Raw genomic sequence first — 70,014 nt, 5'->3', positions numbered from 1 at the left:
TGCTTCAATCCCGTCACAGCTGCCCCACCGCCTCAGACTCCTCCATGGCGCCACAGCAGGATGGCTAGCTCTGTGGCCCCTTCTCCCCAGGGGAGGACGGTGGTGTGTCATGTGACCAGCAGGACATCCTCCCTGCAGGTGCTGTTGACCGAAACACCAACTCCCCATCCAGCTCGTTCCCTTTTGTCGCGTGCGATTGCTGGTTTGTTGGTAGACACTGTCAGATTCCCCCAGACCCAGCCCCCAGCAATGTGCTGCTAACAGTTTTCCACCACTCTCAGGAGTGCACAGAGCCCCTGCTCTACGGCAGCCTGGGGAGGATTCCTTACTATCGGGGGTTGGATTTAATTGTATTTAGAAGCTTTTCCATTCCATTCTTAATGTCTGCCACTAATGTTGGCGTCTGTTTTGGGAAGGCTTGTCAGAGAGAATGGTTCCCACCTGTTTGGTAAATGTACATTTTTCAGATGGTTGAGAAAATGAAGAATATGTTCTGTTGCAAAAATTATACAGAATTCTAATTTCAGTGTCTTAAAAAAAACTTTGACCACTGCTGGGTATGACGCCCTCCCCCACAAAAAATAAAAAGTTTATCCAGAGTGTCTGAGGTTTTATGTGATTGTAGTCACTTGAAAATTGTTGGACTGTGGCCCCTCAGAAAAGGGCTCTCCAGTGGGGGTGGAGCCATAGCATGACAGGTGAGCTTTTGCCTTAAAAGGGCAGACCCGGGTTCGATTCCTGACACCCCAGATGGCCCCCCGAGATTGTCAGGAGTGATCCCTGAGTACAGAGCCAGAACTAAGCCCTGAGCACCACTGGGTGTGAGCCAAAAACAAAAAAGAAAGAAAAGGGTTCTCTGACCACTGGCCAGCTTTTGAAAAGGATGCTGATCCCTTGCTGCTACTGCGGTCAATCTGCCCTTCTCCCCTGCTGACCCCAGAGACCAGCTCCTCTGCCCACATCCCTACCCACAGACCTGCTTCTCCCCACTGTTCCTTTCTGTCTCACCCCCACTAGATCGCCCCCTACAGGTGCTTCCTTGTTCCCTCACCTCCTCTACACATACAGCTCTGATGTCCCTGTGGCCCCCTGGACCCTGCTTCTTTGCGCTGCCCACTCTGAAAGTCTGCTGTCATGTAGTGCTTGGTCACCATCCAAAGAACCGCTGACCTGCCCAGCACCCCGCATAGGATGGGGGTGGGTTGAGTCCTCTCTGCAGGGCAGCTTCTCTAAGACCCACGGCACCTGTGAGCGGTGCCCAGCACGGCCAAGCCAGTCCATCTGTAGAGTTGTGAGAAATGAGACACAGGCATTGCCCGCACTGCCAGGTGTGGGGATGGTTCGTGACACAGTCAGAGGCAGTAGGTGCGTTTGGGAACATGTGGGGTAGCTGGCATAGCCCTGCCCAGAACCAGCCTGTAGCTGGTGTCCCCAGAGTCTCCCCCTGTTGGAAAGTGGACCTTGTCTCTGTGACAGGCCCTCACCTCCAGCCTGACCTGAAGGAAGAATGGCAGACTGGCCATCGATGTGCCGTGTCTGAGCTGCACACTTGGCTCCCTCCCGGCCTTCAGCTTTGGAGCCCCAGAGCGGGTTCAGCCTCAAGAGGACAGGCCTGGCCAGTGAGCCTGTAGAACTCCAGCACCCCTGTCTGCAGCTCTGCTTGCAGGAGCCTGGGCCTCGGTTTCCCCAGCTGTGAGGGAGGGTGCTGGCGTGAGCAGGGTGTGGTGCCTGTTGCCGCAGACAGCCGCCTCCCACAGCTGGTTCCCATTAGGGCTACCTCAGATCCCTTCCCTGGGTAAGTGGACGTGTCAGGCGAATGGGGAAACTCGATCCCTCCCTCGTCCCGCATTCCTCCTTGCCCGGCCCTCCAGGACCCTCACTCTCAGCCTGCTTGAGGGTGGGGCGCCTGGGAAGAATATCTCGGATGAGGCCAGGCACTGGAGAGTTCTGGAGGCCCCCCTCATGGGGCCTGACTTCCCCGACTTCATTAGGCTGGCCCCCCACACTGCTGCTTGCTGTGACAAGATAGGCAGGCAGGCAGCCCCTGGCCTGCGAGGACTCCCCTGTGGGAAGGAGGGCAGAAACTGCCCCAGAACCCAGCTTGAGCCTGAGGAGTCACAACCCCAGTGCTGAGCGTGTGGGCTCTGTGGCCAGTGCTCCAAGCCCAGCCTCCCACCAGAGGTGTGCCCTGCCTGAACTGGAATGATCAACACCCCCTGTCCCTGGGCTTTTCGACAGAGACAGGGTCTAGCTCCTGAGAGGCCCCAAGTGCCACTAAAATGGTGGGGCAGGGGGCAACAGCGTCATCCCTCCCTCCACCCTGGCTTAGAGTGCTCACGAGTTCTGATCCCATGGGCTGTGGGTGACATAGGGAACTGCGCAGTGGACAGACTGAGATCTGGGCCTACATGAGGGGGGACACTGTCCACCAACAGGTTAGGGCATGGCCAACACCGTCCTAGCCAAGCCGTCCCCCTCCACACCCCCCACCCACCTAAACATTCCAACATGGGACACCCAGCGCCCCATGTACATGCAGGGATCCCCTCAACCCACAGGGACATTCACACACACACACACACACACACACACACACACACACACACACACACACCGATGCACCATGCACAGCTGCCCTGCTGGGCATGACACCAAACCACATATCTAGGCAGATGTAGATGCCATCTGCCCATCACACTTACGCTTGTGTCTACGTAGAACACCCAGAGCCCCCCTTTGCTCACATGCCTTGGAAGTGCACCATTGACTAGCCCAGGCGCACACAGCTACTTGTCTTCTTTTGTACCTCTACCCTGGACGGGAGCCGGGGAGCTCCAGGACAGAGCCCCTCATCACTGGCTCCTCCTCAGGAGACGAGCTGATCTGCCTTCTCCTGCCTCTTGCCCCTGTCCCTGAGGATGCCACCAGTCATTCCCTCGTGATCTAACCTAGCACTGGATCTGGAGTTGGTGGCAAAGAATTGACCCTGGCCAGTCTCCTGCAAGGTCCTGGGGACAGAAGCTCTGGAAGCTGGAGGTTAGGGGTCAGGGAGGCCATGGATCTAAGTGAGAAAGGACACCCACAATCCCACCCCCGCATGGTGAGAGGCTCAGAGCGTTGCATGGCCAGCAGGTGCTTCCCTGGTGCTGATTGTGTCCAGACCTCTCCAGGAAGTCTGGGTTCTTCTTTTCTGACTGAACGCTTCCTGAGGCTCCCCATCAAGACCACCCCCTGCTCCCTGGGATGCACATGGCAGCTGCTTCAAGGTACCACTCAGGGTTCATTCTTGCGCTCTTGGATGTGCTCCCTCCACCCAGGTTGAAATCTTCCTGACTTGGTCTCTGTTGCCCCCTATCATGCTCGATCTCTCTTGCCCCAAATGGTTGCAGTGACCATCAGCTCATTCTGGCCGGGGGCCGAGGGGTGGCATGCCTGTCCTCAGAGGCGACACAGAATTTGTCTCTCTTCAGCACTATACCAAGCGGATTACAGGGCTGTATTTGAATAGGCTTTGGTCTGTATCTCATTTTTATCAGACTCCAAGCATAAGGAAATAATTAAGTTTTGAAGGAGGTATCATTTCCAAGTCTAAGCAAAGATGTTGTTTTGGAACCTTCTCCTTTGAAAATCACAGAAAGCTGATACTGACAGGCATGCTTTCTTCTGAAATTGCAGAGTATTCATTTATTTATTCAGGCTGTGTGTGTGCTGGGATGGCATCTGTAGATAAACATCTGCTTTTGGTGGGAGTCTGTGATTTGGACAAACCTGCCACATGCAGCCCTTTCTGAGACAGGAGGCGGAGGCTGTCAGGGCACGGGGAGCTGCCCTCTCTCAGGGCTTGCTTGTTCCGGGAATAGAAGGCACCTTGGGAAGGCTGCTGCTTTCCCTGACTGCCCTTGTCTTCACTGTCTGCCTCCATACTCTCTACTAAGAGAAACTCAAACTGGTGTCTTTGAGGGCCAGAACAATGACATAAGCTCTTCCTGCTACACTTTTGTGACTGAGTGGCCTTGGGCAGCTTGGCCCTGAATGGTTTTGGGCTTCTGACGCATATGTTTCTCTGGTCTCCCGATACATGCATCTCTGTGAGCTCCTAAGGTGAGCGTCTCTCTGTGGGTTCCTGATGCATGTGTCTCTGTGGGTTTCTGAGGCGAGTGTCTCTCTTTGAGTTCCTGATGCGTGCATCTCTCTGGGGACTCTGATGTGTGAGTCTCTGTGGGCTCCTGATGCCAGCATTCTCTGGGGGCTCCTAATGCATGCATCTCTGTGGGCATGCATCTCTCTGTGAGCTCCTGATACCAGTGTCTGTCTATGCTTTCCTGCCATTTTCCTGACATCTCCTGAGATGTGCATCTTTCTATGGAATCCTGATGTGAGCATCTCTGTGAGCTTCTGAGGCATGTGTCTCTCTGGGCTCCTGATGCTGTGTCTCAGTTTGGGCAACTGATGTGTGCATCTCTCTGTGGGCTGTTGTGCCTGCATCTTTCTGTGGGCTCCTGAAATGTGTCTCTCTGGGCTCCTGATGTGAATGTCTCTGTGGGCTTCTGAGGCATGTGTCTCTCTGGGCTCCTGATGCTGTGTCTCAGTTTGGGCAACTGATGTGTGCATCTCTCTGTGGGCTGTTGATGCCTGCATCTTTCTGTGGGCTCCTGAAATGTGTCTCTCTGGGCTCCTGATGTGAACGTCTCTGTGGGCTCCTGAGGCGTGTGTCTCTCTGTGCACTCCTAATGTGTGCATCTCTGTAGGCTTCTGAAGTGTCTTTCTGAGCCCTGATGCCTGTGTCTCTGGCACAAATGGCCCTCGGTAAAGGGATGTCATGTGAGTGCCTGTTGCCTGTGCCTCTCTTTCTTGTGCATGTCAGGTGCAGTGGGCAAGGTCACTTATGCACCCCCTAGTGCCTCTTGGGACCAGACCCGGGTCATTAGGCGAATCCTGGCTTCTAGAACACCTCTGGTGCTATGTAACTAGGGGTGCAAAGGACTGGAGTGCATGCTTTGTGTGTGGGAGCCCTGGGCCAGCCCCTGACACTGACTACAGAGGTCCCTGAGCACAGAGCCAGGAGTACCCACAGCATTGCCAGATGTGGCCTACAAACAAAAAAAAAGAATGTGTAGTCTATTGACAGGGTGGAAGTAACTGTTGGATCAACTTTCAGAGAGATTCTTGCCAGCTCCCTTATCCACCAGCCTAGGAGCTCAAGACCAGGCAAAGCCAGAGTTGAAAATGTGTGGCCTGCACAGAGGCCTGGCACCTTGGCCGCACATCTGCAGAGGGAAAAAGCCCGAGGCCAACTGCAGCAGGCCCCCTCCCACAAGAAGGCTCAGGGACCATTTGTGTAGCAAAAGTGAGCTTTGAAGAGGCCCTTAGGGGCAGTTGAGGGACAGTACCCCCGGGGGCCTGACTTTATCTCTGGAACCCTACCCACAGCAGAACTTTCTCTAGTGCTTGCAGGGAGGTTTGCAAGGATCTTTTTTTTTGGGGGGGGGGGATGGCGGAACCATACCTGGCAGTGCTCAGGGCATATTCAGACTCTGCACTGAGGAATTACTCCTGGCAGTGCTCGGGGGACCATATGGTGTGCTGGGGATCAAACCTGGGGTTTTCCTCAGCTTATCTGTCTCCACAGGGTGTGGAACAGGGCCAGACTGCCAGGAGATGGGAAAATCCCAGGGCCTGCAGGAGCTGGTGCTGCTTCAGGCCTTGTGGGAGAGGGTGTGTCAGAGGGTCAGTGAGGAATTGTCCCGGTACTGGGTCTCACATGTGCAGACCCCTATGTAGGGCGCAGATGCCATTCCTTTGCTCTGGCCCCAGGATGGCTACCCCATACTGGTGGGGGGCCTTGGCGTCAGTGCATGGATACCCTCCCTAGGCTGCCCTGCTGCCCGCCTCTCCTGAGGCTGCTAAGAGGCGAGACTGAGAAGTCCTTTGGGGAAGCGGGACCACCCTCGCCTTCAGACAAGCTGTAGGACCAGCCCTGTGGCTTTTCATTTTCAAAGTGAATCAGGGAAAATTACCTCTCTACAAACTTACTGCTGTGCCAAGTTTCCAGATTGGAGCCAAGAGCTTGAAGAATTACGTGGATGTGGGAATCAGTTGCAAATGTGAGCACTGTGATTTGCATGTCTTTCGAGTTCAGCTCAAACCCAGTGGCTAACAGTGAACTGGCAGTAGTGAGAGGGTGGAAGCCCCTGACAGGGGGGGCCCGAGTGTTGTGCTGTGGGTAGCTAGTGTCTGCCCACGACAGACCCCACACTGTCAGGGTTCTCTGCCCCCACTCCTGGCAGGTCCCATTCTGTGGTGTCTGAAAATACTTTCTTGGGGCCAGAATGATAGTACAGAGGGTAAGGTGCCTGTCTTGTACACAGTGAACCTGCTCTTTTTTTTTTCCTTTTTGGGTCACACCTGGTGATGCACAGGGGTTACTCTTGGCTTTGCACTCAGGAATTACTCCTGGTGGTGCTCAGGGGACCATATGGGATGCCGGGATCAAACCCGGGTCGACTGTGTGCAAGGCAAACGCCCTACCCGCTGTACTATTGCTCCAGCCCCCTCAACCTGTTTTGATCCCTGGCATCACATATGGTTCTTTGAATACCAACGGGTAATTAATTCCTGAATGCAGAGCCAGGACTAACCCCTGAGCATCGCTAAGTGTGGCCACCCCGCCACCCCCCACCCCAAATAAAATACTTTCCTTGGGAAAAAATAAGTAGGACCAGGTCGGTTTGATTTGGTTCTTCCTTTCATTGCTGTTATCAGTGTGGCAGGGGCCTACACGTGGCCATGGTTGACCTTGGGCCTGCAGTTGTGTGGCTCTGGGGCAGTGCTGAGGGTCACATAGTCTGCCACTGAGCTATCCCGAGGCCTGAGAAGTCTTAAGCACTGATGGAATTTTGTTTTCTATACCTGTAAAATTTCTGGTGTGCTGATTTAGCCTCTAGAGAAATTACTTGTGGGATCAGCCCTAGCCAACACCCATCACACTCTGTTCTTCCCAGAGCTGCGGCCTGAAGAGAGACAAAACTGTCTGGGCTGCAGCCCTGGACTTCACGTGGCTTGAGTATGGGGCCAGGGACCCGAGTAACTCTCCTCAGGATAGACCTGGACAGGTGGCACCAGCCTATCCTGGGGCCTGCAAATGAGCGTCCTGCTCAGTTTTCAAGTCATTGAGGAAAATAAAAACGAATAACAATTCGTGACATGAAATACACATATGGAATTCTAATTTACAGATTTTATTGAAACAGAACATGCTCATTTGCTCACTCGTCCAGGCTGTCTTCATGAAAATAGTGATTCCCATACGGAAGTAGTCGTTCCTGCTCAGCCCAGCCATGTCTTTAGAGAAAAAGACACTGCTCATCCCCAATCCCTAGCACAAGAGTCAGAATTCTGGGTGACAGTCAGTCCAGTGGTGGTATCAATGCCAGGCTGAGTGAGGGGTGTCATCCGTCAGCTTTCTGGATCGTGTGAAACTGAACAGAAGCACTGGCCAGTGAGGGAAACCCGATTTAGAGACCATTCTCTGTAGACACAGCAACAAAGCAAACAGTTTGTCCCTGTCCCTGTGTCCCAAACATGTGGTGGGGAGAAACTCCATGAGAAACATGGGCCTGACTGAAAGTCAGGATGGATGCCATCTAGGAGGTAAACAGGTAGGAGACGGCCTAGCCTGATTCAGACCATGATGATGTGGGGTTCTTCGTGGATTTTGTCACTTGAGGTTTACACACTAGCAGTTGGAAAAGCAGAACGATGTGTGTGCTTGGAGTCCAGAAGCCAATGCAGTTTGGCAAGTGCATTTTTTTTTTTCTGTTACGCTTCAGGTTAAGGGTGAGAAATGGTCATAGTGGGTGAGGATAAGGAGCTGTGAAAGGATAAGCTGACTTCACTTTGAAGTGACACAAAGCACGTTGACTCTACTAATTTATCTGAGAAAGGCAAGTAGGAAGGGCTTGTGACGGTGGCTTTCTAGACATGTCCCTTGCCCTGTCTTGTAATGGGCCTGCTTCCCCACGGCTGAGCATCCTGGTCACTCCAAATTCATGCTCACCTAAACCCCAGAATGTTTTCCAGATGGAATCAAGGCCAGGATTGAGATGAGGAGACGCCCTGGTTAGAGAAGGTCCTGAATGCAATGACAGGTGTCCTCGTAACAGGAAGAAGGGAGAAGAGACCAGGGTGATGGTCACCGGAGCCATCCAGACACCAGCCAGGGGTGCCCGGGGTGGGAGAGGAGGGGGACACCAGCAGCTGGAAGAAGCAGGCAGGACCTGCTGGCAGGGCCTCTGGAGGACACTGGCCAGCCCTTGCCCTGATCTTAGAGTCTTCACCTCTAGATCTTGTGAGAAGAGGTCCGCTGTGCTGAGCTTCTCCTCGTCACCTCTGCCCCATGGCACTCACTCACCTGGTTTGGAGAATCACTGGGACAGTGAGTGAAGGGAGTGGGCAGGGGTGCCATCCCAGCAGAGCTAGCACAGGGCAGACAGCAGGCAAAACACACTCAGATCCATGCAGAGACACTCAGGACGGTCTGGAACTGGTCTGTATGGAGTGGGGCTAGGGTGGGCGGGATCTACCTCTCCCCCCAGAATGTTCCCAGGGACTGCCAACGTAGACATGGAACCAGGTAAAAAGCAGCACCAGAGCTACCTTCAGAGTATTTGAAAACTAGCATTTCTCTCACTTTTGGATAGAAACTGGGCACGAAAGAACGAAATTCTTTCTATTGTTGTTTCTTGCACGCCCAGCTGTGTTCAGGGTCTGCTCCTGGCTCTGTGTTCAGGGATCACTCCTAGTGGGCTCAGGGTACCTTATGAGATGCTGAGGACAGAACTTGGGTTGGCCGCATGCAAGGTAAACATCCTACTCACTGTACTGTTGCTATGGCCTCCAAAAGTCTTATCTTTTATTGTTTTTTTGGGGGGGCCCTGTTTGGCAAAGCCTGGCATGTCTCCATGACATATTCGATATGCCAAACACAGTAACAACAAGTCTCACAATGGGCACCGTTACTGGGCCCGCTCAAGCAAATCGATGAACAACTCGGGAGGACAGCGACAGTGACAGTTTTTTGGGCCCTGTTTGGTACTGGTCAGACCATGCAGTGCAGTGGATGCCAGCTGGGGTCCTGCATGCAAAGGACATAAAGTAGGCGTGTTAACTTACTATGTTTATGTTAGAAAATGTTTCAGGTGTTGATGTGTAGGATGACAACTGGCATGCTAGGCTCTGAGCTTCAGTTAGAATTTTACAAAACAGGAAACTGGCTATTCTCCAAACAAAAAAGGGAACCAATGCAAGGGACCCACACAGCCTGAGGAGAAGGCAGGTTAAGACCTGTCATGCAAGATCCCTAGTTAGAAACTGGAAGATTTCTTTCCTGAAGATGAAATTTGTTCTTTGACCCTGGCAAGCATGGAGAAAGGATGAAAATGCAGGTGTTTGACTGAAGAACTGGGATTGCTGGCTGTGTAAGTGGTCACTGAGCTGGGCCTGTAGACTTCTAAAGGAAGTGCTGCTCCCAAAAGGAGAGAGAGAACAAAAGGGAATGCCCTGCCACAGAGGTGGGGTGGGGGGAATGGGGGGTGGAAGGGATACTGGGATCATTGGTGGTGGAGAATGGGCACTGGTGGAGGGATGGGTCCTCGATCATTGTATAACTGAAACCCAAGCACAAAAATCTGTAAGTCTACAACTGTACCTCATGGTGTTTCACTAATAAAAATTACAAAAAAAAAATTAAGGAAGTGCTGCTGAGCATGGCTCCAGGGCTCCCTCAGGCTGCCACTGTGAACAAGCTGCAGTGCACCTGGTCCCCACAGGGCCCTTCTGCCTGCCTGTGGCTGTGAGTCACCTCCCAACTCTTGTCTCAGGAAGCGTGCATGCTCAGAGAAATGAGTCTGTTCTGAGTGGTCACCTCCATGCTTTCTTGTCCTTCTAGGTCAGTCTTTTCATTCGACGATTATGCTTGTCAATGGTCACAGTTGTGCGGTCCACGGCTGAGGTGATACCATCCAGGGCCTCTTCCTGTCTCTCCAGCTCTGTCTCGGCGTCCAAGGCAAGACTCTTCAGCTTTCTGAGAATCTGCGAGAGAAGCACAAGAAGACACAGGAAGCCTGTCTTTTCTGTAAGTCTCAAAAGCTTCCATTTCCTTCCATCACTTTTACAATACTTTAGACATTGATAATCTAGTTTCTAGGTTTGTCTGAGCCGGCAGAAATGATGTGACTGGGGCTGGAGTGATAGCACAGTGGGTAGGGCGTTTGCCTTGCACATGGCCGACCCGGGTTCGATTCCCAGCATCCCATATGGTCCCCAAGCACGGCCAGGAGTAATTCTTGAGTGCATGAACCAGGAGTAACCCCTGTGCATGGCTGGGTGTGACCCAAAAAAGAAAAAAAAAAAAAAGAAATGATGTGACCTTCTGAAGATCACAGAATCTGACCTGAAGCTGAGTCCTCTGCTCTGCCCTTTCTCGTGCTGATTCAAGGAAGCAGAGTGGCTAGAATGAGGCTAGAATGAGTCCCTCGGTGTCCTGCTCTGGGCCAGGGGTGCAGCAGGCCTGAGCTCTGAGAGACTGACAGCTCTCTTCAGCCCAAAGCTTGCTCTGCTTGGAAAGTTACTGCCTGTGTGCATTCCCTCTGACATAGGGCAGAACCAGGGTCATGGAGCCCACCACTCAGCTGCCTGCCAGCCACACAATTCCCCTTTATCATGTGTGCTCAAAGTACCCAACTGCAGACCTCAAATGGAAACACAAGATATAAAACAGAAAAGCAAAGCCCCTTTTAATTAATGTTGTTTTGGGGCCACACCGACAGTACTCAGGGCTTATTTCCTGGATTTGTGTTCAGGAATCACTCCTGGTGGGGCTTAGGGGACCCTATGGGGTGTCGGGAATCGGGCCCAGGTCAGCCACCTACCAGGCAAGCATCTTCCCCACTGTACGATCACTCCTGCCCTCAAAGCCCCTTTTCTGTCTATATGTCTGATGTATTTCACATAAAAACTGAAGCTGGTTGGCAGTATGGTGGTCCTTGTCCCCATTTCTGGTGCTTACATTATATTCCATATCGTCTCCCGAACCAGATCTTGCATTTCATTGATTCTACTGAGATCAACTGCATTATGAAATGTTTACCTACTTACTGAGTCTGTGTTTAAAGTTTTGCTATCTTCAAACTGAAAACAAAAAGGATTGACTTCAGGGTGAGCAACTGTGTGAACAAATGTTACTCTTTTCAGGCAAGTTTCAAAGCATTGCCTGGGTCAAGAAAATGGAGGTGTGATGTCTGACTCATCAGGCAGAAAACTCAGTGGCCTGTTTTCCAGCTGCCTCTGGTTCAGTCTGCCTCTGTCTCTAGTGTGTGTGCATGTGAGCACACATATTTGCATTGCATGTGTTATGTGTGCTGGAAGCATGTGAGTGTGTGCAGTGTGAGTACCATGGCCATGTGTGCATGTACATGGATGTTCACGCGTGTTTGTGCACAGGTGGGACCCTTCTCCTCCCAGCTGAGCTGTGTGGAGAACACTGGTGCTTGCTGGGCTGCAGGGAAGGAGGAAGCTGCCACCCCCAACTCACTTTAGACTCTGTCACTGAGGGGATGTACGGTGGCTCTGGCCAGATAGGGTGAGTAGCCCTGGGGATGCTTAGTCTACTCTGGTGATGGGTCATGCCCCATACCGAGATCACTACTCTCAGCAGGTCTCATTGGTGCCCTGGGAGCAATGCCAATGCCAGGAGCAGGAGGTCACTCGTAGGGAAAGAGATACCCCATGGGCTATCTCAGGAGGTGTGCTGGTGCCCATGTGGTACTGGGAAAGCAGGTCTGCTGCCAATTCAGGTCCCCTCCATTCACTGCCTGGGATACCTCTGACCACACATGCTGTATCTGAGCTGCTTTGTCTGCTCCACAAGTATCAGACAGAGGCAGAGAGATGGCCCACACAGCGGGCAGGAGAGCAAGGCCGGCCTTTCCCAGGAGTGGCAAGGCTTAAATGAGATCACCAATGTGAACACACTGTGAAAACCATAAAATGCTATGGAAGGTTGCTGCCGCCAAGTCTCAGAACAACGGCCTGCTGCGGCTCTGAGGGGTGTGGGAGTGAGCAGAGCTGAGGGCTTCAGAATAAGCAGCAGAAGAGGTGGGAGCACCTTGTCGCCCCTGCACATCCAGACGGTCTCTGTGATCTCCATCAGGACACAGAGGAACAAAATCTCATTCCACTTCAGCCACTACCTTGATGTACCCCCTGGGAGCTGGTGGAAACCCCATCAGCTGAGTCACTGGCAACACTGGATGGAGCTCTGGAAACTCTGCTGTGGGGTCAGTCAGCTCTGGAGGGGACGGGCTGCAATGACCTCATACAGTAGGTCTCTTCCATCTCTTATTCCTATGATCTCATATGGCTGGTGTCCAGAGAAGCATTAAAAACCTCAAACCATTCACAACTCACCGCCATGTGAGGCAGGTTCTTCGGAGCCATTTTGCCTGGGCCAACTATTCCTTCCTAACTGGGCCAACTATTCCTTCCTAACTCACCTCCATTTTTATAATTAAAAAAAAAAGTGGCTGCTGTGTTCCATGCTGTGAGGAGCAGTGCCATGACTTAAAGAAGCACACAGAAGTTGTCTAAACTCAAAATCAAATCAGTGCTTGTCAGGTAAGCACTGTGTCATGTGGTACCTTTTCATCTACCTTCCTCCTACCCAATGTCCAAACACACTTGTAACAGGAATGAAAAATTAGAGAGTAAAGTGTACACATACGTGCACGTGTACACACACACACACGCACACATGCACTCTGTTTCCTGTTTTCCATCCCCTACTTTTTCTAAAATGTGCCCTAACTTGTTCTCTGTTAATCTTCAGATTACATGTTTCTCAGAGAAGGACTAAGAAATCCCTGCGCATTCACAATCAGCTCCTGACAGGCTCAGCTACTGCTGTCATTTTAGACTACCGTGTTCTGGTACAATGAGTGAGTCACAGACCATCTCACCAGGACAGTGACAGATACCACACGCTCATTTAAAAAATGGCTGTGCTGGCTCCTGCACCCCGAGCACCCAGGGCAGGGCATCAGTGTTCAGAGTCACTGTCCTTTTGTTTCTAACTGACCAGGGCTCCGGCAGCCGAAGACCTCCAGGACCAGTCACCACCATGCTGAGACCACTCTCCGCACACCTGAAGGTACTGGCAGAGGGACAAAGCCACGTGGGTTCCAGGGCCGAGATCTCCAAGCCTACTTGGATTGGAGTCGAGCATCCTCCACCCAGATCCTCCAAATTCCAGTAGGCGGGGGTCACACCCACCAACTGGCCCCCTGGTGCCGTGTAATCCCATCAGCGGCCAAGACTCAGAGACTATAAAAACCAGCTCCCGGAGGGAGAACAGTGCAGTCTCCTGCCCCCGCGCCTGGCTATTCCTCGCCAGGGCCCCTTGGAGGGGAGCGGGTTGAGCTTTCCTCCCCGCCCTGACCAGGGCCCCGGCAGCCGAAGACCTCCAGGACCAGCCACCACCATGCTGAGACCACTCTCCGCACACCTGAAGGTACCGGCAGAGGGACAAAGCCACGTGGGTTCCGGGGCCAAGATCTCCAAGCCTACTCGGATTGGAGTCGACCCAGATCCTCCACCCAGATCCTCCAAATTCCATCTTATTATGACATCTCATTCCTACTTTGACAAACTGGCAGGCTACCGAATGTAGCCTGCTCACACGGCAGAGTCTGGCAAACACCCTGTGGCATACCCAATATGCCAAATACCAGTAACAATGATGGGTCTCATTCTCCTAAAGAGCCTTGAATATAATCTCAGGGCTAGGATGAAGGAGACGTTACTGGGGCCTGCTCGAGGCAATCGACGAATAACAGGATGATCTGTGATCTGTGTGAACATGCACATTTCAGAAAGGCAAACATGAGAAGCATGATTTCCATAGTACTTGACTCAATCAACTTAAAATATTATTTCAACGTGAGATCAATATCTGAGATATTTCATAGCACGCCAGAGACCTCTCTCTGAGACAGAGCCTGTGGGCCCCCTCCTTTCATTGACTCAGCTGTAGCTTCCTGTCCATAATGAAAACAGTGGCTGCCCAGGACTGCCACTCAGACACATACAGGTTTTTTTTTTTCTTTCTGGGGCACACCTGGCGGCTCTGCACCCAGGAATTACTCCTGTCATCACTCAGGGAACCATACGGGATGCTGGGGATTGAACTCAGATCAGCCACATGTAAGGCCTACCCTCTGTATCATTGTCCCAGCCCCTACAAGTTTCTTTTGTGACCAGCACAGCTGATATACTTAACAATTCGCTGCACCTCACCGAGTACACAGTTTACATCAGTAACTTTCAATCATAGTTTCAGGAGTCAAAGGGTTGAAAATGACCTGTCTAAACAAAAGCTAATTCCCGTTGAACTTGTTGATTTTTTTGACTTGAAAAATGTTCACTGAGACAGTGGTCACTCATTTCATGCAACCTATTGAGACCTTCTGATCTGCCCACCAAAATCACGTTTGAAATTAGTAATGCAACAGTACAAGAGATAGTTACAGCTATTAGGTCTGGGAAGAATATTACTGAGCCAATCTTCAACCTATGAGTACCTCAGGAATATGTCGGGTCCAGTGTCTTTTTCCGTTATGAAAGGAGTTGGAGCAATTAAATAGCATCATGTACATTCCATATAACACAGGGTGGAAAGAATGGAGACCATGAAGTCTGGCCAAACCTTAAACACAGTTGTTACTTCTGTGGCCCAAGATGACACGCTGTCTAGTCATTGACGTCTCATGCTGCCAGGCGCTGAAATATCAACTAGCCTCTCAGATGAGCCTTCACTGGGCTCTGAGTCAAAGACCAGGCTCAGCACAGACTGTCTTCCCCAAGTCCCAGTTTCAATCTCAAGTAAACCCAGCAGCTAGCCGCCTTCCAGTCACCACTGCACCTACACAGAAATTAAAGGGCACCAAGTTCTGGGAGAAAGAAATGCTGATAAATGCCAAAGGGTACACAGAGAGAAGTCATTCATGCATCTGTGCGAGGGCCAACACTCAGTACCCAACACGGAGAGTGTCGGGCTCATTCACCAATATACAAGGACCAGAGGAGGTGGCTGAGAAGTGGCCAGAGGCATCACAGGGCCAGCAACACATGTGTGCCCTGGGTTCCCCAAAGGTACTACCCTCTCTAGGAGGGGAAGCGTGTTCTGCTGTAGCCATGTGCTGCGGCCTCTGTCCCTGCGAATGCTACAGGCCATGGAACGAGCACAACGGACACGAGATGTTTCTGCCTTTTAACAATGTCCATTGTGTTGTTTTATTTCATTAAGGGAAAATATAAGTGGCAGAAAAATAGCTTCACAAAGTAGAGTAGGCCTGCTTGCCAGAACCAAATATGTTGAAATAGATGGCTCTACCCAGCTGTCAAGGCCCCTGACTCTGCTGTGAGCTGAGCCTCAAGGGGGCCTGGACAGTCTGTAGTGTGTCCTCTCTGTGGCTCTGAAGCAGGGAAAGGCACGCCATGCACAAGGCCAAGACACAGATGCTTCCAGTATATGGGTCGCCAACTAAATCTGCAGTCTGAAAAAGGAAGTACCTTTTCAGTCTGCCTTGGGGTAAAGCCCCAGGACTTTGAGCATTACCATATTAATATTAAATATCTAGAATGAGTTTAGTACTAGCTAGACTGTCTGACCAGATCTTGTCATTAAGCTGACTCACTGAAAAACTGTAAACTTTCTTGCAGCAAGAAATTAGCAGCCATTTAAGAACAGAGCTGGGATAAATCAAACTGTCTGCAGCTCCAAATAGTTCTACCAGTTAGGGTCATTAATAAGCAATAGCGAGAGCAAAGAGGGGAGAGACCTGGCTTCCAGCACAGCCAGAGCTCTGGGGACTGTAAAGAACAATCTAGGCTGCAGTCTGTCACTGCTGGCACGCTCAGACCACCCTGTGTCCCACCCCATCCCTCTACCGACGGCTTTCTTCTAAGGAGGAGGTGTCTGCCGCTCGCCCTGTCCCCGGTCACAGTGCAGGCTGCACACACCTGCCATGCACAGCGAGGGCTTGTCAGATGAGGTGGGGTGGGGTTGCTCCAGTCACAAACAACAGCCCAAGGCCAGGCCCTCTGGCTGAGGTGCAAACCGGCATGGGCAGCACAGGTGGGGTTCTGGGAGCCAGTGATAAAACCAAGTTTGGGCAGACAGCAGACAGGCACCAACCTGATCAGATCCACAAAGACACCACTCCAGGATGACTGTGACCTACAATCAGAGTCCTCTTGCTCTGGGGGTGGCAATGTGAGATGGCGGAGCCATGACTGAAATCCGCCTGGCAGTTCATCAGAAAGTTAAATTGAAAGGCCTCCTAGGGCTAAGCAGTTTCCTTGTAAGGCGTCATCCCAGAAGAAAACAAAGCAGGGACACATACGTCCCTTGCCTGTGAATGTACATGGCAGCCTATCCATAGTGGCCACAAGGTAGAAATAAGCCAAATAAATAAGCTGATGGCAGCAGACGAATGAACAGACGGAACCCACATGGTGGAAGGCAGGCCCACTCTAACAGGAATGAAGGGCTGGTTTAAGCTGCAACACAGATAGCACAGCAAAACACATATGCATGATTCTATTTACACCAGAGCCTTAGAATTGGCAAATTCAGAATCAGGATTAGTGTTTCCCAGAGGCTAGGGAGAGATGGAACCAGCAGCTCTTGTTTTTCATGTGCAGAGCTTCTATCTGGGGGTGATGAAGGACCGTTAGAAAAAGTGCTGATGGAGCCAGAGTGATAGTGCAGTGAGTAGGGAGTTAGCCTTGCATGTGGCTGACCCAGGTTCCATCCCTGGCATGCCATATGGTCTCCTGAGTACCACCTGGGTAAGTCCTGAGCACTGACAGGTGTGGTAAAACAAGCAAACAAAAAACCCCCAATCCAACCAAGAAACAGTGGTAATGGCTGCACATTTCAATGTAATCAGTGCAACATACAATGGCAAAGTTAGGCCAGAGAGAAAGGAGGGCACTCGCCTTCCATGTGGCCGAATTGGGTTGGATCCCCAGCATCCCATATAGTCTCCTGAGTATCGCTAGGAATAATTCCTGAGCACAGAGCCAGCAATAACCCCACAAGCATCACCTCTTTTGGCCCGAGACCCTGTCACCCACCCACTTAAATGGCAACATTTAGGAGCAATAGGGCCCTTGTCTTGCACATAGCCGACCCCCATTCTATCCCCAGCACCCCAAATGGTCCCTCAAGCTCAAGAGTGATCCCTGAGTGCACAGCCAGGAGTAATCCCTGAGCACTACCAGGCATGGCCCCTAACAAAGCAAACATAGATCTATGGTAGCACTAAATGATACATATTTTACCACAATAAAAAAAGTGATCATGACTTTATATTACTTTCCACATCTAGACATTAAATCATTGAGTAAGACTTGAAATTCATTTGAGTGTCCACTGATTTTTAGGGGAAAAAGCCATTCTCTAGACCTCAGTGGCCTGGCTGAAGAACCTATTCTCTGCCCCTTAGTTCCAGCCTCTGCTTGGCCCTGCAGGTGCTCCAGAGAGTGCCACAAAGACCCTGGTGCTTTGTGGGACTGCGGCTTACACTAGGTCTCAGACTTTCTGAGCTGGCGGCCCCCTTCCTTGGGGGCCCAGTTTCCCCAGGGTGGGGGGGGGCAGAAGGGGCTCAGCATGCTCCCCAAGACTCATGTGCATGTACTCCTGAGTCAGCACAAAGTCTGGGTTGGCTTGGGATTTCTGGGTGTGGGATCCAGAGCCCTGAGCAGCTCCGTGTCCTTAGTCACAGGCCATCACGGGCCCTGTCTGAACGACCACAGGATGACAGCATGTGACTTGTTCCCAAGTGAAAGGCTGCTTGTCACGGTGATTGTAAGTAGACTGAGATGGGCGCAGAGCAGGCAGTGTGGGATGGGGGAGCCACATGTTGGTCTCCTGCTGACATGTCTGTCAGCAGTGCCAGCAGGGAAGACATTTCTTCACAATGAGTGAAGAGTTAAAAGGAAGGCACGCCACTTTCCAGTAACTCGGCGAGCTTCCATTTTGGTAGTCTCTGGCTCAGCTGGTGAGTACTCACATAGCCTACAGGTTAGGGCTGTGAGCTCTGGTTCCCCAATCAGATCTCAGCAAAGGAGACTGTCCCAGTCTGAAAATGCCGACTGTTTGCACTTCAGACATTATCACTCAGCACCATTCCGAGTCACTCAGGCTTTTCTTATGGTATAATTCAGATAAAGTAATTGACTGGAACAAGAGGCCAAACAGTGCCGGCAACCAGTGTGGTATCCAAGTCACTGATGAGCATTATGAAGGCTTCTCCCTCACCTGAACACATGGTTAACTATGTTCTAATGAACAAATACAATGAACAGTCTGGAAAAGATTCAGAAGAAAGCACAGAACAGCAAGGGGGCCTGAAGAGAAGGTATAAACAATCTGAAATCATCCCATCATTCCTCGTTCAAAACTCTTAAATGATTCCAAACTGCTGATGGGAGAAAACCTAGGTGACTGTGCCTAGCTCGATGACCCTGATGGGGGACTGTGGCCTGGCCCCAGTTCTAACCCTTGGGTCCACACTGTCTGCCCAGCAGAGTGTCTTCAAGTCCTCCCTGCCCATCTAGGGCAGGCTGCCCTCAAGGCTGCAGTGCCCAACAGGGAACCACCCCTCTTCTGGAACAGATGCCAATTCTAAAATGAGTGTTCTTGGAGAACTGGTGGCCGGGCCCATGGCCATGGATGATGGGAATGATCGTGCGTGTCACTCTAATTCTGCATGACAGTTCTCCAAGGAAATGTAGGCACCATCTTGGCCAGTGGACAGTAAACACACATTACTCACTGATTCAGACATTTATTTTGGGGATAAGGAACATCTATTGAGTACCATTTTCTTAGATCAAAACAACAACAACAACAACGAACAGATCAGTCTCTCTGATTTGGGGAGGAGGCCAGAGAGATAGCCACTGCAGATGAAATGTTTTAATTTCTAGAGTGTGTGTGGGGGGGGAACAAAAGGGAAGGAAAGGACATTTATGTCTTCTTCTATGGTTGTCTTTTTCATTGCTGCTGTTTTGGGGTATGTCCAGTGGTACTTGGGTACTTGGGGGGACCATGTGAGGCCAAGGGGCACCTCAGAGCTCCTGTATGCAGGTGTCCTCCAGCCCTTCCAGCTGTCTCCCTCACGCCTTGTGATAGGTCATAGTAAGTAGAGGCCTGTCACCCTTTCTTGTATAGGATTATTTTGGTTTGTTACCCGAGGGGAGCCAAGGTTCTGCCACTAAGCAAGCAGAGGGAAAGACAGAGATGGACGTGCACTGCCCACCGCCTTCCTCATTCACCTCCTCACCCCCAAACACAATCTGAACTCTGCTCCTTGTACCGACTCACGGGCTGCCTAAGTTCCCAGGGAACAGACTTTGGGGCTGAACTGAACAAATCCACTTGGTTTTTTGTGCTTATTGTATATGTCTGTACATATCGGAGGTAGACTGTATGCCCTAAATGTCACCAAACAGAGTTTAAAAATAGGCCGCAACTCTTCACACAAGTCCACACACAGTGCACTAGCACGAGAGGCGTGTGGTGCGGGGTCCCTTTCGGTGGTCGGGCACTGGCAGGGTTCAGAAGCAGCCCCACAATCGGATCAGGCCTCTGGTCCGCAGCTGAAAAACTTAAAGACCAGGCGATGCTAGACTTTCACCAGGTTCTTTAGCGATGAAAGGGAAGCAGGATGGAGAAACATCAAACACAGAACTGACTGGACAAGTCAAGATTAAGAAGGATCGAAGGAACTTGACAAGAAAAGAACAAAAAATGGAAACACTGAAACACTTAGGAAAAAGCCCAAGGATGCTCCTGGTTTATCGTTTCCCAGTACTGGATCAAGTACGTGATAGTCACAGACCTAGTAAACAGAACAGCAGTTCCACGACAGGAAAAGTAGAGCACATCAGACACTAGAAAAGATTCAGGGGATGCTGCCAAACCACCACAGTCCATGTAGTTCTCTCACCCTCCACCCTTCACCACGTGCCCGCCCAGTCTGATGGTGGAGGCCACAGTTCGGCAGCAGCAGACGGACCCTAACTGCCACCACATGGCTGGGGCCTGGCACACTTCCGAGCACGGCTGTTCCCTGGTGAAATCACAGTGAATCTTCTCTCTCAGCACTCCCAACTGCAGTTTAAATCACCAAGACACATTTCCACATAATGACTTTAATAGCATTTGCAACAAAAACCACAGCTGAATGGAGGGGATTTTCTTGCATTTTTGTTTTCCCCAGAAATTTAACTCATTCCTACTTATGCTTTAGCTGTAGCTACATAACTAAGAATTCTTGCCTAAATCGGAAACATGTGTTCTACTCAAAAGAACCATCTCACGGAATGAGGTCTTCCCCACCCGACTACTCTTGGTGACCACTTCGTCCTCCAGTGTCCAGACCCACAGTGCTCTTATTTGCCCCACAGTGCTCACCAGCACATACGCCCTCAGGGTGGACAGCTGTAGGCTCTTATTCATAGCAGCCTCGCCCGCCCACCATGGCTCAGAAGGGCCCTCTCAGAAACTACAGGACTGCACCAGAACCAGCAGGCAAAACGCCGTCTTTCTCATGAAAAACCAAGCCTGACTGGTCTGGAAGATGACAAAGGGCTGCAGCACAGGCATGCAGGGGACCTTCTGAGCAGTGTCAGGGCCCCAGGGGCCATCCCTACTCTCTCAGCCAACCAGGCAGGGCCAGTCTGGCAGGGATCACCCAGGTCACCCCCGGCAGGGATCACCCAGTGTCACCCCCCAGTGGCTGCTGGGGACTGAACCTGAGTCAGCTGCCTGTGAGGCAAGCACGCGAACCCTGTACTGCCTCTTCAGCTCCAGCTCAGTACCAAATGGTCACCTGCAGAGACAATGGGAGAGAAGCAGGTTGCCAACCGCTGGATTTGCAGACAGCTTCTCAAAGGAACTGTGGGAGGAGAAAACCACATCTTTAAAATTATATGGCTGGGAAAACCCGAGCACTGAACAGTGTGAGTGTACTAAGGACTTGCTTTTCACTTTCAATTTTTACTTAGTTTTTCAATCACACTCAGAGGTGATCAGAGACTTATCCCAGCTCTGTGCCTGGGATCACTCCCTTGCGGTGCTCAGGGTCAAAGGCACAAAGCCTCCCCAGCTCTCTCTGGCCCCACTTTTTGCTTTTTAGGTGAAGACAGCTAAAAAGTATTTCTAGCAAATGGTACTTAGACCTCAGCTTCCTGGTCAGTCAATGGTGACCCTCCTCAGGAGTCCACTGGTAAGCACTGTAGGGGATCTCAAAGTGAGCACACCTTCAGCTGAACACACACGAGAGCACATGCACACACTAGTACACACAACACGGAGCTGCATGCAACACACAAGTGCACAGCATGTCTGTAATGCACAACCAGGGAGTGTGCATTTGTGCCTTTGTGTCTCCACAGTACATGTAGTGTTCCCGGGACACAAAGGCACTTGTATGCATATATCCAAGCACAAAGACCAGGGGCTGCCCCAGGGGCAAAGGTGTGTCCAGGATGTGAAGACATTCAGAGACTGTCAGTGGGCAAAGCTTGTCCTTTCTGTACACCAGGGTAGTCGTCCTACCAGATCCCTGCAGGTGAGCTGAGTGTGAGCTCATTGAGAGCTTGTCTCAGGTCGGAAAGAAAAACAAGCTGCCTCCAGAGAAAGGCGGTGAACGCCTGTCAGCACTTAGGTTCTCAGGATACAAGTTACCTGTTTCAGCTCCTGAGCTTCCCCCTCAGAAATCTGTGGCTCGCTGGCCTGCAGCTGGAGAGACTTGCCTTCTTGGTTCCCTGAGGATGGATCCCCTGGAATGCTGTGGCACATCAGCTCCGATGCTGGAATGGAAAGTCAAACAGCAACATCACTGCCTGGAACGGACGCAGTGCAGGGACATTCACAGCCTTCACAAGTGTGTGTCTGAGACGGCCCTATCTCACAGGGATCCCACTGGTCAGCAGCCTCTGTGCCTGTCGGGGGGCGGGGACAGCTGTTCTCCTGAACATCTGCTCTACTAAGCATGTGGTACAGAACGTGTCCAGCTCACTCTTCTAGTCCCAACCCAGGGCTGCTTCCAAGAGTTCAGAGGACTGTCCTCCGACCAGCTCTCAGGAGAAAGGGTTTCTGTCTGGGTGGGTGAGAATGGTAGATTTTTCTTTTAAGAAAGGTCTTAAGATTTGTAGCATTAAAAAAACAATTGATAGGGCAGGTGATAGTACAGTGGGTACGGCACTTGCCTTACATGTGGCCGACCTGGGCTCTATCTCTGGCATCCCATAGGCCCCCTGGGCCCCACCAGGAGTGACCCCTGAGCACAGAGTCAGGAGTGAGCACCCTGAGCATGCTGGGTGTGGCCCCCAAATGGAGGGGACAGAGGGAGAGTACGGTGGCAGGTAGGGCACTGGCCTTGCATGTGGCTGACCTGATTCTATCCCCGGCATCCCACATGGTCCCCTGAGTGCCACCAGAAGTGAGCCAGAAGAGAGCCCTGAGCACCCCTGGGTGGGGCACTGCAGCATTACCCACTTGTTGAACCTGGTTGGAAAATCACTAAAAGCCCCACTGGGAACTGCAGTGCCACTTACCAGCCCAGACACTGGGGCTCTAGGGAGCACAGGGAATGGTCAGCGGGGCTTCTGGTTAGCCTGGGGTGAAGCTGGGCACTGAGCTGGGTCTGAGGAGCCTGGACACAGTGTTGCATAGCAGCACACGTGCTGGGTGATAAATGCTCATGGCCTGTCCCGAGGTGCCACCTGTCCTCTGCTGGAAGAGGCAACTGCAGCTACAGCCCTGGCACCTGAGTCCAGATGGGCATCTGTCAGCCTGTGGCCATACACCTCTGGAACTCAGTCCTTGAGCTGCAGAGACTGGCTGTGTGCACTCTGGTGGGAGCTGCTGTGTAACAAACAGCACCGGGACATGGGGAACACAGGACCCTGCCGCCCTGAGCAGCGGAAGGGAGAGCAGATCCTTAAGGGCAAAGCTCTCTGGGGCCTGAGGAGCAGCAGCGCAGCCAGCCGTTCCAGAACTTGGTGGTCATGCGAGTCCTGGCCTCTGCCTCCCCGTGCACAGACATCCCTCTCTTTCTGCTCCTCGAAGCATTCTTTTATTAGGGGTCTGGGGGTGGGGATGGAGGCACACCTGGCGATGCTCTGACCCCTTTCCCTTGACTGGGACCATCACGAGGAGCACAGCCTACACAGAACCACCACACCCTACCTCGGACGCAGAAGCCTCAATTCCAGTCTCAGAATAAGCGTGCATGATGCAATATCCACTCAGATGGCTGTGTGTCTGCTCCACACCTTTCAGGAAAACTGTTCTAAAACAGTGGCTTGAAACCACCCCACTATGGACCAGCACCCATGTGCACCTGTGTCTCGTAAGCCACTGCTGTAGAAGATCTCCCCACGCCAGCACCGAGGGGCTTACCTCTTCGTGGCAATTCAGTGTCACCTGGGTGATCGCCAGCTGAACTGTCACTAAGCTGAGCAGCAGCATGCTCACCCGGTCAGCACAGAGCAGTCAGAGCCAGGCTAGAAGATGTACTGACGCGTTCCACTAGTTATAATTAGCCTGAAGGAAAGGCCAACAGCAGGGCATGCAAGCCTGTGGCAGCGAAAGTGCACTTCCTCGCCTGCACCTCAGTGGTTCCATGGGCTCCTGAAGAGCACCCGATTTTCAGCTGCATCTCTCAGCCTGTCCTGGTCTTCTATGCACCCTGCCTGCAAAAGCCACTCAGGCACAGGTCCTCTAACATCAGGTCTGTCCCGAAGGCGGCTATTTTGCCATGGCCCGCAACAATGGTTCTGGCCCGTCTCAGTTTTCAGTCCTTTGTGTACTATTGGTTTGGTCTCATGCTGTTTATTTTTTTTTTTTCAGCCCAGCATGCACCTGTGGGGGTTGGGTTCAGGTTCAGGCTCCATGGTCAACCCTGAAGCTGTATTACAGAGCAAACGTGGAATTGCATGGTTTTACTTAAACACCCAGAAAGACAAAGCAGGATTTTTTTCTTCTTGGGTTTTATTTTACCAAAATTAGAAACTTAGATAATAGGGTCAAGGTCTATTTCCCCAGTGAGCGGTGGGTCACTCAGGATCACAGATCTAGCCACCTCCAGGCTCTGTGATGAGAGCCAAGCTGCTGACTCTGTTAGCCCACTGTTTTGAAGTGGCCTTCCTGGGAAAAATTATTTGGTTCAGTAAAAAAAAAAAGTGTGTGTCTCTCAAGTCATTAATCATCACAGTTGAGCCAAACAAGAATGGACTGTTTAAGCTACATGAGATTATTTCACTTTCTAGGAATGAGGAGGGGGCCTTAGGAGCAGGACTGGGCCTAGAGTGGACTCTGTACATTCTTCCATCCATTAGACATAGCTTCTCGCCTCAGCATGGGCTCAGAGATGATCAGGGTTTGACATGGGACAGAACTGTCCTCAGCTTCTTCAGTCCTGGCTGGTCCCTTCAGAGGGTCTGATGGAGGGGGTCAGTGGTGCCATGACCTAGCTCCCACATGGGATGCGTCGGTGGCCAGTGAGGTCCCCAGGTCAGAATCCCATGCGAGATTCCAGTGCCCTGGACCTTTATTTACTGCCACAACCAGTTGTGTATGTCCTTGGCGACCCCCTGACCTGTCTGCTGGGGGACTGCAGGTGAACGTTCAGTGGAGTCTGGAATGTACACTAATTCCACTATGAGAGCAGAAAGGCACATGGAGAGATGAGTTAGGCAACAATTTCCCTGGGCTGGGGGCCAAGTGATGGAACGGTGGGAAGGGCACCTGCCTTATACGTGGCCGACTTTCTACATGAAACCCTGCCAGGAGTGAGCCCTGAGCACTTCTGGTTGTGGCCTCCAAAACAACAAAAAATAATTTCCCTGGGCTGAGAGGACAGCGGATAAAGCCTCTCAGAAGGAAAGAGCCAAGAGGAACCCTCAAATGAAATTAAAGACCCTAAAAAACCACTTGCACTGGGGCCGGGAGATGGCTTCGTGGGCTGGAGCACATGCTCTCTGTGTAGGGCCACCACCCACATAGAACAGAACAAAACACAAAATACAGGCATGGCTCCGGCTGATGCAGGGAAGGGCACGCCTCCAGTCACCCTCCCAAACTATCTCCCAGGGACCACAGCATAACACCACACGGCCAGTGTGGGCAGGGCTCCGGAGCTGCTTTTCCAGACTCCCGACACAGTCATAGTGCAGAGCCTGAGGAGACACAGCGACAGAAGCAAAGTGAGATCTCAGTGCCCTGGGAGAGAGGGGCAACTGGGTGGGGCGGGAAGGCATGCATAGGAAGCACGAACTGTAGTGGACAGTGGCAGCCCTACAGAGGCTTCTCTGTGTGGCATGAAAGGTGCAGGTTAGATTGCCGCCAAGGCTCAGAGATGGGACACGGGACGCTGGCAACAGAGGCGTGGGAACTCTGGTACCCTCTCGGGCTTCTGTCGTCAGTGCCGCTGTAAAGTCTGAAGCCACCCTCACGCAAAAAAGGTGATTTGAAAAAAACTTTGCACGTGCTCTTCCCTGCTGTGGGGACCGTACCTGTTTGTCCCTGGCACCTGAAGCCAAGAAACCCGTAGCCTTCTCCACCCACCTCTGGTTCTGACCCTTTCACAGTCCACACTGCTGTGGAGGTCTCTGGAAAGTTCTCCTAGAAGCCAACGGGTGGCAAACACCATGTTATCAGACTGCCACCTACTGGCCACACACTTCCCTAAATTGCTCATGAGTAATTTGAGACGCTGAACCTTCCATCTCACTGGGTTCTTCCGAGAAGAGAAGCGGCAAACACAGTCCTGCAGGGCCACTTACCTGCACGCCACACCGAGCTGCCTTTCTCTGCTGTGGAGTTGAGTCCGGTGCTTTGCAGCACTGAGGCATCATCCAACATCTCAATCTTCCTGCTGAACTGCATTTCCAAAATGGGGATGACCTCAGGCATCTTGGCGGATATTAAGCGATAAGCTATGTCTGGTTTCCCAATGAACCGCTGGCGGATGCTGATCTCATATGGTGTGTGGACCTTAATGTCATCCACATCATCTCTTTCAAATCTATGCATGAGCAAAGCGTTTGAATCATGGATCTCCAACCCGGACACCAATAGAGTGAGCCTTCCTGGCTTCACCTGAGATTCTGCTTTCTGAGAAATAACAGCAGCAACTTGAATCAGTATCCCTTCTTTCCCGAGAGTTTTGGAATTCGCTGTGGAGGCATCTTTTCTGAGCCTCGTTTCTGATGGTGTCTTCCACAGCTTAGAGCCAAAGGGCCACCAAGAAGGAGATTCCAGTTCTGTCAGCAGCCTAAAAGAGCAGCAAAATAGAAAACGGAGTCAGCTCATTTTCAGGACTCAGACTGCTTCAGGTAAAGTAGCTCAGTGGTAGAACATCAGCTTCTTGTGTATGGGGTCCTGTATTCAATTCTGATATACACCTGCTTACCTCACCCTACCCCATCCCCACCAAAAAAAGGCCACTAAACCCCAAGTTTAGGTTGAAAAAGGGCACTTTCCCATTTTGTAGTTCTGTTTCCCACAAGCATCCACAAAGCAGAAAGGTAGGAATTATTATGTGATTTTGGAGAAGAATAGAATGCTCAAGTAAAAGCAAAAAGGGCATCTGTATCCCACAAAGCAAGTCAGTAGTAAAGGCAACAAGACAGAACTCCTGGCTAGAATGCTTTCTTCACACTTGACCTTGAATTTTTTTTTTTCCTGGCCACTCTCAGTGATGTTCAGAGGTTACTCCTGACTGTGCTCGAAGGTCCCTATGGGATGCCAGGGATCAAACCTGGCTCAGCTGTGTGCAAGGCAACTACCCTACCTGCTGTACTATCACTTGGGTCACAGGCCTTGAGTAAGTTTGATTCCAAGTCAACCCTGACCTTCGAGAGATGACAGAACTCCTTGCAATATTGGGGCTGTTCTCTATCCAGGTGTAGCTCTTGCGTTCCTAAAGTGGCACTCGTAAGTGGCTTCTTTTCTTTTCCCTTTTTGGGTTTTTGGGCCATACCCTGCAGTGCTTGGGGGATCATTCCTGGGTGTGCTGGGGGCTACCATATGTGCTGCGGGGGTCAGCCTCACTTAAGACACATGCCCTAAAGAACTGAACTTCCCACTTAATTTTAGTACATCTAGTGGCTGCCAGACTGAACTGACATCACCAAGAGACAGACCTGCTCATAAACGACCCTTCAGATGTAAAGTCAGTAGTGCTGCAGACGCGGGGCAGCGTGCAGACTTCCAGGGACTAGGGAAGTCAATGCCAAGATGCAGTTTGGCTCTTGCTCAATCCTCTCATGAGTGGTGTCTGCAGCGGTCACAGCACACACCGTGGGCACACTGGCCACAGAGAATCCAGCTGTCTCTTATTACAGTTCACCATTGAGAAAGAGACTCAAACAGTGCCACTTCCCCACTAATCTGTTTGACTTCAGTAAAGTTAGATCTTTTATTTAAAAAAAAAAAAAAAGAAATCTTTCTAGGTCATGGGTTTTGGGGGTGGTAGTGGTTGGATTGAACTTGTGACTTCAGCATGCAAAGCATGTGTTCCAGGCCACTGGGCCATCTCCCTTTATTGTTCTTTTTAAAATGAATATTTAGAAAAATCTCTCAAATTTATCATAGCACCTGGGGTCACTCCAGGGAGTGCTTAGGGAGTACTTAAAAATGTGAGAATCCAGGGGCTGGAGTGATAGCACAGCAGGTAGGGTGTTTGCCTTGCATGTGGCCAACCTAGGTTCGATTCCCAGCATCCCATATGGTCCCCTGAGCACCACCAGGGGTAATTCCTGAGCGCAGAGCCAGGAGTGACCCCTGTGCATTGCCGGGTGTGACCCAAAAAGCAAAAAAAAAAAAAAGTGAGAATCCAGATGCATGTAAGGCAAGCACCGGCCACTGAGCCTTGTCCCAGCCCTCAGGTTCTCAGTAAAAAAAAAAAAAAAGCCAACAATATTGGCAAATACAGCCACACCAACGATGGCTCAGGTGTTAAGAGTGAAGGGTGACTGGTGCAGAAGGCTTGAGAATGACTAGGGTAGAAGCTGTGGTGGTAGATTCTGGAGCCAGAATTATTCAGTGCAAACCATGTGGCAGTAGAGCCGTGTAGAACCAGAAAAACGATGCTAACAAACAGTGTGCATGACCGTCAATAAATTACTTCGCAGTCTGGCTCAGTTTCTCCTTATCTAAAAGTTAGGGCAATATATTCTTGGCTTGCTTGGTGACTAAATGAAGTCATCTTCATTAATAACTGAAGACTGTTTGGTATGGACAGAGTAGACCCTGAAATGCTGGCCTTGGAGACGTGTGCTCACAGCAGCCAGCTCAGCATAACTCTCCACAACAGGGCACTGCCCATATTTTCAGAATGCTGGCTGTCTGTTAAAAATGGCTGATGGAAGACACACCACCCATTGGAGGTCAGGTGAAGGTCACAGCATTCTACTCTACCTGTCTGCCACGTCAAGATCAGATTCCATCTGGTCCAGGCCTCTTGCGATGTTGTCAATCTGCTCACCCTGATGGTGGAGGACTTTGGCTGCATCTTCCAGGCGCTTCTGGGAACAGGCCATCAGAGTGGTCAGCTCCTTCCCTTTGGTCACAGGGGAGGATGCCAGCCCAGCAGCAGCTCCTGGCTGAGACAGCAGCAGCTCTCTCCAGAAATGCTCAATGATGCTGAAAACAGCATTCCGACTTGGCTGCAAGGCGCTGAACCAGTGCTTGATGTGATCCTTTTCCAGGATGGTGATAGAACTGAAGATGAAATGAGAAGCCTCTTTCTTGATTTCAATTATACTAGCAAGCGGGAAGTTGACCAGAATTTCTCCAGTTTTATCAGTTGTGAATTTCAGTGAGAGAGAAGTCAGTGCAAGTTTTCCTGGGACCCATCGCTTCTCAAGTTCTAAGTAGTAGGAGCATGGCCATGTGTGGACACAGATGTCTCTGCTCATTTGGTTCCTTGGTCAGCTGTATCTGGGCCAAGGCCACTCTCTCTGAAAGCAAAAGGACCAATTACTGGATGGAGCCAACTCTGATGCCTCTTTCCTGAGCTTCAGTGATCAAAACATCAGGGAACAGTTCCTGGGAACTGCTGGGTGCAGAATCCAAAAATAAATAAATAAATAAACCAACCAAACAAACAAAGTAACCAAAATAAACAGCCTCACATTCTCAACTCAGGAGGCTTAAGGAGGAGGCAGGAAACCCATACTCTTACATCACTGGAAAGAGGGAAGGTTTCCTTTGCTCTTTCAGGCTTCCTGAGCTTCCACACAGAGGCTGGTGTCCCTGTCCTCGGAGGCCTCCCACAGGCTACAGCTGTGCTACGATCAGAGTGAGGGGCAGAGCAGCCTGTCCCCTGTGCCCATGCCTCCGCGCTTCACAGGCCTTTCCCCCTAGTTGGAGGGACACTCCTGTGAACTCTCTGAACACATAAGCTTTACAGCACTGCTAGACGTGGCCTGCAGGACAGGGAGCAAGTCTCTGGGCAGACTCACACTCCCTCACACATCCATGCTTGTCTGTCCAGCCACAAGGCCATTCAGCAGTCACTGGAATCGAGAGGACAAGCCATAACCACATAACAATGATTTTAAATCTTTGTTTTAGAGGCTGGAGCAATAGCACAGTGGGTAGGGTGTTTGCCTTGCACATGGCTGACCTGGTTTCCATTCCCAGCATCCCATATGATCCCCTAAGCACCGCCAGGAGTAATTTCCTGAGTGCATGAGCCAGGAGTAACCCCCGTGCATTGCTGGGAGTGACGCCAAAACAAAACAACAACAACTTTGTTTTAGGGCCGCACATGGCAATATTCAGGTCTTACTCCTGACTCTGCACTCGGGAATCACTCCTGGTAGGGTTTAGGGGACACTGTGGGGTGCCAGGTCTGAACTGGGGCCGACCACATGAAAGCAAGCACCTTGCCTGATGTACCCTCGCTCCATCCCTGGTTTTCCGTGTTTGTTCAAAGCCAATGACAAACTTGCCACTGTAGCATGTGACCACACAGCACTTGGTCAGCCCCTGCCCGACTGTCCTCTTCAAGAGGAACCACCACCGTTTGGCCACCCTGTGCCTTCCACTGAGCATCGCTAGTCCTCAGAGTTGGGCAGGGTCACGCCATCCTTTTGAGGACTCTGGCAGGCCATTTAGAAACAGGATTTGTATTAACAGCTGCTTGACCCAGACTTATCGTTCCTGAATGAGTACTCTGGGAGGTCTCCATGAGCAACGGGTGACGACGCACAAACTCCCCAGAGTCACTGAGTCTGGCACTACTGCCTCAGGAAGCTCCAGCTCCACCACAGACTTTACAGCTGTGGAAAAGTTACTTCACCTTCTGGACTTCTGTTTATCCACCATTAAAATAACTAAAAGACCTAAAAACTTCTGCTCTAAGAGACTCTGAAAACCGAGAAAAGAAAAGAAAGGGGAAAGAATCAGGAGGAAACTTAGACACTTCAGTTGGCACCCACGTATTATATAATACACATGAGAGAGGGATTTGGGTGCCATGAATCCCATTGAAAAGCAGAGGATCGTGGCTGCAGTTCTTCCTAGCAGAGATTTCCAAAGCACCTTCCTCCACAAGCCCAAGTCAATGAAGACCAAGTGGGGACATTTCTGCTGTGTACAAGAAAAAGGCCAAACTCCACATGTGGAAGCAGGAATGGCCCACAGGCCCACAGTCTGCTGGACCCTCTCGTCAGCTCACAGAATGTTCTGAAATGTCGTGCTCAGATACGCTGCGGGGGAGGCCTCTGCTTCTGTGCTGGGCACCTTCCACCATGGCGCTGTCACCTCTCCACTACCTCCCGTCCCTCCCGCCGCTCTGCCCACCCACGGATGTGCAGACCTTTGTCCACAGTGACCCATTACTTCTAGTTGACACGGCGTGGTTCCAGAACGCTGTGTCTCTGCCTCGCACCCATACCAGGGTCTTGTTTCTGCTCCCCCTCCCACCTATCAGCAACCCTTTCTTCCCAGTGAGTCCAGGGTCTCACAGCAGTAAATATTGCCCCCAATCTTCTCAAGTTCTTACATCGTACACACAGGAGGGCAAGGTGGGCCCTCCATGAAGCCATCCCACAGGCATTTCCAGGTTGGCTTGCCCCTCTGCCTGCCCCTCGCTTCCAGGGTGGTAGCTCCTGGGGAGTACTCTTGGACTGCCCCTCCACCCCTGCTCATGCCCTCCCTCCTCTAAGTCATTCATTAGTCCTGGCAGGACTTTCTCCTTGCATCTGCCCACAGCCTAGCCCCCAAGCCACACCACCGAAAGGGTAGTTATTACTGCCCACACAGTGCGGTATCTCCTTCCTCACTGCTGCCTGCCTACCACCCTCCTTCAGCCAGCAGCAGTTAGAGCGACAAGATTCCTCCCCATCTCTGTGTCAAGTTCAGCCTCTGCTCTCTAGCCCAGCAAATTCCGACCAGTGTCGCCCTCGGCTCTGTGCCCGCCACTGGGCCTGCACCTGCTTCGCTGCTCACTTCTCATTCCTTCGTCTCTGCTGCTGCGTCATCTTCTCTTCCCTAAAGGGCTCTCCACACCACAGCCTCAGTGGCCCTTTTTCTGTGCTTCTGGGTCCCTAGACTGGGGAAAGCCTTGTGCTCCAGGGAGCATCAGCATGACCCTGTAACTACGTGCTGAGTGGACCGCACTATGTGAACTGGATCATGGCAGCATTACTGTGTGCACCGAGGGACAGCGAGTGCTCTTCCTTCCGGGTGTCTGTAATCAGTGCCAAGTTCCTGGAGCACAAGCCAGCACTTCTGGCCTCCCCAGCTCTTACCCAGAGTCCACAGCTCCTAGCCAAGACTTGCAGAACTGCACTCACCTGTAGAGACAACCATATAGGGAGGCGAACCCACATAACTAAGCTACTTAGCATGCAATTAGCACGATGGGTCTCTTTCAGCACTTCTAGCAGACCTGTGTCTAGTGAACCACAGTATCAAGTAAACACCCTATTTTTAGTTCAGTTCCAAAGTAGCAGAACATGCAGAACATTTCGCACACCTTCCAGTAACTCCTGCCACAAGAAAGCTTGGAACAGTGGGAGCAGTGTTCCCACAAACTCCTGCCTTTTCCATTACCTTCACCTTCTGCTCTCAGAGGCTCCCACTTTCCACCTAGGAGGTCTAAACATGCAGTCAGAGTTTGTTACTGCAGAGACAGAGCTTATTCGCACAGCATCCATGTTTCAGAGAAATGAGGCTCTTACATTATTTGTACATGATACTGACTCCTAAACTCCTTTCTTTTGCATTCTGGTTCTTACTATAGATATGAATTAGTATGTGACCTGGTTTAGAACAGTGACACCTGTCCCCAGGCTCACCTTCTGAATTTCAGACACCCTAAGCTTAGTATTTTCCTACATCTTTAAACAACTGCAAACACACTGCTCCCCCCACTTTCCCCAGTTACCGCTCATGATCTGTACTCACTATACCTGAATTCAAATGAAGGAATAGCTTGCCAGATACTATATTATAAAAGATAAAGAATAGAAAATGCTTGGGGTGGGAGACAGACTTAGCACAGATGCCAGTCCTGGTTTTGGCACCACACATGAGCCCCCAGCACCGTGAGCATGGCAGGTGTGCAGGCTCAAGTCCAGAGATTCATACCTGAGCGCATCAGAAATAGCCCCCAAGCTTCCTTGGGTGTGACTGAAAAACAACAAAGAATAGCAAATGTTTACAGAGACAAACTTATGGATGAGAGAGGAGACAGTAAGGCACAGGGGAAGAAAAGAAAACAAGTAAATGCTTGCATGTATTCATGCACAGAAGGGAAGTTTCCCTGTCACTAATAGAAAACAGTCCTTTCAGGTGGAATTGTGGGTGATTCTTCTCCAGTTTAACTTTGTTTGCCCATTTTCCGCTGTCTGCTAGCCCAAGGTGTGATGAATCCCACGCCTGACTACACAAGGCAAGCGAGGCAGATGGAAAAGGCAGATACTCTCACCCCTTTGTGTTACCTCACTTACCACAATTCCCACCACGTGCCCTGCTTCCGTTTCTACCTGGGCCTCAGATACTTTCCCCCACATGCACTTCTAGGGCCTGCTTCTCCGCCTTTTCCCACTGCAGAGCCTTCTGTTCTGGGTCAACGTCAGACCCCTTGGAAAGAACCCCCACCTTCAAGCTCCCTTTCCAAGTCCATAGCCTCAGCACACCCAGAACCTTTCTTCTTCCACCCATAAGAGTAAACAAATTCACATCTTGCTTGTTAAATACAGGGGCTGTTCCTTCTCTTCAGCTTTTGTTAGGAGTAAGCAAAACCAGGGCTGGAGTGATAGCACAGCGGTAGGGCGTTTGCCTTGCACACAGCCAACATGGCCGACCCGAGTTCGATTCCTCCGCCCCTCTCAGAGAGCCCGGCAAGCTACCGAGAGTATCTCGCCCGCACGGCAGAGCCTGGCAAGCTCCCCGTGACGTATTCGATATGCCAAACACAGTAACAACAAAGTCTCCAATGGAGACGTTACTGGGCCCGCTCGAGCAAATCGATGATCAACGGGAGGGCCTTTACTTACTTTAAGCAAAACCAGTGTCCAGATTTTGCAAGGCACATTCATCACCTGTTGACAGAACTGTAAGCACCAACTTTCCCAGAATGCATGGGAGCCCATGCTTGGCATGAAGACCCGGATTCTATCCCAGGCACCGCATGCATCCCTGAGCACTGCCAGGTGTGGCTCTCAAACAAAACAAAAACCAAATAAACCAAAAACCAGAGCCATGGGGCTGCGACAGCACTGCAGTTAAGATGTTTGCTTTGCATGCCGCGCACCCGGGTTCGATTTCCCTGGCATTTCATATGGTGCTCCAGGCCCACCGGGAGTGAGCCCTGAGAATAGCTGGACAGAGCCCCAACCCCTTCCACTGGCGTGTCCCCCTCCCCCAAACAACATACCAGAGCCAGAAACTGTCTAGAGTTCCCATTGATGCGGAAGGATTACAGGATGCTCCTACATTTCTATCAGAGAGACGAGAGGCTTTTTTACTACGTGTAAAACAGAGCTGTGTACCCTCTTGCATTGGGGAGTGTGACGCAGTAACCTTGCACCTGTGTACTTGTGCACTCTCCCGCTCTCCTGCAGACGTTTGACTAGCAAATTCCCACGGTACAGCGATGGTTTCCCTCCGTTCCACGTGGACAGGAGTGGGTTGACGTCGCTGGGTTTGGCTTCTCAGGCAGGCCGGCGTGCAGCCTCAAGCCCGCACCTGAGTGGCCGCACGCCTCCTGCCTGCCCGCGCCCACCAGCGCCCGCGCCCAGCACCCAGCCCAGGCCTCTGCGTCTCCGAACCGCCCTCGCAGCTTAGGCCCCGGGCATCCCGCAGAGGCCCCGCTTCTGGCCTCGGGCATCGCCGGCGGCCCAGCCCAGCCCCTGCCCGCCAGTCCCCGGGGCACGAGCCTGAGTCGGGGGCCGGGGGTTCGGGGCGCCGACGCAGCCGCGCGCCGGGAGGCCGCTTTACCCGAGCCGCGGGGGGTGCGGAGCCGGCCGTGGGGTCCGCAGCGCCTGCAGGGTCCGGGGTCGCCGGAGCCGGAGCCGGAGCGCGGGGCGGCCGGGCTGCGCTGCGTCTGCGCCTGCGCGTGCGCCGGGCGCGGGCCGCGGCGGGGCCGGGCAGAAACGGCGGCCGGGCGCTGGGTTCCGGCCGCGGCGGGGCCCGGTCTGGGTGCGGGGAGCCTCCCGCCGCCGCCCGGTTCCCCGCGCCCGCCGCCGCCGGGCATGGACCGCGAGACGCGCCTGCTGGCCGAGCGCCACTTCCGAGGCCTCGGGGGCCGCGGGCCCGGCGGGGCCCGGCCGGCGCCGCGCCGCGTGGACTTCATCGCCGAGCCGGGCGCCTTCTCGTACGCGGACTTCGTGCGGGGCCACCTGCTGCCCAACCGGCCGTGCGTCTTCTCCAGCGCCTTCACCGCGGGCTGGGGCTGCCGGCGCCGCTGGGTGACGCCCGCCGGCGCGCCCGACTGGGACTACCTGCTGCGCACCTACGGTGGGCCGGGGGCCGCGGCCGGGGGGCGGGGGGCCCCAGGGGGGTCTCGGGGCGGGGGGCGCCCAGGGGGGTCTCGGGGCGGGGGACCGCGGCCGGGGCCCGGGGGCGCCCAGGGGGGTCTCGGGGCGGGGGGCCGCGGCCGGGGCCCGGGGGCGCCCAGGGGGGTCTCGGGGCGGGGGGCCGCGGCCGGGGGCCCGGGGGCGCCCAGGGGGGGGTCTCGGGGCGGGGGGCCGCGGCCGGGGGGCGGGGGCGCCCAGGGGGGTCTCGGGGCGGGGGGCCGCGGCCGGGGGCCCGGGGGCGCCCAGGGGGGTCTCGGGGGGGGGGGCCGCGGAGCGCTCTGAGGAGCCCGCGACCCCTCGCCTTCCAGGAGACGTGGTGGTCCCCGTGGCGAACTGCGGGCTCCGGGAATACAACTCGAACCCCAAAGAACGCATGCCGCTCAGGGACTACATCGGCTACTGGAGAGGACACATCGAGGCCGGCTACTCGTCTCCCCGGGGATGCCTCTACCTCAAAGACTGGCATCTGTGCAGGTAAAGCCACAGAGCGGGCATCTCCCCCAGCCCCGGCGCAAAGCACCTGCCTCGGCGGCCGTCCTGGTGCTGGCCTTGCACACAGCCGGCTCTGGCTCCCGGCATCCCCCGAGGGTCCCCGGGGCTCCACCAGGGATGACCCCTGAGCGCAGCAGAGCTTACTTCCGCTCGCCGTGAGCAGTGCCAGGTGTGTGGCCCGCAGAGAAAAGAAAACCCAAACTTGATGCCCTTCAGTCCTTGTTGGAGTGGCAGCTGGCAGTCACTCCCAGATTGGCCTCTTGATGCTGGGGGAGTGGGCCCTGGCAGGGACGCCGATGAGCTGTGGTCACTACCTCTTCAACCTGCCCTTGATGGCCTAACCTCCATCTTAGAGGCAGCACTGTTCTGGGCCCTCCTCAGATGCCACTCGGTGGGACTGACCTTTCCCGCCGACTGGCCAGGTCACTCTCTTCTCCACCCTGATCGCCATCATTCTCCTGCCAGGCCACGCACCTCATGTCCAGGTGATCTGATGTGGGCGCTTGAAAGCTCCAGGGTAACCTTTCCAGCAGAGCTGTGTCCCACTCACCCTTGATCCTTCATCACTGGCCAGAGCAGCAGCTCACACTTGCCTTTCCGGTGTGTCCCTACTGGCCCCTCCTCCTGGGTCTGAACTTGCTTATTCAACCTACTGTGGGGCCTAATCTTCGAACCACCCGGCTCTGAGGACGGTCCCACACCAGCACACCCCTGCCTCTGGGAAAATAACTTCTAACTAATCGAGAGGGGTTTCTTATCAGACCCACACTGACCTGCATAGTCATCGTAAATGTGCAAACAACTACATTAACTCCTGGGTTACGGTTTGCGTGAACGACTAAATTCTTGATTTTATGACGTGGAAGCTAGGTTTCAGAAAGGTCAGATCAAGGGCTGGGGAGGTAGCTCAAAGTGACGAAGTACGTGGCCAGCGTGTGTGGGGCCCTGACAGTTGTCCCTGAGTCCCCACTTGTTTGGGTGTGCGGCTGGGCTGGGGCATAAATGACTGTGAGCAGGGAAGCGCACAACACCTCGTGTGCGTGGTGCAGAACCTTGTGTTTGCACCTGAGACCTGGCATCCAGCAGGCTGAGTCATGGACACTGGGTGAGGCAAAGGTGTAGAAGAGGCTCACCGATTCCGGAAGCCATTCTAATGCCGGGCCTGCACCAAGAATCCGCAGTGAAATCCAGGCTTGAAGTCTCAGAGCTGCAGGGTTGGTTCCAGATGTCACAGAAACTCTACAGCCATTTATTTTGTCTGTTTGGTGTCTGGACTAGAGCTGGGTGGTCTGAGGTGGCCCCATGCAGCCTGATGGCTGGTGCCAATGGTCTGGGCACAGCAGCAGAAGGCAGCTTAGGGTCATGCACTTTTTTTTTTAAAATTTTTATTAGTGAGACACCATGAGGTACAGTTGTAGACTTACACAGCTTTTTATTAACCCTTAAGATCTCTTGTGTTTAGCACTGGAGTGTGGGGAGGTGGGCTTGCGGCTGCTACGTGCGCCTCAACCTCATTCCATTGTCTCAAGGGACTCCTCAGCCAAGGATGTGTTTACCCTGCCTGTGTACTTCTCGTCGGACTGGCTGAACGAGTACTGGGACACTCTGGACGTGGATGACTACCGCTTCATCTACATGGGGCCCACTGGCAGCTGGTGAGATGGCCTCCCAACACCACCGCCCGCATCCTGGCCCCTCCTTGGTCTCACCCCACCCTGCACCCCATCTCCTTTGCTGCCCTGGGAGCTCGCCCTCAGCTCATCTTGGAGAGTTCCATCAGCCAGGACTTGGAGTCAGGCCCCAGGTTGGGCGTTCCTAGGCCCACTGGACTTGCGTATCTCTCGTGGGACTTTGGGGGGAGGTTTGTCTGCCCACCTGACTCACGGGCCCGACTTGTTGCTGGCTCAGCCTGTTTGGGAGAAACAAACCCCACACCTGGCTCTTGAGGGCACCAACGAGAACCCTTACGTAGGTCGCCGTTCCACGCTGACATCTTCCGCTCCTTCAGCTGGTCTGTCAACATCTGTGGGAGGAAAAAATGGATCTTCTTCCCACCGGGGCAAGAAGAGGCCCTGCGGGATTGCCACGGGAGCCTGCCCTACGATGTCACCTCCCCCACGCTCCTCGACAGCCGCCTGTACCCCAGGCGTGAGCACTGTTGCCCCCCGTTGGAGGTCACGCAGGAGGCGGGTGAGATGGTGTTTGTGCCCAGCGGCTGGCATCACCAAGTCCACAACCTGGTAGGTCGGGCGCTCGCTGTTCCACAAGTGTAGCTCACAAGAGCAGGTCAGGAAGCTTGCCAGGGCCTGTTCCTGCCTCAGGTGTCCCTGGTGGCCTTCCTGGCAGTCCCTGCGTACCTTTACAGCAAGAGGGCAGGACTCGCCCTTCCCAACCCTCCCAGGGAACACCCTTGTTTTTCCCTCCCCGCATGGCTTCCCTGTGTGACTGTTGCAGGCCTGTAGGGATCTGCTGTGCACTTGTATTGTCCCTGTACCCCTGTCCCTCCCCTGGAGCACCCCTTGTCAAGCTTCGGCAGCCCAAGAGGAGGGAGGGGTGGGGTGGGCAGTGTTTGCGGTGAGCTTCTGGGAGTAGCCTGTGTGCCTCCCGCTTCCTGTAGGAAGACACGATCTCCATTAATCACAACTGGGTCAACGGCTTCAACCTGGGCCACATGTGGCACTTCCTGCAGCAGGAGCTCCGTGCCGTGCAGCAGGAAGTCATCGAGTGGAAGGAGAGCATGCCTGACTGGCACCACCACTGCCAGGTATGGTGTGTTTCAGCGCCAGACACTGGCAAGCCAGGGATTTCCTGGGGCTCTGGGAGGAGCTGAAAGGGGGCATGCTGGGGTGTCCTGCAGGCTTCAGTGGAGGCTGTGGGTGTGTGGTGACTGCCAGGCTGCCGTGCCATCTCGGGCCGTAGCTCACAAGTGCAGAGCTGTGGTCTCAGGGATGTGGTGGTCTCCAGGTCCATCTCTGCGAAGGACGTTCCCCCTCTGGTTCCTGTCTGGACCACACTGCATCTGGGGTCCTTCATCGCCCCGGTTCTGCCCAGTCAGAGGATGCTGCCTGATGTGTGGGTGCGTGGGCGCTCACGAGTCTCTCCTTTTTGACCCAGGTCATTATGAGGTCCTGTACTGGCATCAATTTCGAAGAATTTTACCACTTCCTCAAGGTCATTGCCGAAAGGAGGCTGAACAGCCTAACCAAGGGAATGGAGCCTGGCCAGGCTGAGCACAGTGAGGACACTGGGGTGGGCCTCCAGCAGGCTGCTTTCGACATCAGCCGCATTGCTGAGGTCCTGGCTTCTGTGGTGACTCACCCCGACTTCCAGAGAGTGGACACCAGCGCATTCGCACCACAGCCAGAGCAGCTTCTGCAGCAGCTGGAACAGGCTGTGGCCAGCACCGCATCCCTGTAGGGACTGCCGTGGGGACCGGAGAGGGCGTTTGGGGGCAACAGTGTGGATGGCGGCACGGGGCTCTGCTCTCAGCCCCACCCTCCCTGGTGGTGCGGAACACAGCACCTCTCTGCTGTGCCTTTGGCCTTGGCATCCCAGGTACGACTCATGCATACGATGGCTCAGACTCTCCTGGCTGTCCGTCTGTGTCCCTTTGTCCCAGAGCCTGTTTGGGGTACAGATTCCTGTTGCTGGTTTGTTGAATGTGGGGTGTTGTGGTGAGTTGGCCCTGCTGCAGGGACTTACCAGGACTCAGGAGTGGGCGCGCATGCACCCCGGGCTTTCCTGGCATTGTGGGCGTGCTGGAGATCCTCGTTCGTGGGATAGAGTCAGATCTCAGAGAGCCATACCTGTCTGTCACCCTAAACTCTTTTTTGTTGTTGTTGGGTTTGGTTTTGGGCCATCTGATGGTGCTCAGGGCTGACTCCTGTCTCTGCACTCAGGGATTACCCCTAGTGGGCTTAGGGGACCATATGGGATACCAGGGATATAATCCAGATTGGCAGTGTGCAAGGCAAGTGCCCTGTCCACTGTACAACTGCTTTGGCCCCAGTAACCTTAAACCCTGAGTCACGTACCTTTTCCCCAGATCAGAAATAAACAAGAAAAGAAATGTTGTGTAGGTTCCTGGGAGCTTTCAAACTAGGGTATCAGACATATAACAGCGTCTTTGGGGGAACAGGGGAGAAAAGTCTCTGTAGTATATCCATTTGCTCAGAATCTACTTTTGCTTTTTCTTTTCTGCATTGTTTGTAATTTGTCTTTTTTTTTTTCCACGTCCAATTTCCCACACTTAAAATGGGTAGAATTAGTCTGGTCTTCAAAACTACTATTTCCTAATTGTTTTCTGAAAAAAGGAAACGTTATTGGTGTTGAAGAAATAGCATAGCAAGTTGGGCACTTGCCTCACACATGAGAACTTGGTTTCATTCCCCAATCCTTCGAATGGTCTCCCAAGCCCCACCAGGAATGATCTCTGAGTGCAGTGCCAGGAGTCAGCCCTGAGCATCGCCAGATGTCCTCTCAGAAGTAACCAAGAGAGAAATGCTATTTCTTCCTCTGACGGTGTAGAATGCCTGCCCCTGTCATTGGAAGGTGCTTCTGAAAGACTCACCAGCCTCTAACCGGACGTCCTGAGAGCTGTCCCTGCTCCTTGTCTAGCCGTGACACTGCTGTGACAGGAGGGGCTGATCCTGCCCTCCACTTTCTTTCCCGTTTGTCTTTGCAACGGCGGAGTCCCATATAGATTCACAATCTCAGTCACGCTTTTCACTGCAGGCTGCACGCTATTGTGGCACCAGGAATCCCAAGTGTTTGGGACACATTACGGGGAGTGGTGCTGGAGACCCACTTGTTGCTTGTGTCTCTCTGGCAGCCGCGTGGCCATGGAGCCACCTCTGTGCATCAGGAATTCTTACCAGATGAGATCTGGGTCCCATTTAGAAGTGCAGCCCTGGGTTCTAAGTAGAGAGGGCAGATCGCATACAGGTTTACAGTATGGGGTATTGTGTCCACTGCTTGAAATTGGCTGGTCCTTTGGTTCCCAGGGTTTGGCAGGTAAGCCAACGCTGTGCCCACCCACAAGAGTGAAATACGTGGTGACCAAGCTGGGGCAAAGGCAGGACAAGGACTGACTCCATTGTTTCTACCATGACTTTGAATCCGTGATGCCACCACCCACAGAGTAGGAGGTTGCTGCCTCAGGTCCACCCTCTGTGCTGTAGTCCTGGGGACCCCCACAGCCCCTATCAGCTTACGTAGCGGTCACTTGAGTCCCTGTGAGCAGAATCAGATGTGTTCTCCCTGGTGGTGTGGGCAACAGCCTGTCCCCTCACCTCTGCCCACTCCCACCCCCGGCCCCCGGAGCTGCGTTGAGAACAGGTTGGCACCATCTTCAAGTTCACACACTGAGGCTCCTCCACCTCCCTCATGACAAGTACAGCCTTGTCCTGACTCTCCCCTTGGCCACTCTCGTGATGGTCTTGGGGACCATTGCTGTGAGCCAGGGCAGTATGTGCCAGTGGCTTCCCGCCAGAGGATTCAGCACTACCCAGGTCCTGCACTTCGCTTTCCCTCCTCCTCTCTAGCTTCTCCCTGCAGGCAGTGTGCGCCCTCCTTGGTCCATGCACATTTGTCAGTGGGCTCCCCGTCCCACCCTGCCAGAGCCCTGCTCTTTCACTCTAGCTCTCTTTCCTCCTGCGAGTTCACAAAATAATGTGAGGGTGGGCTGCTGCAACAACGGATGCCACATGGAGCTGCCTCCTGTTCTCCCCAGGCCTCCGTCCTCCCCAGGCCTCCGCAACAGAGAGACAGACAGGTAGGCGGGGACCACAGCTTGATGGTGAAAATGGCCCTTTTAATGCAGAGCTGCTAGCATACTTATAGAACCTCTGAGGGGGATTGAGGTAAGGACATAGGTGTGATTAATCATTTACATAGATAAAACATCTGGAGGTTTACATAGATCATTTACATAGATAAAACTAGGAAATTCTCTTGTGAGATTAACTCAGGGAGACACTGTCTCCCAGGGACATCTACATTGCTTTTATCTTTCCCTCTAGTTGTGTAAGTTATCAGTACTTGCAGTTGTTTGGATAAACACAATAAGAGACAAAGATCCCAACACTTAGTCCTCTGGGCTTTGAGAACACGCACACACGACTTACTTAGTTTTCTGGGCTCTGAGAGCAAGCAAGGCTTTTACTGTAAATCCCAGACTAAGTCCTCAGGCCAGTTCAGCTTGTCCTTCCTCGTGGGGATTCTGTCTCTTAAGTTATAACAGCTTGCAGCAATGCACTTATGCTTTCTAGACTGTCCCACTTCGATGCCGGTGTGGCTTTGCCACTCGCCCCGGGTCCATCCCAGTCCTAACATGGGACCTCCCTTTTGGGGTGTTAGGAACTACAGCAACTGAAGCCTGAGTCAAGTGTTTATGACCAAGTAATTATGCCCAGGGTTAGATATATTGCAGAGTCAGTCAACTCCCAAATATTAGGAGCATAGTATTAATGGTCTTTCTGTGTTTAACCAAAGAACACTGCTCTGTAGTAAAATATAGTAAAATATGAAAAGGCTGTAGGGGAATACACAGCACTTCAAATACAAAACACAGAATTACCAGAAAGTTTTGGCTTATAAGTAATCAAGACTGACTTGGGGGAACTGCGACGTGAGAGGTAAAATATAAAGGAAAGATTAAAGATAAACTTTAACTAAATTAGGGATGCTAGCAGGGCCACAATGAGCTGCTCTGGGAGGAGGAAAAGGGGCAATTCACTGACAAAGCTTAAAACACTTAGGGTTAATGGCCACTTCCCTTGCGTTTACTTTTCTTGTTTCACCCGTCTGTCCTGCCCCCATGCAGGAGTCCCTTCTTCTCTAGGAGCTCTCCTTGTTGACTTGCATGGGCCGAGTCTGGGAGGCTTGGAAGAGGCCAGGATCTTCCCGAAAGGCCCTTTGGGTGTCCCTTCTCCTGTGCGTTAGTCCGCCCCCTGGTGGCCAGTACGCTCCTGCACGCCTCACCTTAAAGTCGGCCCCACACACAGATCTCAGACTTGAGACCACAGTTTCAGATTTTACAGCTGGGGAGAAGACCATGTGAACGGAAGAGCATGTGGTTCATGATCAGGTGGTGTTGGGTCCACCACAGTGCCTGAGCCTGTAATCTGTAATGTGGCTCCTCACATCCCTGCACAGCGCTTGGGATCCTGACATGTTTCTGCTCTGGAGTCTCACCTCCTGCAGCAGAGACCCACAGGTTCCTACCTGGGGCAGGAAGGAGGTGGCCATGTGGGTCGACCAGAGTGGAGGCATAGGCACCAGAGGAGTCGGCTCTGTGCAGTCGATCATGTTCCCGGTGGGAAGTAATTCAGAGTAGGGATGGGTGAGGTGCTGAGGAGCCCCGACAGGGCTGCAGGCCTCAACTTGGGAAATTCTGGGCACAGGGGTGGGCTGCATGTCAGGGGAGGAGTGTAGAGCCACTTAAGTATGTGCCTGGGAGTGCTGCATAGTTGGTTATAGTCAAGCCTGCGTTGCATTTGACATCTTTCTGTTGGAAATTTAATCAGCACTCCCCTTGGGGCTAGACTGATACTGTACCCCGCAGAGATGTGGGGACCTGGTCTCCATCCCAGGCACTTCACATGGGCTCCTGAGCATTGCTGGGTACGGCAAGAAAAAATCAGTTCCACTTCAGTCCCAGGGAGATGCCAGGATCTGCTCACAGGGAATTGTACCCCCAGCAGGGAGCATTGTCCTCCTTGTACCTGAGCTGGCCAGTCTGTTGTCGCCAAACTTCCCAGGGAAGCCCGGGTCTCAGGGTCCCACAGAAGCCAGGGATACCTGTCACCCAGCCGGACACCATGCCCTGTTTTGCCTGAAAAATCATGGGGAAAAAATTCATAAAGGTCATTTGACTGGATTCTGTATTTGCTTCCTTTGCTTTCTTTCACAAGAAAACGTAAATTCTTGGGTCTCTGGCAAAGAAACATTTTGTTTCATGTATTCCTCTAGTTCAATATAAAGGCATTGCTCAAAATGTCAAAAGCTTGGTTTTGTACTGTTGTCAGTTGAATAAAAAAATAATTTCTGGAAATTGTGTGTTCTTGACAGAGAACACGATTGACTTGAAGATGACACTTTTTCTTTTGGACTTAAACATATTTAACAGTTGTTGTTCTGTGAGAAAAGGTGGAGAAGCACAGATGATGTCATTCCAGAAAAAAGGCAGAGGGATGAACTTTGAGTGTGTTGTCATTTCTTATTTCTTTGTTTTAAAATTGTAGCCCAGGCTTATCCATCTCTTCCAAGAGCAGCCGAACCTGAACATTCAGGACTAGAGTGATTGCTCTAAAGCCAGAAGGAGTCTCAGATAACTCCTCCTTAATGAACAAGTTACACACTGAATCACTTCAGTCTTATATGTGATGTGTGATGTTCATCATTTAAAATTAAGTGGTAATATGTGCTTTTTTTTCTTAGCTGTAAAATGCAGTGTGGCTAGTTTCTCAAGAAGAGAAAGGTTTCTCAAACAGATGATTCTGGCCACTAAGTTACATGTTGGTCATTTTTTACCACTCATACAAGATACTTTTGTTTGTTTACAGACAAGTACTGGCAAAGGATTCAGAGTCATTGTTTGAAAAGGATGTGTAGATAACTTTGTACAAACACGGAATGTTATTAAACTTTGTGACATGAAAATTTTCATAGTATTACTTATAAACTTTTAATTGCAAAATCTTCTGTGCCAGACCCAGGAATCTCAGCAGTGGATCCGCTGGCAACCCATGCAGAATGCTCAGTCACCTCATCCGTGAACAGGCATATCATAGTGATGATGAATCTGCCAAGTCTTCTGGATATCAACTGATGTACAGATGTTGCTATTAGCATTTCTAAAAATCAGTGTGTGAAGTGTTGAGAGATCTGTAAGTATGGGAGGGTTGTTTGACCAGATTATTTATAAATGATGGGAAACTTTTTATCTTGTTCAAGATTCTTATATGAATGACCTTTCTGAAGTTGTTTAGTTATTCGCCTCTAAAATGGGATAATACTGTTTGTTGGTTTAAAAGTAGGATTCATGAAATTTGGAAACTTAAGTATGTATTCAGATATAATAATTCCTTTTTCGAATAAAGCAGGAAATAGCTCATATTCTTAATTTGTAAATTAAGCCATGGTTATTACCAGTCTTAGACTAACTGCAGGATATAGAGAACAACTGTTCTATTCATTACAGAGTACTGCTAACTATGCAGTACCGTTAATTATTTGAAATAAATGCCCCTATGGTGCTGAGACCACTCTCCACATATTTGGACAAGCCTCATGCATGAAAGAACCTGCAGAAGAACCTGGGCATGCGGATCCCCTGGCTGAGATCTCCAACCCTGCTTGGATCGGGACTCGGCCTCCTCCACCCAGATCCCCCATCGTCCAGTAGGTAGGCGCCACACCCACCAACTGCCCCCAGCGCCAGGTAATCCCATCAATGGCCATGACCCAGAGACTATAAAACCCAGCTCCCAGACATCTTATTATCTAGTTCTTACTCTGGACAACCCGGCAGGCTACCAAAAGTATCCTGCCCGCACGGCAGAGTCTGGCAAACTCCCCGTGGCGTACTCAATATGCCAAAAACCAGTAACAATGATGGGTCTCATTCTCTTGACCCTGAAAGAGCCTTGAATATGGCACTTTCTGAAATCTCAGGGCTAGGACGAAGGGGACATTACTGGTGCCTGCTTGAGGAAATCGATGAACAACAGGATGGCCGTGATACCGTGATGGTGCTGTCCTTAATTCTTGTGTAATCTGCTTCTCTCACCTTTTGGCAAGGTTCCGATAGCATCATAATAATTGGTTTTAGATGGCTTTATTAGCCTGGCAAGCTCCCCGTGACGTATTCGATATGCCAAACACAGTAACAACAAAGTCTCCAATGGAGACGTTACTGGGCCCGCTCGAGCAAATCGATGATCAACGGGAGGGCCTTTACCTTTACCTTTACCTTTACCTTATTATCACCATCACCTTTATTGTCGCTATCACCTTATGATGTTACTGAACTAAGGGCACCTGACATAAGGGACTCCATTTTTCAGATGTGACCCATTAACAAGTGCAGCCTATAAGCAAACTGTTCAACTCCCAGTTCCACCCCCCCCCATCCTGATTGGCCCCCACAATGACAAGCTAATTGTTCTTCATGACTGTAAACCAGAATAATCATTAACTGGCTTATTTTGCTTCTGTAACTTGCTTTGCTGATCACAAGTTCTGCAGCCCCTTACCTACCCCTGTATCCATTATCTGACTAGGATGTGATTTTTGCCTTTATAAGCTCATCCCTGACTGGTCTGGGGCTGAGTTCTTTGGGACTTGAGTCTGCACGAGGTTGCTTGGCTTCGAAATAGACTCCCATTTTGGTCTCTGAGTGGTGCTCATCTGTGTCTCGTGAATCTCCATTATAACATAACCAAATATCTTAAATATTATTAACCTGATTTCGTATTTGCTGAAGAGAACTCCGTGTAATCAAAAAATGAATACAAAACTGTGGCACTCTCTCGCTGCCTGCGCTCTCTTGCCACCTGCGTTTGGTGGTCTTGGGCCGCTACCCCCACCCAGGACAGCCGATGGCAATGGGCGAATGAAGGAGGAAACGAGGGCCAGGCTGGTTGGTGGTGAGTTGCAGTGTATTCCAGTCTCATCTCCATTCTCCTCCCGATTCTCCTTGATCCTCCTCAAGGATTCTCCTCCCTCCTCCCCACTCTTACAGCCCTGGTTATATCCCCAAATCATGAGGGGTTGGGGTCGCAATTACACATAGGTATGGCCATACAATCAACAGATGGAAAGTCCTTCCCTCAGGGGAAGCTTTTCCTAGGACAAATTCTCATCCAGCAAGATGACTCACGTAAGGGTGAAATATCATCTAGGGTGTGTTTCTCCTTTCTTTAGTCCAACAGCCATTTTAACATTAATCTTAATTGTACTTCTTAATAATATTAGGGTGGCTTTCTTGGGGACATCTCACTATAGATATCAGATTACAGTGCTCAGGCCAGATTAGTCCTTCTTAACCCTAGCAGGGTCCTAATACAGTTGTTATTTTTTGGATCATGACGGAATTTTTTCATGACCATGCTCTTAACTTGTAGTTAAGCATTATGGTGCTTGGCCTGACCCATTTCAATGCCAGGGTAGCTCACAGCTTGCCCTGGGTCCATCCAGTCCCTTGTCTGGACCCTGCTACTGGGCTGCTAGGAAGTAAAGGGCAACTGAGGCTTAAATCGAGGAAACTGATGCCCAGGAGTGAATATTTGCAGTCAATTAACTCCCAAGTTACAAAAGCATAGTATTAACTGTCTTTCTGTGTCTATACAATAAGGACATTGCTCTAAAATAACTATCCAAAGGACATAAGGAGAGGAGAAAGGCAATATTACACTTAGAAATACAAATCCAGTGTCCCAGAAGGATCTGACAAAAGTCAACAGAGTCTGAATAGGGGTAAAGATGATTGACTGGTTGGGGAAGCAGAGCACAGAGAAGAGGTTACAGAGGAATGGGAGTGCCTCAGGAGCACTGTGATGGGTGTAACCCAATAAACCTAAGCTCCCTGTGGCAAGGGAGAAAGGACAAAGCAATGTTATCCTACATCCTCTATTCACTTACTAAGAACTGAAATGAGCTGTTGCTGTAGCTGTAGTACAGCAGGTAGGGTGTTTGCCTTGCATAACGCCGACCTGGGTTTTATCCCCAGCATCCCATATGGTCCCCTGAGCCTGCCAGGAGTGATCCCTGAGGTTATAGTCAAGAATAAGCTCTGAACACAGGCGAACAAAAACAAACAAAACCTACCAAATACGTTCTAGTGTTTTTAATTGTACAGTATAAACTATCATCACTGTAAACCCTAAGCATTGTTTTAAACCGTGGTCTTTTCTTAAAAATGATTTAAATTCATTTTCAGCATATTTGAATCATCAGTTTAATTGAGGCTTATGATTCTATTAAATATGTTATGTTTCTGTTTAAACCAAAGCTCACCATCAGGATAAAACAGATTCAGTTCTTAAGGCTGAAGTTTGTTCCTATGACTGATGCCCTAGGCAGTATTATCAGATCCCCTTGCAACATTCAAAGTATTTTACGATTTTGTATGTCCAAACCCTTCTTACTCTGTTGCTGTGTCAGTTTTCTCTTATTTAAACCCCTTTTTAAAGTTGCAGTTTTGTTGCTGTGGACCCTGGCCTGCTGCCTGCAACACAAGTGCCCCATCTGCTGTGCTGTTCGTGGCTTCTCTCCTAAGGTTTTTCGTTTTGTTTTTTGGCTTTTTCGGTCATACCTGGTGATGCACAGGGGTTACTCCTGGCTTTGCACTCAGGAATTACTCCTGGCGGTGCTCAGGGGACCCTATGGGATGTTGGGAATCAACCCGGGTCGATCGTGTGTAAGGCAAATGCCCTATCCGCTGTACTATCGCTCCAGCCCCCAAGTATTTCTTTTTTAATATACTATTTAAAACTGTGGTTTGCAAAAGTGTTCCTGGTACAGTGGTTATGGGCTTTTGATATTCGGGTACCAATCCCACCAGAGTGATGTTTCCCCCACCACTGTCCCCTTTTTTTCCATCCCCTCCACCCCCCCTTCCCAAGCCTGCCCCCTTAGCATTCCTTAGGCCATTAGCCCATTATCTTAGCCTAAACTCTGGGCAGAATTTTACAGTGGACAATTGTTAACACCTCGTACAGCAGAATTTACAGCAGATAGTGGAAAGTTACATGGAAGATGTAAGTCAGACAGGTTAAAATTCATAAAGAGGTTCTGAGAAAGAGAATGCCGAAGACCACCTGTTTTAGCGTTTCCTTTTCATAGGAGACTAATATTCAGAAGTGTGGAAAGTTAGGCTTCAATTCCTAAATGCTCCCCTTTTAGGGTGTTTGGGGGAAGATCCTGGCAGTTTTCGAGGCTCATATGTCTCTAAGAACAGCACAAAAGCTCCATTTCCCACCCCTCACCTCTCGGAGAATTCAGGGAACTTAATGTCTGTTTGTTAATAACTCAGCAATTGATAACAGACTTGAGGGGAAATAAAATGGACCATTTTAAAACTAGGCCACTGATAACAAAGAGCTGTTTCAACCTGACTGGTTTCTGAGAATGGGGAACTGGGTGAAAAATGTGGGAAATAACTGTCGTCAGGTTTTCGTACTGTGTTGTTCGTTCGTCAGTCTGCTCAGTCCGTGAAAATGCATGCTATTACTAAGATAACTATTTCATGTCAGTTTTGTCACCAGATATCAAATCTCGTCTTGACTTTCAGAGAGCTTTATCCACAATCTGAATTCCTTACGGTTTCATGGCAGTCCTTTTGAGTGTTTTAACAACCCCATAATATCTGTGTGTTTCCAGTGTGCCTTCGGGGACCATCTTGGCGCACCAACTACCCTGGTACAGAGACACAGGAGTCCCAGAAGACACCACAGAGACGGCGATCTCTCCGGGCCCCCATACCGAGCCAGTTTCACTGGGGCACCCCAGATGGAGCAGGTGCATCCTCCCCGCCTACTCCAGATGGAATCCCAGCAAGCAAGGCCCAAGTATGTGGGTTCGAGGGCTAAATTTCCATGCCACATGGTGGCAGAGATGCTGGGCTGTTCCTCCCTGGTCCCCGCCCACTCATCAGCCTGGCTGTCATACCCACAGTGTGCCTCTGGGTGCCATCTTCGCACCAATAGCCCTGGGCCAGAGATGCCCAGCTGAATCTCAAAATGGATTCGTGCCTTCGAGAAATGTCTCTGGAACCCAGTCACTTACAATCTAGGATTCCAGAAGCTTGTGACCCCTGCACTCAAGATATTCAAGGTGAGCAATAGACAATCAATGATCCAGCATCAGCCCCGCGCTTGAATGGCGGTGGGAAAATTCGAGCAAAACATAATGCTCAGGAGTAGAGAGAGAGAACTGGGGAAGTTGCCTGCCAAGGGGGCAGGGTGAGGACTGGGATGGGGAGGGCATATACTGGGGACACTGGTGGGGGAATGTGTGCACTGGTGTGTAACGAACACGCCCGCAGAAGGACGTGTGTTCGAGGGCTCTCTGGGCAGCTGTGTTCGGTGCTCCCGAGCCTCTGTGTATGGATTGGATCGGGAAAGCTGTGGGTGATGGGCAGGTGAAGGAAGAACAAGGACAGGCTGGTTGCCGATTAGTCACCATCTATTCAGTCTTGTGTCTCTCCAGTCTCACACATTCTTCTTTCCTTGCCCTCATTCCTCAATCCCCGCTCAGCCTGGACTCTCCCTCTCCTCCCGATTCTGACCCACCTACTTCTCTTTCCACCCCTATTTATCTCTCCTCACCTTGCCCTCCGGGCCCATGCTCCACCCAGTCTGGAAGCAAAAATGACCTAAGGAAGACCTCTTAAGGTTTTTCTCCTTTAGTTATTTTTGTACGGACACAGTAAGAGATACATTGAGGCTTGTAGGGCAGCTCTCCTGGGAACATCTTGCCACAGACTCAGACTACAGAGCTCAGCCCAGATTAGTCATTCCTAACCCTAGCAGGGTCCAAATCTAGTTGTTACTTTTTGGATCATGACAGCATCTGTCCATAACCAAGCTCTTAACTTACAGTTAAGCATTAGGCACTTTGGCCAGGCCCATCTCGATGCCAGGGTAGACATAGCTCACTGCTTGCCCTGGGTCCATCCAGTCCCTCCTCGGGACCCTGCTTTTGGGGGTGCTAGGAAGTAAGGGCAACTGAGGCTGAGGTCGAGAGAACAGATGCCCAGGAGGAAAATATCAGTTAGAGTCAAACGACTCCCACATAACGAAAGCATAGCATTTACTACTGTCTTCCTGTGCCCATACAAAAAGGACATTGCTCTGAATAAACTATACAGAGGACTTAAGGAGAAGAGAAAAACAATATTTACAAGTCAATGGAGCACAAAGAAGTTACAAATAAACATAGAGGAAAGGAAGCACTGTGATGGGAGCAACCCAATAAACCTAAACTACCTGAGGCTTTTCGGGAAGGACAAAACAATGTTATCCTACCCTGGTGGAGGGAGGGTGCCTGACCATTGTATGGCTGAATCTGGAACATGAAAACTTTGTAACTGTATCTTACCGTGATTCAGTTTAAAAAAAAAGTAATGTGGAGTTCATGCCCAATTCAATCAGCTTAATCAGTGGCTGAATAAATAACAGTTCTCCTACATTAAAATATCAGATGAGATCGGGAACATTCAGGAGCAATAGCACAGCGGGTAGGGTGTTTACCTCACACTCGGCCGACCTGGGTTGATTCCTCTGTCCCTCTTGGAGAGCCTGGCAAGCTACCGAGAATATCCTGCCTGCATGGCAGAGCCTGTCAAGCTCCTCGTGGTGTATTTGATACGCCAAAACCAGTAACAACAAGTCTCATGATGGACACGTTACTGGCGCCCGCTTGAGCAAATCCATATATGGCACCATCCTCCTGTTGTTCATCGATTTGCTTGAGCAGGCACCAGTAACATCTCCATTGTGAGACTTGTAACTGTTTTTGGCATATCGAATACGGGGAGCTTGCCAGGCTCTGCTGTGCAGGTGGGATACTCTCGGTAGCTTGCCGGGCTATCCAAGAGGGACGGAGGAATTGGGTTGGCCGCATGCAAGGTAAACACCCTACCCTGCTATGCTATTGCTCCCGTTCATACACACACACACACACACACACACACACACACACACACACACTCTCACACTCACACACACATATCTGTATGTTTCCTAGAAACCAATGTTCTAAGGTTAAAACTCTTAAAAACAAGTACATTCTGGTTAATTCCTAACGTGTAGCAAACTTTCTTGCCAAGTGTAGTATGTATTATAAGATCTTTAATTGTGGGCATCGGAAAAGCCTTTTAGACATTTATAGAACTAATGTGATGCTTTTCAAAGAGTACTTCAGATTACAATTTTGTCATGCTAAACAAGACAATAATTAGCAAGTTGCTTGCAAATGTTTTGGGAGATCAAGCCGTAATAAGTCCAGCAAGGTAAGGAAGTTAAACCTCTATGATGTAAAATAAGATAAAGAACCTGTGTGTTCCCTGTGACTTGCAGCTGTTACCTGTGACTCTGGAAGCTTGTTTGCAGGAGTAGGGGGTGGGGAGGTATGGCCCTCTGGGGCCAGTTGGGGATGGAGTGCCTGGGAACTGTGGAGATGCTGTGGGGAGTCCTGGTCCAAGCTCTCTTTACGTCATCCATTGATGCTGCCCCATTAAAACCTCATCATGGAGGCTTGATTCCTCCCAAGATTATGGTGCATTTGGGAGACAGTGCCTCACCCCAGGTCTGCTCAGGCGGACGTGCTGGTGGTGTCTGTGTACATCTGAGGAAAATAGTTCAGGGTGGCTGCATGACTGGGAACTGCAAGGTTGGAAAACAAAGTCAGATGGGGGATGTGGTTGGAAAAAATGTGAAGAAACACTGGCTTAAAGCTCCCTCATTTCCCCTTGATCAGACCTGGCACCCAGGTCCCAGGTTGGCAGTTGGTGGTCAGGAGAGCCTACGTGGATAGAAGCTGGTGGGGAGTGAGACATACACTGAGCCATCCTGCTCGTGGCTTATCTTCTCTGACCTTGTCTAGGGCTGCTGGTTGGTGCTCTCCCCAGAGCCTGCCTAGGTCTCCACTCAGGGTGCCTAGAAACCAGAAGTGACAAGAGAAAATCCTTCCTTCATTCTCCCCTGTTACTCTCTCCTGAAACTTCAGAAGCTGGATGGGGAGATACCATCTCAAACCAATGAGAAGGACACATCAAAAATAGGAATAATCTGTGTTGGCAGGAATGTGGTGAAAAAGGAACTCTCATTCACTGCTGGTGGGAATGCTAATACAAGCCTTGTGGAAAACAGGATGGAGAGTTCTCAGTAAACTTAGAATTGAGCTGCCAAATGACCCAGCAATTCCACTTTGAGGCATCTATCCCCAGGACATAAAATATTCTCTCAAAAGTATATATGCACACCAGTATTCATTGCTGCACTCTGCACAATGGCTAAGATATGGATTCAACCTAGGTGTCCAGTGACAGATGAATGGATTATCACAATATGGCATGCACCCAGTAGAATACTATGCAGCAACAAGGAACGATGAAATCACACAATTTGCTGCAACGTGGTTCTAAGTGGAAGATATAGCATGTCTAGTGAAGTAAGCCAGAAAAACATATACAGGTTGATCTCACTTATCTGTAGTATATACAATACTGGATGAGGAAATGTATTAAAAGAGGGGGGCTTAGATCACCCTTGACCCCAGTGTTTAGAGAGGAGAAGGAAAGAAACCTGGGGGTGGGGGGAGAAAATGAGAAATAATAGGTGAACACGCCTCAGGGCTTTAGTTATTTCAGTGATCAGAGAAGGGTATATGTAGGGTGACATTGCTTTGTCCTTCTTCCACAAGAAGCTTAGGTTTATCTGGTTACACCCATCACAGTGCTCCTGAGGCACTTCCATTCCATTGTGTTTATCTGTAAACAGTCTTCCCTATGCTCTCCTCCCCACCCAGTTAATCAGCTTTCCCCCTAATCAGACTCTGTTAATTTGCAAGGTCAGATTCCCAGAAATCTATGATTTTATATGCATGAGTGAAATATTGTCTTTCTCCTCTCCTTATGCCTTATGAACAGTTTACTTTAAAGCAATGCCCTTTTTGTATAGATACAGGGAGACCGTTAACATTATGCTTTGTAACTTAGGATTTGATTGGCTTTGAATATTATTCGCTCCTGGGCATCTGCTTTCTCGACTTAAGCCTCAGTTGCCCTTAGTTCCTAACACCCCAAAGCAGGGTCCCAACAAGGGACTGAATGGACCCAGAGCAAGCGGTGAGCTACCCTGGCATCGAAATGGGCCAGGCCAAAGTGCCACGATTCTTAACTATAAGTTAAGAGCTTGATCATAGACAAATGCTGTCATGATCCAAAGGTAAGGACGAGACTAGGATCCTGCTAGGGGTGGGAAAGACTATCTGGCCTGAGCACTGTAGTCTGAGATCGAGATGGCCCTAGGAGAGCAATTCAATACGTTTAAGATATTTCTTACTGTATCCATACAAAATGTTTTATATTACATATGTTTATATGTTTGCTAGACAAGGAGAGGAGAAACACACCCAGGAGAATCCGCTCTAGGGTGGATTGATCTGATAATGCGGATCTGTCCTAGGAGCGGCTTTCCCTGAGGCTAAGATTTCTACCCCTATTGATTGTGACCGCACCTATGTGTAATTGTTCCCCAGTTCCTCATGGAGAGAGATATAATGAGACAGTAGAAGGGGCAAAAGGGGAGCAGAGGTAGAGAAGGGAGACTGGTGTGGATGGAGAGAGGATCAGAGTAAACTGCGACTAATACCAACCAGCCTGGCCCTCGTTTCCTTCCTCCGCCTGACCATCACCATCGACCTCCCCGGGGTGGGAGAAGGGTGAGACTACCGAACACGGGCGGTGGGAAAGATAGAGCCACCTCCACCTCTGCTGTGTGCAGTGCCCCTTTGTGTGAGTTTACACAGGTATATATCCAAAGCACAGACTCAGCAAAACCAAAAACATGAGATCTAAGCTGCAACTGATATAGGGTGATAGATTAGGAAAGTGCCCATGTCATGGCAATGAAATTTCTGGAAAGTAATAAAGCCATTAGTTTTTTTTTAAGTGAAATACTATGAGGTTGTAGACTTACAAACTTTCGTGCTTGGGTTTCAGTTATACAATGATCAAGTACTCATCCTTCCACCAGTGCCCATTCTCCACCAGTGAACCCAATAGCCCTCCCACCCCACCCCACCCCACCCCTTTGGCTCTCTCTTTCCTTTAGGGTGTTGTGGTTTGCAGTAGAGGTATTGAGTGGCCATAGGGTTTGGTCTATAGTCTACTTTCAGCACACATCTCGCATCCCAAGTGAGTCCTCCAAACACCCTTTACTTGGTGTTCCCTTCTCTCTCTGAGCTGCCTTTTCCCTCAGCATGTACTGCCGGCTTCCAAGCCGTGGAGTAGACCTCCTGGTATTTATCTCAACTATTTTTGGGTGTTGTTTCTCATTCTGTTATAAAGCCACTAATCTTAAGGCTGACCCAAAGCAAGACCTGATAAGACCTTTTCCAGCAGCAGACCCTGAGGAGACTGGACCCCTCCCTGCAGAAAGAGCTTGAAGGAAAATCCTTCAAAACCCTCAATTCCTTTCTTTAATCTGATTAAGTCTGTAGCTCAGACCAGAAAAGCTGGACCCACCCTCGAAGGGAAGATCCAGCAGGAAGAAAGGTCAAGAAAAGGAGTTTCAAAAAACAACCCTAGCACCTGACTCTGAAGTAGCTAGAAGGACCCTGTTGGAGGTGGATTGGAGAAACTCTATAAAAGCCACCTTGAACAAAGGAAGGGCTTGCATATGTTGCCTGAGCCCATGTGCTGCTTATGTCTATGTGGTCGAGCACATGTGGTGCACTGAGCTGTGTACTTTCATATCTAATGTGGGGATATGCGTAGGGGGGGGTCTCTCTTCGCCTTTGGAGAAGGCCACAGTTTTTCTGGCGTGCATTGCTCTCTCTCACTTTCTCTCCTTTTCCCTTCCTAAAAACCTCCAAATAAAATTTGGTTTTACTTCACTGCTCGCCTTCTGCTGAAATTCTTTTCTGCAGTGTAAGGCAAGAGCCTGATCACCCTTGGGTAAGGCTGGGTAAGTCCTAGGACTGACTCTCCTGCAAAGAGCAATTCTTTTCTCCAACCTGCGTCCGTGGCTCCCCAAGAGAGGTGTTGGGGATCAAATCCTGTGCGGAGCAGACCAAGGGGAAGTCAGGTGTGGCTTGAAGGCCTCCTTGTGGGTGGGCCTGATGGGGCCTGGCCCATGGTGCACAGGGGCTCATCATAGAACTTGTATCAGTCCTAGCCTTCCCAGGCTGCCTGGGGGTGGCAGAGGCAGATCAGGAGAAACTAGTGACCATTTCTCACCTCTTGGCCTCATATAAGACACCCCTGGGGGTCACCTACTTCACAACCACTAAACTTTGTAAAGTGCTTGTCAAAGTGATAGGCAGTGATGATGTGGTGATGTGTCAGGGTTTGGGTTGGAGAGGGAATATGGGGAGGAATTGGTGTTAAAATATGATATGTCAAAACTCAACTATCAACAACTTTATAAATAAGTTTTATAATTTATTTTTTTTAACTTTATTTTTTGCTTTTTTTGGGTCCCACCCGGCGATGCACCGGGGTTACTCCTGGCTCTGCACTCAGGAGTTACTCCTGGTGGTGCTCAGGGGACCATATGGGATGCAGGGAATCGAACCTGGGTTGGCTGCTTGCAAGGCAAATGCCCTACCCGCTGTGCTATCTCTCCAACTCCCTTAAAAAATTTTTTTTAAAGCATACTGAATACTGCTTAGCAGCAACCAAAGATGGACTCATATCCTTCAAATGCTTAATTTATAAGATGCCTCCAGTTACTCTGCAGCTGCTAGTGGTTCCCGCCTTCACCAGAAGCAGTGTAGAGTCTTAACCCCTCTGTTTTGCATTTAATGGGAATGGGGAAATTGAAGTGAACTGAGTTTGAATTGTCTTCATTTGTGACCTTTCGTCCCCTGACTCACTCCTGGGAGGCAAGGAGCAAGTAGAGCTGAAAGTCTCTCTGTGCCTGCACGCTCCGCAGAAGGCTTCAGAGAGCCCCTTTGACTTCTGTTGCTGACATAAGCATGATCCATTCAAATCTGGTCTCATGCTACAAGCCTGGAGCGGTGGTTCGTGCCAGGTTACGTCCAGCCCATTTCCAGCATGACATATGAAAGTATGTAAGTATATATCTCAAGAGGGGAGATGCAGGCAACACAGCAGCATATGTGAATGCAGGAGTCTCACTCAGGTGCGCGGGGCCATAGCCAGAGGCTAGGAAAGCCGGGGCAGGAACTCTTTCTGCGACAGGCTCAGAGCATAGGGATCTCAGCCACCTGCACATGTCCAATGAGGAAAGCCGGGACAGGAACTCTCGGTACAGATGGGAGGCCCAGCGACAGGCTCAGAGGATAGGGATCTCGCCCACGCGCACGTGGCTGTGGCTGTGGCCAGAAACTGAGGGAAGGGTACACAGGATAGAGCTCAGCGCAGATCCATGACCTGGCTATGTCCCTGGTGAGAGGCCTGGACATCTTTGGAGGTACCTGGACCCATTTACTTCACCTGTACAATAAGTTCAGGGTTATTTTCAACTCGGCACTCAGGAATCATTCCTGGTGGTGCTTGGGGAACCATATCGAGTGTTGGAGATCAAACCTGGGTTGCCCATGTGCAAGGCAAGCGCCCTGCCCGCTGTAATATCTCTCCGGCACCTCTTCCTTTTCCAATCAAACGTTTGCTTTGGAGATTATTCTGCTTTTCTGAGTTCCTGCTGCTTCGGGGTGTGGCCTTGCTTGTGAGCCTCCTGGAGGTGTGGCCTCTCCCGAGCCCCCTCCTGGGGGTGTGGCTTCGCGTGTGGGCCTCCTGAGCAGCGTGGCCTCTCCTGGGAGCGGGCTGGGGGCGCGGCCTCGCCTGGGGGGCGGGATGGGGCGTGGCCTCGCCTGGGGGCGGGCTGGAGGTGTGGCCTCTCCTGGGAGTGGGCTGGGGGCGTGGCCTCGCCTGGGAGCTGCCTGGGGGCGTGGCCTCGCCTGGGAGCCGCCTGGGGGCGTGGCCTCACTTCCCTATTTCTGGCTCCAGTCCAGCCAGGACCTCTCAACTGAGAGGACTTTTTTCCCCTCTAGCTTCTGGACCGTTGTGCGCTGTTTGACCAAGGGGGGAGGGGAGGTTCGTTCCTGCCGGTGCAAGGCTGGAGGCTGTGGATGGAGCACGCCGTGACCGAGGGTCTGTCTGCGCCCAACTCCTTGGTGTTGTTTGGTTCCGGTTGTTTTCTCTGTGAGGCTGCAGTCTCTGGTCAGCCCTTTCCGTGTTTTCCTCTCAGATTTCCACTCAGGCTCTGTGTGGAGGCCGGTCTGTGAGCATCCACCCGCCCTGCTGACTTTCCCCTGCAGCGAGGCAACTTGAGGGTTTTTGGCTTTTCCCTCACATTCCAGCGAGGGCCCAGAGAGTGGACTTCTTTGGTCAGAGTTGGGTGGGGTTTTTTGTTTGTTTGTTTTGATTAATTTTCTTTTGAATTTTCCTCACTGAGACAAAGTACACTTCCTTCACTGAGGCAAAGTAAATTTTCCTCACTGAAGCAAAGTGTATTTCCCTCACTGAGGTAAAGTAGCATTTTCTGAGAGAGATTTAGAGAGATGTGAGCGGGGAGCGAGGGAGAGAGGCAGGAGTTGCCGCTCAGGACAGAGCCTGGCTGCGCAAACAGCGTGCGTGTGTGCAGATTTGCCCTTTGGAGGCTGTGGTTCTTTCCTTGGCACCACATGGCTGTGCGGCACGGCAGGAAAGGTCCCCACCGTGCATGGATGTGGGTGTGACCCTATTTTGATAGGTTTGTGTGTCTGGAGATTGTGTTTGATACTCAGGGCAGGAGCAATAGCACAGCGGGTAGGGCGTTTGCCTCGCAGGTGGCCGATGCAAGTTCAATTCCTCCGTCCCTCTCAGAGAGCCCGGCAAGCTAACTAGAATATCCCGCCCACACAGCAGAGCCTGGAAAGCTCCCCGAGGCTTGTTTGATATACCAAAAACAGTAACAAGTCTCACAATGGAGACGTTACTGGTGCCCACTTGAGTGAATTGATGAACAATGGGACTACAGTGCTACAGTGCAGTGCTACTCTGTGTCTGAGTTTTCAGGCTTTGGTTTGACTGTCTTCTATATGATCTTTGGGGGCATGGAGGCTATTGCAGGTGATGTTTGACTGGATAGGCGGGGTGGTGCTTCTTTCAGACAGCAGCCTGATGCTACACAGGTCCTGTGATACTTGAAGACTCGAGATTTCACCTGTTTGACTGCTGGGTAGGGCGCTGAACTTCAGGGATTGGATAGGGATTTCTCTGTCAAACATCTATAAACATCAATTCCCGTTTCAGTACTGGCCAGTGATGCCTAGCAGTGTTCACGGTTGCATTCAGTGATGCAAAACGTCCCCCACTTTTTTTTTTTTTAAAGAAAGCTGGTTTTTAAAAACCAGCTCCCGGAAGAGAACAGTGCAGTCTCCTGCCCCCGCGCCTGGCTGTCCTCGCCAGAGCCCCTTGGAGGGAAGTGAGTTGAGCTTTCCTCCCGGCCCCGATCAGGGCTCCGGCAGCCGAAGACCTCCAGGACCAGCCACCACCATGCTGAGACCACTCTCCGCGCACATGAAGGTACTGGCAGAGGGACAAAGACACGCGGGTTCTGGGGCCGAGATCTCCAAGCCTACTCAGATTGGGGCCGAGCATCCTCCACCCAGATCCTCCAAATTCCAGTAGGCGGGGGTCACACCCACCACCTGGCCCCCTGGCGCAGTGTAATCCCATCAGCGGCCAAGACTCAGAGACTATAAAACCCAGCTCCCGGAAGCGCGAATGCGGCCGCGCGACATCTTATCAGGACATCTTTTTATGACATCTTATTATCTCATTCCTACTTTGGACAAACTGGCAGGCTACCGAATGTAGCCTGCCCACATGGCAGAGTCTGGCAAACTCCCTGTGGCGTACCCAATATGCCAAATACCAGTAACAATGATGGGTCTCATTCTCCTAAAGAGCCTTGAATATAATCTCAGGGCTAGGATAAAAGAGACGTTACTGGGGCCTGCTCGAGGCAATCGACGATTAACAGGATGATTTGTGATTTGTTTGATTTGTGAAAAGGAAAGCTTTCTTTTTTTACATTTGATTTTTTTTAATTGAATCACATTGAGATACATATTACAAAGTTGTTCATAATTGGATTTCAGTCATGAAATCCTCATGTTCTAACACCCATCTCTTTAACAGTGTACGTTTCTCATGTCCCCAGTTTCCCTTCCCAGGGCCAGGTACCCTTGTGTGCACCAGAAATGTGCCTTACCTCTTTTTGTGTTCTCCTGTCACTATGTTCCATTTGAAACTGTGGATGGGCTCCAGAAGGTGAGGTCAGAGTACCTGAGCTTTAGAGGTGGGTAGGACTCCTGCTTGCCTCTTGTTCATTTTTAGCATAATAACCAATATTACTATGAGAAGATCATTACTGCTCCTTCTTAGCATAAGTGTCTCAAGGGGGCAGTTCTAAAAGATCGTGGAGTGTTGAAGGGAGCACTACCACTTAAGACTGCATTCATTTTAAGCATAAGTGGGCTAAGAATTCAGTTGCCCACTGAATAAAAAATAACATTTCTAATGTTACAAATAGGGGATTATAACATTACAGGTTAGCTTCCCCCTGTCTGAGACAATGACTGGTACTGATGAAAGCGTCCAAGTGTCTGGTACACCTGGAGAAATAGTGTTGTGCATCCTTGCTAACTCACATTGCTCTTTGGACTCCTGCTGGTACCACCATGCCCAAGGCCTTCTTTCTGGATGGGGCAGTATTCTGTTCTTGTGTCTGCTGTGCTGTCTTATCTGGGAACCTCATGCTGAGGCTGCCTAGACTGGATCAGTTCAGGAGAAAAAGTGGGCTGAGACCAAGAGCCAAGCTCTTGCCCAGACTCTGCCCCCAGCCAGGTAGGGGCCACTACTCATGGATGTTTACTGCCTGGCAGAGCAGAGGCCCCTTTGTGGAGGCTGAGCTCTCTCTGGGAGTGTGTGTGAGCAGAGAGCCTAGGTTGCCTCCCAGAGGAGTCTTGGCAAGTTGGGGCTATGTGGGCAAGGGTCTGTGAAGACTGAGAGCTGTTTCCTCTCAGGGCACCTCTGTATCTCTGTCTAAAACCTGGCCTCTGAGAGTCATTTTTTTTCCTCTTCCTATTTTTTCTTGGGGGGGGGGCACACCTGGCGATGATGCACAGGAATTTCTCCTGGCAGTGCTCAGGGGACCATATGGGATGCTGGGAATCGAACCTGGGTTGGCTGCATGCAAGGCAAATGCCCTACCCGCTGTACTATCGCTCCAGCCCCCTTTTTTCCTCTCTTCTTAACTAGGTCTTTACTCAAAGAAACAGGAACTCTGGAATCTCAGTGGGAAGCCAATAAAGTGAGTGGTGTGTATTCTAGAGATGAGGACAGGGTTGGCTTCTTCCCAAAACTCCTTGCTCCTCAAGTTCAGGGTGTGTAAGAAGTGTGGCCCCTGGTCCTGGTGACCATGTTTTCTCTTTCAGTTTCAGGCTCTGACTCCCGAGCAGGTGGCATTCTGTTCTTTGCACGGGCAGCAGTATGTGGACCCTCATTGCCGAGGCCACGTGGTTGGCTACGACTATGAAGAATTCACCAATTCCTACTTCGGCAATTGAGAGCAAATCTTTTTTTTTTTTTTGTTATGGGCAGTCTTCCTTGTATGTGTGATTTGGGCTTAATGGAGGGTGGCAGAAGGTCGGTGTCCGTTTCCTCATTTACCTTAGTGGCAATAACTGAAGCCCAAGACCTGGTAAGACTGGAGTCAAGGAGGTTCTACCTTTTGGGTCTGGCTTTACCTTCTGGCTCTACATGTATTTATTATCTTTAGTTGACTATAGGAAAAATGTTGATTATTTCCCTTAAAATATAATTTGGGTTTCTTGGGGGAGGGCTCAGTGAGCAATAATATATGCTTTGCATTCTGGAAACTGGATGTGATCTGGATGTGTTCTGCAGTGTTGCATAAATACCTGAGCATTGCCAATTGTATCCCCTGTAAAGACCCAAATACTTATCTATGAAACACTTACTTTTAAGGATTTCTTTTTGTGGGGAATTTAGAATGAGATATTCCTGCTGAATTGGGTCCAAAGTGGCTGAGAGCTTGGTGAGTCAGGCCAGGGCCAGCAGAGACATGACCCCCAGGTACTTGGTCACCCAGAGTTTCTTTTGGGATATGGGTCCCTCAACCATTAGACATTGAAGATATTTGATTATCTTCAACATGGTGGCAACACTTCTTCTGTGAAATGGAACCATGGAAAGTAACAGCACAAGGCTCTTGTTCTCTTCCAACTCGGCAGACATCAACACTGTGAGGTACTGGGTATGTAGCCCAGGGGCTTCCACACATGAAGCACACACTGCAGACTTTGAGCTAACTGCCCAGCCCACAGCTGCCTCAGCTCAGCGCGAGTACTCTGCCTTCTACGTTCCCATTATGACTGGGATGGGATTCCTCAGGCTTTCTTTTAATTCAGGACCCTGATCAACTTGATTTTATTGTCGATCTTTGATTTTGTGTTTGAGGTTCAAGGAATCACAGTGCTTGTCTGTGAGGGGCATCTTTCTAGTGAAAATGGACTGCTCCATTTCCTCTTGAAACAGACATTTAAACTCTCTGAGTGTCCAAGTACTAAAAACAAAATGTACGGAGACCCTGATTAGCAATGTGTGTGTAGATTTCTTATCACTTGCTGGATAATATTGATCAGCCCTTTCTCCTCCACTATGTGGAGCTTAGGTCTACTGAGTAAAGCCCGTAAAAACGACCCTGAAGTGCTCCCATTCAGCCTTAACTTCTCCTTTGTGCTTTGCTTCCCCTGTCTGTTAATCGCTCATTTCTTCCAGTCATACCCTGTGACTTGTAAAGGCAGTCTGCAGAGATCTCTGGACTTTGTATTTGTAAGTGAAGTACTGCTTTTCTCTTTCCTTTATGTCCCTTTTGTATAGACACAAGAAGACAATTGATGCTATGCTCTTGTTACTTGAGAGTTTATTGACTCCAAATAATATTAACTCTGGGCACCTATCATATAAGCCTTCTGTTTTTATGGAAATTACATACCTATTGGGTGATTTAAATTTTGTGGAGAGGTTTTGCCACGACTAGCAGTGTTCGGGGACCTATAGGTCCACACCCAGGCTTGTAGTGCCAGGGATTGAACTGAATCAGGGTTGGGTCCATTCTTTTTCTTAACTGCTTTACTATCTCCCAGCCCCCTGATTTCTTTTGTTCAAGGGGAGCTTTTGTGCCAGACCCACGGGTGCTCTGTGCACCCTATGTAGTGCCAGTCATTGAGTGGAAGGCAAGCATGCAAACCCCTGTAAAACTCTGTCCCGCGCCCTCTTTTTTGGGGAGTGGGGGCATGAATATTTTTAAAGTAAAAAAATAATTACAATGTATTCTAAGTACTTTATCAGATCTCTCTGGAGTCAAATGTTAATCTATCAGTGACCCAGAAGTACAGTGATGTGCTCCTTTATAAAATGAGGAATTAATAAATACCAATAAGAACAATTTAGGGAGAAATTCATATCAAAGGAAATGCCAGAACTGTAATGGTGACTGCTGACTCTCTTCAGCTGCTCGGACCCAGACCCAGATGCAGCCAGAGGGATGGGAGGGGCAGCACAGAGCTGCTGAAGTGGCCGCACGGGTCCAAAAGCACAAGGGCATCTCCGTTACTTTCAGAATCTTTGTCTCCAGATTTTGCTCCTTGAGACAGGAGTGATGATGCCATTTCTTTTTGTTCATTAAGTGGAACCCCTTCCGCAAGCAGCCTGTGCTATGGTGCTGTGGAATACCATCCAATTTTGGATATTAGGGTCTTCATCTCTTTCACCAGATCATTCCATTCGAGCAGACTTTCTTGAACCATGAGAAGGGGGATACCGAGAATTTTATATGTGCCTACCCCCAGTGGATGATGTCACAAGGGAGGGGACCCCATGGACAAGCCACAGGCGACTTTCAGGTGCTCGTCTGGCCAGACCCCTTGTGGAATCTTCGCTCAGGAGTGTTGGTATGAGCCTCCCACTCGGGCCACACCTCGAAGGACCAGCGTCTGAGACGGACATCTCCGTTAGGCTGAAATGGTCGTCCACGGAACTGCATATTAGAGCCCACCAGATCCTATAGTGGGTGCCCTGGAACTGAATCAGTCACTCACCCAGACATTCACGACACAGACCAGAGTCTAGAAGACATTCCCAATGCCCGAGCCAACTCTCAAAACCCAGAAAACCAGAAGTGCAGAAAAAATGGTGCACAAACCCCAGAAAATAGTGCTGCCTCTGGATCAACATCAGAGGCCTCAGTGGCACCTACATTCCTGTATTTCCTGTAGAGGCCAGTGCCACCTCTGGAACTCCATCAGAAGCTTCGGATGCAAATCCTCAAGCAGGGAGATCAGTCCTGGGGAACCCAACTCAGTGTTCAAGGCACTCCCAGCAGCGCTTGGGGTTACTCCTGGCTCTGCACTCGGGAATCACTCCTGGCGGTGTGGGAACCTTGTGCCTACACCCCAATAAACAATGTCACAAGGGAGGGGGCCCCGTGGCCCCCCGTGGGGTGACAGAGTAGAACCTGGCTTGGCCATGTGCAAGGCAAACCCCATCCCCAAACGTCCCCTCCCCGCTTTTCTAGTTTGTCTGGAGAAGCTGTCTCCTGGAGGTGTGGCCGGCTTGGAGCACCGCCTGGGTTGTGGCCTCGCTTCCCACCACAGCCTCACCACAGTGACCTGCTCACCGTCGCTAAGGCTTGTCCACAGTGGAGAGGGGGTCACAGTCTTGTCCGTGCACTACATATGAAAGCACGAAGGCACATATCTCAAGAGGGAGATGCGGTGACACGTGCTCGGCACCACCTAAGCGGAACAGCCTATGTGGTTAAGCTGGCTTTTAGAGGTTTCTCAAGGGCTGCCCCGTGCAAGTCCGTTGCTAGGATTGTTGCCAAGGGGGGAGGGGGGGTAAGATCTCACTAATGCGGGTCAGGCGTATTCAGGCGTGTCACTTTACATCTCACCGGGCTGGGGGGTGGGCGACAGGAGCAGATAGAAGATGGTCCCCAGACCCTCTTCTTTCTCCTCCCGGCTCTTGGACTTTCTCCCCTTGGGTGTCCGGGGTCAGGTAGGGCTCTGAGTCCCCAGGGCCTAGCACGGGCAGGCTGCGTGGGCCCAGCTAGGGCCGGTGCAGGCAGGGCTGGCAGAGGTTCAGGTCAGGCTGGACTCCGACGCCCAGCAGCGATAAGGAAGGGCACCAGGGGGTGCACGTGGCCCCGGCTGGGGAGGAGGAGACTCGGTGCAGTTGGAGGCCCAGCGACAGACCCAGAGCACGGGGGTCGCACGCGGCCGGAGACTGGGGGAAGGGCACAGGGGTAGAGAGCGAGGCGGGCGTGACCTGGTCATCCCACAGCGGGCAGAGAGACCTGGAGGTCCCGGAGTCACCAGACCCACCCCCGATATTCTGCAATCAGGTCGGGGGGCGGGTAGGTCTGCTCGGCACTCCGGACTCCCTCCTGGCGGTGCTCGGGACCCGAGGGGGCGTTGGCATCACTCCTGGGTCGCCCACGTGCGAGGCTCAGCCCTGCGCACGTCCCCTCCCCGCTTTTCTAGTTTGTCTGGAGAAGCTGACGTCCTGCTTCTCTGTGTTCACCCTGCTTTCCGCCAGCTGGGGGTGGGGTCTCCCTTGCAAGGGCCTCGGGGCTAGAGTCCAGTGTGCCTCCTGGGGGTGGGACCCATTCCCGCTGCCTGGGGGCCTGGGGGTCCGGGGGCGTGGCCTCCCTGTGAGCCTCTTGGGGGCCTGGCCCCCCAGCCTCGTGCAGCCTGGGAGATGCCTGGGGGCGTGGCCTCACCTGTGACCTACTGGGGGCGTGGCCTCACCTTTGAGCCGCCGGTGGGCGTGGCCTCCCTGTGAGCCTCTTGGGGGCGTGCCCCCCCAGCCTCGTGTGGCCCATGAGCTACCTGGAGGCTTGGCCTCACCTGTGTCCTACTGGGGGCGTGGCCTCACCTTTGAGCCGCCAGTAGGTGTGGCCTCGCCTGTGGGCCTCCGGGGGTGTGGACACGCAAGCCCCGCCTGGGTGCGTGGTCCCCCCCCCCAAGTGAGCCTCGTGGGGGCGTGGCCTCGCCGGGGAGCTGCCAAGGGGAGCGGAGGGGGGAGGGGCTCAGGGGGAGCCGCTGCTGCACGCCTGGGGGTCTCCTGCGGTTGTGGTCAGCCTTGGTGGCCTGTGGCCTGGGAGTCCCCGCCCCGTGTGGGTGTGTCCGGCGCATTCGGGTCACTGTGTGTGTGGAGCTTGTCTGCTGGCGCCTGGGGCCCTGAGCCTTAGGCCCTTGGACACCTGCTCTGAGCGCCCCTGGGGACCCCGCGGCCACTGCGCTGCGTCCCTCAGGTGAGCGAGGACCATATGGGTGCTGCCGGAACAGTGGCTGGTGCCGATCAGGCCAGGCACTCAGGACCCGGCGGGTCGCGGCTGGGCCACCGGGGCGGGCTGGGCTTTGGGGCTGGAGCAGAGTCCCCGCACACCCACCCCCCTTTCATCGCCCAGGGAGGCCCTGCCGGCCTCACCACTGCCGGGAGCTGTCCCAGACTTTTTTTTTTTTTAAGATTTTTATTAGTGAAGCACCATGAGGTACAGTTGTAGATTTACAAACTTTTGTGCTTGGGTTTCAGTTATACAATGATCAAGTACCCATCCCTCCACCAGTGCCCATTCTCCACCACCACTGATCCCGGAATCCCTCCCACCCCTGCCCCTGTCAACCCCCCATCTGACCTGCCTCTATGGCAGGGCATTCACCTTTCGATTCTTTTCAATAAAGCTTTCCTTCTTAGTTTCTGAATTTTTACGTTTTGAATTGGATCACAGTGGGATACATGTTACAAAGTTGTTGATGATTGGATTTTCCAGTCCCGAGATCCTAATGTCCCCACACCCATCCTTCTCCTGTCCACGCTTCTCACCACCACTGTCCCCAGTTTCCCTCCTCAGGGCCAGGTTCCCTTGCGTGCACCAGAAACGTGCCTCACCTGACTCTGTGTGTGCTTCTGTCACCAGGGTCCACTGAGAACTGTGGGTGGGCTCCAGAAGATGAGGTCAGAGCACCTAGGCTTCAGAGGTAGGACCCCTGCTGGCCTCTTACTACCCTTTAGCATAGTAACCCGTGTTACTATTAGGCCATCACTGCCCTTCCCTAGCATACGTGTCTCAGGGGAGCAGCTCTGAAAGATCATGGAGTGTTTTTTGTGTTTTTGTGGTTTTTTTTTGTTTGTTTTTGCTTTTTGGGTCACACCCGGTGATGCATAGGGGTTACCCCTGGCTCATGCACTCAGGAATTACTGCTGGCAGTACTCGGGGGACCATATGGGATGCCGGGAATCGAACCTGGGTTGGCCGTGTGCAAGGCAAATGCCCTACCGGCTGTGCTATCACTCCAGCCCCTGAAAGATCATGGAGGGTTGAAGGGAGCACTCCTTCTCAGACTGTGTTCATTTAGAGTAGTGAGTTAATTCACAGTTGCAATGAATAGAAGGCATTGCGATGAGGGTCAGTGGGAAGCAACAGGCTTAGCATGTGGCAGACCAGGGACTGTAGCATTGCAGGTTCGTTCCCCCCATCTGAGACAGTGGCTAGCACTCACTGTCAGGTGCAGGGTGCCATGTCCTATGTTCTCACACACCACTCTGCCTCTGCACAGCAATCCATTCAGTCATAGGAGCATCCAGGTCTGAGAGCACTGGGTGCCCCCCCCCCCCCCCCCGCCCAGAGGGCTCCAGGAGAAATCCATAGAGATGGAGTGTGCTGGGTATCTTGCCAGTAACCACTTGCAGACATCACTCTAGCCCTTACACGCACGTGTGTCCTGACCATATCCATCCAGGGGTTTTCAGCCACCATTACGGGCCTGTTTCCTAGGTTTTCCTGCCAGCCTCCAGAACCCCGGCATGCATGCCTGCCTTGATGTTCATCATGTTCCACCAGAGACCCACGTGGCTGCTCCTGCTGCAACACTGTCAGCTTCCTGTTCCAGAGTGCCTGAGTGGAGTCACTGTGCAGGTCAGTCATCGCCGATCACACACAACACACATGTGTCACATGCTCATTTTCACATCACGTGGACAAGTTTTGTTCCATTCAACTGTGGTTAAAAGGTAAAGGTAAAGGCCCTCCCGTTGATCGTCGATTTGCTCGAGTGGGCCCAGTAACGTCTCCATTGGAGACTTTGTCGTTACTGTGTCTGGCATATCGAATACTCTCGGTAGCTTGCCGGGCTCTCCGAGAGGGGCGGAGGAATCGAACTCGGGTCGGCCATGTTGGCTGCTTGTAAGGCGAACGCCCTACCCGCTGTGCTATTGCTCCAGCCCTAACTGTGGTTAATCTTTTCCAATTTTTACAGTGCCTAAGTATGATTCAGGAATGAAGTTTCTCTATACAGTGAAACATGTGTAATGAACAGAACTTTGCTGCATGTCTTCTGTGTCTGTTCATTTACATCATGCAGCTGTTTCCTGGGTGTGTTCATTGACATCACTATGGAACATGATAAGGGATTAGATTTTAAAAAATCCATTTGCTTCATGAAGGCGTAACAGTTGCCAGGATCTAGATTTTTTTTTCCCCTAAAGTCCTGGTATGATGGGACTGGACCTACACATTAGGGAGTTCTGGTTGTCTCTTGGCCACCAGATCACCCAGTTTTATCCTTTATATATGTCCCCTGAATAGCACTGGGGTTCAATTCCGAGCATATGCACAGGGTCTGGCATTGAGCACCTGGGGTATGGTCCAGACATGCCTCCTAAATGTGGGATTTCTGCTTCCCTCCAGGTGCTGCAGATGGGCCCATGGTAGCCCCAGGGCATGCTTGGCTTGTCTTACCACTGGGCCACAGGGAGCACAGAGCGGGCAGGTCAGGGGCCCCCAGGCTTGCACATTACCTTGCTGTGGTTGGGACCTACGTGCCAGAGACTTCGCTCTGTATCTTGTATGTGCAAGGACTGTGCCCCCTTGCTGAAGCGTTTTCTTTGTATTTTTACCCTTGATTTTAAACAGGTGAGGGTCCAGATAGCACGCACTGCAGCTTGCAGGAGGTCCAGATTTCATCCCTGCCACTGACTTCATGATCCCGAGCCCAGATCCAGGTGTTACCACTGAGGGCTGGTAGGTGCATTTGTGCTTTCAGTGCAAAACCATGCTAGAGTAAATGGATTTTTTTTCCTTTTAACCTTATTAAATGTTTTTCCTCTTGTCCTTAGAACTTCTGTGTACTTCTCACATTGTTGAGTAGTTGTACTGCAGATTCTGTAGATCCCACTTTCTCCACATGCCCATTGTCTAGCGTTTACTCACCTGTGAGCATTGATGCTGTGAATAGCCATGTACAGCTCTTTGCCCACTGTTGGATTCTGCCCCATGTGGAGCTGAGACTCCTAGTGAAATGATAGGAGGTAGAGGACCTGTCTGCATTTCCTTAAGCAGCATTTTCATATTTGCTTTGCCTGTTGCATTTGCTTTGCATATTCTATTGCTGTATGATCTTATTTCAGGTGTTTTTGGTGGGGTACAATAGAGGTTGACAGAACCAGGCACTGTTACCAATGTTTGTCATTCACTGACTTTGAAATTGTTCTGATGCTCAGGTTGTGGTTATGAAATGATGGATACGACCTACAGTCCTTTTGTAGTATCCATTGCCTTGTTGGACTCTTTATTAGGTTATAAAGTCATCCGTCTGAATGGTCAAGTCTGCTGTGATGTACTATTACTATACACTTCTAACCACTGCAGAGTCCTTTTATTGTGAAGTTCACCTCATGACTCGCAGTTGTTCAGATTGTATTTCCGTTTAAAGCAGTAGCTCCACACTTTAGCTGTGTGCGTTTCTGCTATGAAAATGTTGTTTCTGCTATGTGCAGTACCCAATGTCACTGCGAACTTTAATCCTCTGATTTTCCTCCTGCTGGTTTTAACGTTCTTAAAAGCCTTCTGACAACCTACCTTAGCCTTGTCAAAGGACTGGAATGTACTCCCCATCTTTGGAAGTACTTTGGCTGATTATTATCCTGAGTAACAAATCCCCAGAACACACTCACCCTTGGAGCTTCACTCACTGTTTCAGCAGGGATCTGCTCCTTCAGTTTTGGGTCCTCACAGTTTATTGGGGTTTTCTGAATAGATTCTATATCAGAGAGTCCTTACCGTTTCTGTCCCTCTTCTGGTGCCAGTAGCCTGGGACCAGTCAAAGGTGAAAAGGCTTTGAAGCAGTAACATTGTGAGGATTCAGGAAAGAGACAGAAATGAGAGAGAAAGCATGGGGTCAGGGGCCTCATTAACTAAGGACCTGAATGTAAGCAAACACAGATGCTCTCACAAATTCAACCCTCCCATAAGATGCACTTGCAGAAATCACCATTTATCTAGCAGGCTGTTGGACACAAGAGTAAATCATGACTCATTCTCGTGTATATGCTTTTTTGAAAAAAAAAATGGCAGTATGTTCCTTGCTCTGCAGCACTTACTTTGCATGTCATGGCTCTATGTCCCTCTGGTGGCTCTTGGTTGGACGTCACATTCGACAGTCTGCATGGCATGCCTTGTTATTGTTCATAATTTGTTTTGCAGTCTGTGCATTTAGATTTTGTGGCTTGCATTTAAGTTTTAATGG

The 70,014-nt window shown here is 51.1% G+C and overlaps 2 protein-coding genes across 5 annotated transcripts; one reads left to right on the top strand and one right to left on the bottom strand.

Moving 5' to 3' along the window:
• Window positions 1-9,867: 9,867 nt before the first annotated feature.
• SNAP47 (synaptosome associated protein 47) lies at window positions 9,868-65,249 on the bottom strand. Of its 2 annotated transcripts, none has more exons than XM_056112248.1 (4): window positions 28,556-29,093; window positions 25,918-26,408; window positions 21,815-21,939; window positions 9,868-10,089 (listed from the first exon to the last, which is right to left on the bottom strand). In XM_056112248.1, the coding sequence occupies exons 1-4, from the start codon at window positions 29,053-29,055 to the stop codon at window positions 9,943-9,945; spliced, it is 1,263 nt and encodes a 420-aa protein (XP_055968223.1). In that variant the 5' UTR covers window positions 29,056-29,093; the 3' UTR covers window positions 9,868-9,942. The 2 variants fall into 2 exon arrangements, with proteins under 2 accessions (XP_055968223.1, XP_055968224.1); XM_056112249.1 differs by lacking the exons at window positions 9,868-10,089; window positions 21,815-21,939 and adding exons at window positions 24,132-24,280; window positions 65,236-65,249.
• On the top strand, window positions 34,845-44,271 carry JMJD4 (jumonji domain containing 4). Of its 3 annotated transcripts, none has more exons than XR_008792189.1 (7): window positions 34,845-35,110; window positions 35,478-35,643; window positions 37,191-37,316; window positions 37,670-37,901; window positions 38,279-38,425; window positions 38,776-39,216; window positions 44,226-44,271. XR_008792189.1 is itself a non-coding variant. In XM_056112246.1 (6 exons), the coding sequence occupies exons 1-6, from the start codon at window positions 34,846-34,848 to the stop codon at window positions 39,076-39,078; spliced, it is 1,275 nt and encodes a 424-aa protein (XP_055968221.1). In that variant the 5' UTR covers window position 34,845; the 3' UTR covers window positions 39,079-40,100. The 3 variants fall into 3 exon arrangements, 1 of the variants encoding a protein (XP_055968221.1); XR_008792188.1 differs by having other exon boundaries at window positions 37,634-37,901; XM_056112246.1 differs by lacking the exon at window positions 44,226-44,271 and having other exon boundaries at window positions 37,634-37,901; window positions 38,776-40,100.
• Window positions 65,250-70,014: the final 4,765 nt, after the last annotated feature.

Source organism: Sorex fumeus, unplaced genomic scaffold, assembly GCF_029834395.1.
Source record: "Sorex fumeus unplaced genomic scaffold, SorFum_2.1 ptg000017l, whole genome shotgun sequence".
In the NCBI taxonomy this organism is placed as follows: domain Eukaryota; kingdom Metazoa; phylum Chordata; class Mammalia; order Eulipotyphla; family Soricidae; genus Sorex; species Sorex fumeus.
This window is presented reverse-complemented; position numbering and strand designations above follow the sequence as displayed.

Bases quoted from the DNA above. Each gene is read 5' to 3' on its own strand.
- SNAP47 (XM_056112248.1), bottom strand. From the start codon at position 29,055: ATGAGCAGAGACATCTGTGTCCACACATGGCCATGCTCCTACTACTTA. The intron at 26,409-28,555 runs GTAGAGTAGAAT...CTGCTCTTTTAG, and splicing joins GATCTTGACGTGGCAGACAG to GCTGCTGACAGAACTGGAAT. The intron at 21,940-25,917 runs GTAAGTGGCCCT...TTTCCATTCCAG, and splicing joins CAGCTCGGTGTGGCGTGCAG to CATCGGAGCTGATGTGCCAC.
- JMJD4 (XM_056112246.1), top strand. From the start codon at position 34,846: ATGGACCGCGAGACGCGCCTGCTGGCCGAGCGCCACTTCCGAGGCCTC. The intron at 35,111-35,477 runs GTGGGCCGGGGG...CTCGCCTTCCAG, and splicing joins CTACCTGCTGCGCACCTACG to GAGACGTGGTGGTCCCCGTG. The intron at 37,317-37,633 runs GTGAGATGGCCT...ACCCTTACGTAG, and splicing joins ATGGGGCCCACTGGCAGCTG to GTCGCCGTTCCACGCTGACA.